Source organism: Thamnophis elegans, chromosome Z, assembly GCF_009769535.1.
Source record: "Thamnophis elegans isolate rThaEle1 chromosome Z, rThaEle1.pri, whole genome shotgun sequence".
NCBI classification, from domain to species: domain Eukaryota; kingdom Metazoa; phylum Chordata; class Lepidosauria; order Squamata; family Colubridae; genus Thamnophis; species Thamnophis elegans.
This window is the reverse complement of record NC_045558.1, coordinates 83205629-83277717: the sequence shown is the minus strand read 5'-3', so window position 1 is coordinate 83277717 and position 72089 is coordinate 83205629. Positions and strand designations below refer to the sequence as shown.

The following is a 72089-nucleotide window of genomic DNA, read 5'->3' as shown; positions in this document are numbered from 1 at the left end:
CCAAGATGCTTCAGGAGATGGATCCCTGGATGCATAGTTATCCCCAAACAAGAATTCACTTTCCCCGGGGGATTGGGCCTCACGATCAGGGGAAGCTGACTCCCTGCTGCGATGGCCTGGGCTAGGTTCTGGCTGCTGGGGCCTTGAAACCTCCCTGGGATCCACTGTGGCTCTTGGAGAGGACCTTTCAAGTGAGCCTTTGTGCCCTTTGCCTTTATTTACAGAGGGATCCAGCTTGCTGCACTTGCTGGAGGGCCCCACCTGTTCCCCTAAGGCCTCCCTGCATTCCTCAGCCATTTCAGGTCCCCACGAGGCCTGGAAGATAGCTGGAGTTGGGATGGGCACGCGCTGGCCTTTGAGGCCAAAAGCGCTGGCAGAATCTACAGGAGGGAAGGGCCGCCTTGGGGTCGGATTCCTTCCTCCCACCGCCCTCGGTTCCCCGAGACTTAGCTTATTTTCCGGAGGGAGAGACTAGCTGGCTCCCCAGGCTAGTCCCCAGCCTCCTCGCGGCGTTCTGCGATCGCTGAGGGCTGGCTGAGGTTCCGCTTGGGCTGGCTGGCTCTCTGCTGCTCCTGGCTTCCTCGCTGCTCGCAAGCTCCGCTCTCTGCCGCTCTGCACAATGAGTCGGAGCGATCCAAAATGGCGGGGGTGCGCGCGCAGCTGCTTCCCGCTCTTTCCAGCCCTGAAAAGCACGCGAAGGCTCCAGCCATCGCTGCTGTTGCCGGGCAAAATGGAGCAGGCGAGGGAATCCTAGCAATCCGGCTCGCCGGCTTTAAAGCCTTCTCAGAGCCTTCGCTGGACCTTTCCTCCCCCTGGGACGCTCCTGTTCCAACAGGGAACTTGGTTTATCCCACTAATTGCTCCTGTTGCTAGCCAGCCCCCGCTGTGCAAGCCTTTCCAATCCACTGCAGCGCTTGAGACAGCAACAGCAGGGAAGCCCGGTAGCCCTTCTCTTAAAGCGACAGAAGCCTCAATGGAGGCAAATAGACAGATCTGATGTAGAAGCGTGATTTCCTCTATCTGAGAATTTAAACGTGGTCCAAATTGGGAAACTTTTTCCAGCCTATCTTACCTTAGACTGGAGCTCTCCCAAAAGAGTCCTAACTCGGGCGGACTGAGTTTTCGAACTGAGCATGCGCAGGCAAAGGGAGGCGTGGTCAACAAAAACATCACTCAGTCCAAGGGCAGATAGGCTGTGTTAACCCAGCATTTGGACTCTCTGAGCAGTGCACTGGAGAACGTACAATTCACCTCAGTGTTCTGGAGGGAGTTTCTTAAATCGATTGGCTCCGCCCAGGGCTTAAGCTCCACCCACCACCCTCAGACTAATGGGGCTTGTGAGAGGACTAATTCTGTTCTAAAGCAATATTTACATTGTTTCATCAACTACCAGCAAGATGATTGGGTGGACTTATTACAGCATGCGGAGGTGGCTTATAATTATTCTGTGCATAGCAGCACTGGCTTCACCCCTTTCTGGGTGGTGTCTGGACAGGATTTTGTTCCTATTCCCAAAGTTCCTCGGGAGCAGCCGCAAGTTTCATTGATCTCTGAGTGGAGTGATCGTCTTCAGCATGTTTGGCCGTTAGCACTTCGGACTTTAGACGTTGCGCATGGCGCACATAAGAAGCAGGCAGATAAGAAACGTGCTCGGCCTTCTGATTACAAAGTGGGTGATCAGGTTTATCTGTCTACGAAGTTCCTTCAAACTACGCAGAAATCCAAGAAGTTGGCCCGTTTCCTATCGTCAAAGTCATCAAGGAGGGTTCCCGCCAAGGCCAACGGCACCGGCATTCCATCCTGGTGATGCCTTTCGAAGTTATCTCACACCTGACACTTGGGAGAATTATGATTGGACTGTACATGGGATGCCAAGGGGAGGGGAATGAATTATACAATATATTATTCACTTTCACGCCTAAATAATCAGGCTTTGCTTTGCTTCTTTTCATTTATAATTAGTAAAAGTACACTTGATTTCTATCAATGGAGTCTCGTGGTCTTCTTTCCTGATTATCCAATGAAGAAGTGCTGACACACATGCGACCATTCAAGAAGCTACAGGTCTTAATTTAGAAGCAGTGGGTGGAGCCAGGCCGAAAATTAAACTTCAGAATTTCCAGATGGCTCTTAAAAAGTTTCAGGGAGCCAAAGATGGCAACTAAATTCTTAACCTGGAACGTTAATGGTTTAAATTCCCCACAGAAAAGGAAGAAAATAAATAATTATCTGAAACAATTCAAGAACAACATAATTTGCCTGCAAGAGACTCATATTAGATCTACTGATCAGAAATACTTGATTAATACAAGACTTGGACAACACTTTATAGCTTCTGCTCCGGAGAAGAAAAATGGTATAGTTATTTACTTAAGAAAGGACATGAAAACCGAATTAATTGAAACAGACTCTTAAGGAAGATATATTGCAATAGATCTGGTGATAAAAGGGAAAAGGATACTTCTATTGGGTATATTTGCTCCCAATCAACAACAAGATAAATTTTATAAAATGCTTCATGCTAAGTTAGTACATTGAGACTATAGATCCTGTATATTACTGGGCGACTGGAATGGCATTAATGGATACCAAGAAAGATAAGAAGGCTTCTCGGCAAAATACTCAAATGTGAGCGAAACTACCTGTCCTTTTTTGACATGATAGATGACTTTGAATTGAGAGATATCTGGTGAGAAAGGAACTCAGAAGAATACGACTTTACTTTTTTTTCTGACAGACACCAATCCTTTTCTAGGATTGACTTTATACTAACTCAACTTATTATACTCAATGATTTGCTTTCTAGGGTAAAGAAGATGAAGATATGTTCCAGAGTCTTATCAGATCATAATCCGGTTTGGATGGAGTTTGGATTTGGGATGCAAGCAAGAAGGACTTGGAGATTGAATGAAAATTTATTTAGATATGAGAAAAATATTAATGAATGTAAAAAATTATTAAGAAAATACTTTGCTTTTAATATGAATAAGGGTACATCTATGGAAATGGTATGGGACGCAAGTAAAGCGTATATGAGAGGAGTTCTGATAAATTTAAATAGACTACATAGACATAAACAGGGGGAAAAGAGAATTGAACTTGAAGAAGAAATTAGAGAGAGCAGGAGTTAATTCTAAAACCAGGAGACAAAAAGATTAAAGAAGCAATTACCTTATTAAGAGACCAGGTAGCCACTAATTTGCTATATGCAAAACATAACACTTTCTGTAATGCAGATAAAGTTGGCAGATGGTTAGCATATCTGATTAGGAAAAAACAGAAATCTCGTAATATATCGAAATTACATTATAAAGGAAGGAAGTGCATCAAAAGGATGAGATCCAAAAGGCCTTTCATGAATTTTTCACAGGATTGTATATGAAAGATAAAATACAAGGTTTAGATATAGATAGATACCTGGATATTAAAAAAAACCTATAGTTAAAGATGAGCAGAGGGAGAGACTGAACCAATCAATAACTTCGGGGGAAATTCTCCAGGTAATCAAACAGCTAAAGGTAGGGAAAGCACCGGGTACAGATGGCTTGACATCAGCTTATTACAAAAATTTACAATTAGAAATGGTAGAACCCCTCAAGGAATTATTCAATATGATCCAAACGGAAGGGAGGGTACCCCCATCTTGGAAGACAGCTTTCATATCCAAAAGCAGATCTAGATCTTACTCTACCAAAAAATTATATTCCTATATCATTACTTAATATAGATTATAAAATTTTTACTAAAATACTGGCGAATAGGTTAATGTTGGTTACTCAGCAATTGATTTATAATGACCAAACAGGTTTTATTCAAGGGAGACAAATGAGAAGTAATGTAAGACTAATTGTTAATACACTGGAATATTTGGGAAAGAATAACCAAATCCCTGCTGCGCTTATATTCTTAAATGCAGAGAAAGCCTTTGATCGAGTCAATTGGCAATTTTTACTGAAAATATTGCAAAAAATGCAAATAGGAGAGCACTTTTTACAATCAATTAAAGCAATATATCAGGAACAAACAGCTCAAATCATAGTTAATGGAAGTTTAACAGACTCATTTAAATTTGAGAAAGGTACAAGGCAGGGTTGCCCCTTATCCTCATTACTGTTTATCATAACTTTGGAACTATTGCTGAATAAAATACGGGGCTCAGATGATTTACAGGGAATCCAGATTAGGCAGCAAGTAAATAGAGTACGTGCTTTTGCGGATGACTTGGTTATAATATTAACTCAACCATGGGAATCTAGTAAGGTTTTAATGAATATGATTAATCAATATGGTCGTGTCAGGATTTAAAATAAATTTAGGGAAAACAAAGATGTTAGTTACAAATATGAACACTAAACAAAGGGAAGAATTAGAAGGAATGACAGGATGTGAAATAGTCAAAAACATCAAATGGCAGATAGGACAATGAACTATAAACCAGGAAACATCCAAAAGGGGGGGGAATTAAGAGAAAGGAGGAGAGCTCTCCCCAAAACGTTTGAAGACATGAGGGAGGAATATGAATTAAAGGATGTATGGTGTGAACTCCACCCACAGAAACAACAATTTACTTTCTTTTCACATAGACATCAATCCTGTTCTAGGATCGACATGGCTTGGTTGACACCAGAAATTGGGGATCTGATTAAGGAAGCAGCAATCGAGGTTAATACCTGGGCCGATCATAATCCACTCTTATTGGTGTGGAAAGGAGTAAGGCAGGGGAGGAAGAGAAGGTGGATGATGAATACAGAGATAGTGAAAGAACAAGAATTTCAACAAATGTTTAAAAGGGAAATGAGGTTTGTTTTTTGTTTTTGAAGAAAATAGGAAGGGAGTAACCCCACAAATACTTTGGGATACGCCAAGGCTTATATGAGAGGCCTAGCTATTAAATATACAATAGGCACACAGAGGAAAAAATTAGAAGAGAGGGCAAAATGGGTAGCCAAATTGGAGGTGGTTGAAAAAGCCTTGCAACAGGTCCCACTAGATGATAAGAAAAAAGAATAATGGCTAGAATTAAGCACGGGATAGCTCTTCTAGACCAGGAGGATGTTGCTCGGAAACTTAGGGTCATTGGCTCTCCTATAGACTTTGGAAAGAAAGAGAGAGCAGATGTATAGCTCAACTGCAGAATAGTAAAGGGGAATTAGTAGAAACCAAGGGGGAGAAACAGGAAATTATTCAAGGTTTTTTTCAGCAACTATATAGTAGAGAAGAAACTTCTGAGGACCAAATTAAGGAATTTTTAGATAATGCAAATCTACCCAAGATCTCAAATGAAGCGAAAGGGGTACTAAACCAAAAGATAACAATAGATGAATTAGAAAAGGCAGTCAAAAAAATGGAAAACAACAAAACTCCTGGCATGGATGGTTTGCCAGTTGAAATCTATAAAACTTTTTTGGAAATCTTAGGACAAGAGATGATAGTAATATTTAATCTGTCTTGACGGATTCTATCGCACCGAAATCATAGGCTGAGGCCTATATAACCCTTTTGCCTAAAGCTGGAGCTGACTACCCAAATTAAAAACTATAGGCCCATTTCACTTTTGAATGTGGATTATAAAATCTTTGCAGCTATACTGGCAGATAGAATTAAATTCTTCCTTAGTAAATTTATACACCCTGATCAGAACCGCTTCCTGCCGTCAAGGCATTTGAAAGATAATGTTAGAATTATTTTGGATGCCTTAGAATATTATGAAGCCTGGCCGGATAAACAAGTGGCCTTTATGTTTCTCGACGCACAAAAGGCTTTTGATCGGGTAAATTGGAAGTTTATGTTGTCACAATTAGAAAATATGAAGTTTGGAGAAAACTTCTTAAATGCAGTTCGGGCAATTTATGTACGACAAACCGCGACATTATTGGTAAATGGAGAAGAGGCGGGTGATATTGAGATTGGTAAAGGCACAAGACAAGGATGCCCATTATCCCCCCTACTGTTTATCCTTACATTAGAACCCCTTCTTAGAATAGTGAGAAGTGATATACAAATTAAAGGGTTAGGAATTTAAGGTCCAGGCTTTTGCTGACGACCTTGTTTTTATTCTGGAGGATCCTATGGCTTCTGGGATACACTTTTACATAAAATAGAGGAGTACAGTATGATAGCGGGGCTACGTATAAATAAAGAGAAGACAAAACTGTTAATTAAGAATACGACTTTGAACCAGAAAAAGGAAGTACAAAGCCTGCTAGGGATTAACATGGCCCATAAAATACAATACTTGGGAATTTGGCTCACGGAGAGATGTTCCTCTATCAAGGTAGATAATTATATGAAATTACTAAAACAGATATCTAAGGACATGACTAATTGGAGTGGTAAACAACTGTCTTTGATGGGCAGGATTGCGACAGTTAAGACACATGTACTACCAAAAATTTTGTTTTTGTTTCAAACGGCACCAACTAAATTGGACAAAAATTTTTTAAAATCCTTGGAGACAATAGTTGCTCGATTTATATGGCAAGGCAAGAAAGCACGAATTAAAGCCCAAATGTTGCAAAAACGTAAAGAACTGGGAGGCTTCGGAGTACCCAACTGGGAAGCATATTATAATGCAGCAATTATGACATGGGTGAAGGATTAGGTGACATTGAGTAGAAGGCACCTATTGGCTATAGAGGGACATGACCTCCCCCAGGGATGGCATGCCTCCCTCTGGCAAGAAAGAGATACCCCCCCCCATAGGTACCTCATGGGACATTATATTCGGAAGATTTTGATGGGGGTGTGGGAAAAGATGAGGAAAAAATACTATCTTAGGGTTCCGTGCTGGTTGGCACCGTTAGAGGCCTTAATGCATCCCAGTGTATTTAATTGGACAAGAAACATAACATATAAAGACATTATGACAGAAGATGGCAACATGAAAACAAAGATGGAATTAGAGCAGCAGGGCAGGAATCTGGAATGGTGGGAATATTTACAGATTAGAAATAGGTTTAAAAGCGATAAGGTACGGTTTGGGATTTACCCAAACCTTCAGGGGCTAGATAAGATTTTGTTTGTTGGAGATAAGAAAATGTTATCGAAGATTTATCAGTTTTTGACCTGTCAAGATGCTAAAGAAGAGATGGATAAAAGCCTTCTAATAACATGGGAGAGAAACTTGGCTATGAGATTGAAATGGGCAAATGGTGGGATCTATAGAGTAAGACTATTAAACTTACAATATCTTCAGCATTTAAAGAAAACATATACAAGATGGTTTATAGATGGCACTTCCCCCCAACGAGGTTAGCCAAAATGTTTCCTGGGTTATCTCCACTGTGTTGGAAATGTGGAAGAAGGGATGGCACATTCTACCATATTTGGTGGTCTTGTACTGAGGCCACGAAATACTGGAGAAGGATTCAAAAATGGCTAAAAGAGATTACCGGGGCAAGCATGGAATGGAAACCCGATAATTTTTTACTAACCATAAAACCAGAAAACATGAGTAAATCTATATGGCATTTGAGCCTACATATAATTGTGGCTGCAAGAATAACCTATACACAATTTTGGAAATCCACTACCATACTGTCGGAAGATGCCATAATTAAAAAGATTTATGAATGTGCAGAAATGGACAGAATGACGGGTTGGCTGAGGGACAAAGGAGAAACGGAACATTACCTTAGCTGGAACCTATGGTATATGTGGGCGACAAGGAGAACAGCAGGGACTTAAAACGGGGAAAGTTAAATAGCAGTTGTTAACAATGGGAACTAAAAGTGAACATGGGTATTGTAATAGATCCCTGAACTTTGTAACGAGAAGATGCTGCTTAGAGACTAAACAATGAGGAAGGAAAAAAAAAGTTGGGCTGTGAATGACTGTCACTGCGGGGGGGGGGGGGATTGTATGTTTAAAATTGTATTTGTATCTGTATGTTTTATCCTTAAAAAAAATGTATAACCAATAAAGATTATTTAAAACAAATAAATAAATAAAAAATAAATGCATAAATAAACATTCATGAACTTTGGGGAAAAAAGGTCAAATATTTAGGGGTTTATATCTCAACCTCAAATGGAAGCTTTATAAATATTTGTAAAAGCTTGTTTTTTAAAATTTTCAATTAAAAAAAACATAATAAGTTCAAATAAACCTTGGTTTAGCCAATAAATCCAAATTGCTTCTATACTAGAAATGAATGGTTGTCTGTGACAACTGGCCACTCCCAGACCTCTCCTATTTATTTCCCAACCAGAGAGGGGCTAGCTATTGTCTCCATCTATCTCTCCTCAAGAGCAAGTTTACTGCTTTCCCTTGCTCAACATTCTTTTTCTGTCTGCATATACCTGTATCTCGGATGGGCTCCATCTGTTCTTCCCCCTCAGCTCAGGCCCTGAGCACAGCTGCCTCTCCACTAGGGGGAAGACAGAAGGCCCTGCTTCTGCCTCTGATGCTATTTCCTTATCAGAATCTTCCAAAGGCTCTGAATCTGGCCCAGGCTCTCCCTTCACCTCCTCATCTGACTCTGCAGCTATCTTCGCTGGCAGCTGACAGACCACAACAGAGAGGTGGAAGCCTGCGATGACCAGCTGAGACCCAGATGGTCACTGGGGAGTTGGAAGGAAGGATACGTGGGAGGGACATTCATGCGGGGAATTCAAGGGAGCTGTCAGAACTGCATGCAGAGAACGAGGAAGAAACAGATGTGACTTCATGCTGGTGGAGCAAGCAATTGAATTTCTGATGGAGCTTTCTACAACCTTATACCATGTAAGGCCATAACCAGGATGCCACTGCCAGCTGCCCAAACAATGCAAGATCCAATGGAAGCCCACTACTGTGGCCATGGTAGCATCTGTGGCCATGGTAGCATCTGTTCCCTTGGCAGCAGTTCCAACACAACAGGCAGAATCCGCCCTAGCAACCCAACCATCATCACTGGTTTGGGTTGCAGCACCCAGAAGGAAAAACCATAAACCACCATCCCTCGGAGTGAAGTTTGGCGGAGATATGCAGCAATTGGGATTCTTCATAGCCCTTCATAGCAAGAATATGGTCAAGATCTGCCAATCAAAGAGGCCAGAATGTAGTGTATGGCCATGGCAATGGAGGAAATCACAGCAGAGTGGATGAACACTCTCCACAATGACAATGCCCTGGAGCTGTGTAACTTCATGACAGTAGTCTGGATGCGGACCACAAAGCCAGCATGAGAATTAAGACTGTAAGCCAAAGCCAGCAACCTGTGGCTACATACACTCAAGAGTTCCAAGACATGGCCTGCAGGCTATCCAACTGACTGAGAACATGCTAATAGAACGTTTCCAGGATAAGCTAAATGATGACGTCTACAAATCCTGTATTCCCAGGGCCACTCCACTCACCCTGCACAGATGGTATGTCCTGGTTGAAGAAGTTGAGATTAACCTAGCTAAATCCCGGACCTGGGTGGCAATGGTCCCGCCACCAAGTAGTGGCGTGCAAACAGAGCCTGTGCCAACACTCCACTAGTTGCTTCAAGTGTGGAAGCTGACTACCCAGCCATTTGGCCAACCCAAAAAGCCCTAACAAGCTAGCAAATCCAGCACTGAAAGCCAGGGAAATGGCCCTGGAGGGAGTGGATGTCATCAGGTTCACACCATCACCCAATGACAGTAAGAGAATTTCAACTACTTTGACCTGGTACCGAGTGGAAAGCAACATTGACATGGGTGGTAACCCTTGATAAGTCACCCTATGATACTGGTGACCAACCCCATAGAATTGGTAATGCATTTCTTGGTGCATAAGGGGAACCTGGTTGCCCTACTGGGCACAGCTGCACCAGATAACTGATCATCCCTGACTTAGTAAAAAAAATAGGTCTACAACTCACATAGCTCAAAGTGCCTGTGGTTTTTGTCAACTGGATGGGTCAATAGCAGGAGGGGCCCCTGTAGCATACATCACCATACTAATAGAAATGAGGATGTTGACCCATACAGAGGTCATAAACTTTATTGAGGCTCCAGGCATAGAACGACCCATGGTGTCAGGCTGCCATCTTTCGCATGGCATCTTGATGGCATTTGCCATCAAAGGCTACGATTGGGGAGGCATGGGGATGAACTGATGGTAGACATTTGCAAAACCGAGGAAACGGCAATTGTCTCCTGGTTTGAGGGGCTCCCACTCTAATATTGCCTTCACTTTGCTGGGCTCCATCTTCACTCCTTCTTTTGAGATTTAATACCTTAAATAGTTCAAGGCTGGTTTTGTGAAAATCACATTTAGACAATTTTGCATAGAACTCATTTTTTGTACATTTTTGAGCAGTTTCACTTGCTCTTCCGAGGTCTTGCTGTATGTCAATATATCATTCAAATACAGCAATTTCCCTTTATACAGGTGCTCATGCAGGACTTAATTTATTAGTTGCATGAGTACAGCAAGCGTTCCCTGCAGACCAAACAGCATCACTTGAAACTGGTAATAGCCCAGGGGCAATTATATGCTGTTTTCTACTTGTCCCCCTCTTTTATCTTCACTCAGTAGTACACCTCTCTCAAGTCCAGCTTAGTGAAATCCTCCTTTTGACCAGATAGTATAACATTGCCCTCATATGTTGGAAAACGTGGGTACATGTTTTCAATGCAAATACAGTTTGGGCTCATATAGCTCATGCATAGCCTAAGGAAACAATCTTCAAGATCATGTTGGGAAACCATCGACTTCGCTGGTTAAATGAACCCCTAGCTGTCTTCTTGTCTAAAAACTCCCAGAGTTTTTCCATCTCCCTGGGTGTCATTGAGTACATTTTCGATTTGGATAGCTTGGCCCATTGCATGATCTCAATTGTGAAGTCTGTGGATCTGGGGTGAGAGTATGTCTGATTCCTTTTTGCTAAAGACTTCCAATAATTCATGTTATTCCTGTGGAATCAGCGGCTCTAGTTCACCACCTCACTTTAGTATATTAGCAAGCTCTGCTTTCACTCTCCTGGCCACAGGCATGTGGCTAGCTCTTAACACTTTCACTAGCCCCTGCTGGGTGGAAGTTTTCCTTCATACCTGCTACTTGTTTCTGTCCAAATTCAGGTTCCACTTTCTACCACCCTAACCTTAGGGCTTGGTCATTCCTGGGATACAATGAAGTAAATAGTCTCTACACTTTGAGCTTCACTTGCTTGGTCAAGCAGATCACTGGCACTCCACCTGTTATTGACCCATCCACCTAGGAAAATGCCATGGGCTACCTCAACTTTCTCATCTCCAGCTTCTCTACTACCTGGAGACTAATTACACACCTCGTGCACCCCTAGTCCAATAGGGCTGTAAGAATACCCTTTACTCCTGAGGAGGACACCACAATCACTGGAGGTCAATAACCCTCCTTTCCACAGCTGAAGAAAGCTGTGATTTGGTGAGGTTTTCCCCTAGCCAAGGGCACCCCACATTTCCTCTGGGTGTTGATATCTTTTTAGGCACTCAGCAAGGTCAGTTTTGTGCTGTGTGCTTGTGGTACTCTATCAAGACGATTTCTATTTCAGTGGCCACTCAGTACCATGCCTGCAGATTCAGCGACACTCCTCGCAATAGGAATTTGTGGTATAGCTCCTTGTTCAGTCCCTCTTGGAACAGGTAGACCACATACGCTCTGGCCAAGCAACGGAAGTCTTGGATGTACTCTATCACTGTCCGTTTGCCTTGCTTCCAGGTGCAGATACAGGCCTGTGCATGTTGAACTGCCATGGGAGCCTCAAACTACTCTTGCAGGAAGTGTACAAGTCATTCAGCTCCGGAGCTGCCTAATTGTGTAGGGACACCAGCCACCCCAAAGCACTTTTTTCCATATCAACATATTCATCAATGATTTGCTATTATGTGATGGTGCATGTTATGTGATGGCTTAGTGCAGTGTTTCTCAACCTTGGCAACTTGAAGATGTCTGGACTTCAACTCCCAGAATTCCCCAGCCAGCAAATGCAGTGAGAAACACTGGCTTAGTGTGAGTAGGGGCCAAACTATATGTCCCACAGAGTCAGCGAACTATGGCCTTTCAAAAAAGTCATGACTCCAAAGAAAACAGAATATTCTGGCTTCGTAAAAACCCTACATTTTGTAAAACACCAATTCTAGAGAATGTTGAATATGTTATAAATAAGATTAAAATGTTAGGAAAAAAAGCGGGTTTAAGAATAAATAAATCGAAGACAACACACTGACTAAGAACATAAATGTGGAACATCAGAAGAAATTGGAATTTAAAACTGGTTTTAAAGTTGTACTAGGTACTATACTGAGGTACTATGCTGAGAAACTTACTAAGCAAAATTCTAAGCTTTTCAAAAATAATTACTGTAAAATATGGAAGGAGATAAAATTGTATTGAAATAGATTGCAAAAAAATAGATTTGTCATTAATGGGAAGAATTTCAGTAATTAAAATGAATATACTACCTAGAATGTTATTTTTATTTCAGATTATATCAATATTGATTATAGATTCCATTTTCAAACAATGGCAAAATGATATATCTAAATGTAATTGGCAAAATAAAAAACAAGAATTAAATATAAGATGCTATAAGATTCTAAAGATAGAGGAAGGAGGTCTGGATTTACTGGATCTTATGCTAGTTCTCTGGTATGGTTAAAAGATTAGATAACTTGAAAAAAGTCAGGCCTGCTAAAGCTCAAAGTTTTTGACTTGAAATTTGTGTGGCATGCCTATCTATGATATGACAAAGTTAAAGTTAATACTGGTTTTAAGATTCATGCTATTAGATCGATTACATGTGTATGATGGAAGCATAAAAGAAGATTAGCTGATAAAGTTCCACTTTGTCTATCATTTTACAAAGGACTGCATAAAACAGATAATATCGGAATGTAAATGGATGTTATACAGAGACTTAATGAGGTTTGGAAAAGAGGGATTTAAGATAAAGACAAGAGAACAATTAGTAAGGGAAGGATTTGTTTGTGATTTGTTTAATTATTATAGCATTTTTGAGCATTTTAAATTTGTAAAAAGAATGTTTTCATAGGAAGTAAACCCAAATTGGATGCTAATTTATGTTCAAGAGATGACCACTTGATTTCTAAAGTGTATAAAATGTTACTCAAAATGAATCTAAAATAGTGGCCCAAACCTTTTGGACACAGGGACCGGTTCTGTGGAGAAAGGTTTTTCTGCAAACTGGAGGGGTCGTGATTTTGCATGCTGCTTGTATCCTGCAGATGGGACTTCACTTGTTTGCACATCCCAATTGCTGGCATGTCATGGACTGGTGCCAGTCCACAAACCAGGGGTTGGAGACCCCTGATCTAGGAGATGAATATGTTAAAGAATATATGGTAACATGGCTAAAATAATTTGGGTATAATATAATGCTAGATAAATGGGAGAATATACGGATGAATGGACTAAAATTTACCTTAAATTATAGTTTGAAAGTAAATTTTTATAAATGATGTATTGTTGGTACTTGACCCCAGATAGACTAGTGAAAATGTATAAAAGGGTTTTTGTAAGTGCTGGAAATGTGCCTAAAATCCAGATTCCTTTTATCATTTGTGGTTATCTTGGAAATATGTGAAAATATATTGGATAAACATAAAAATGACAAGGAAAAATATTTAAGATACAAATATTAGTGAAATGTTTGAAATACTTTTCTTTTAGATATGATGGACAAGCCAATTGACAAAAGGTTTTAGAGTACTACTCCTTCACATGGTGACAGCTGCAAGGATTGTACTTGCCAAACACTTGAAAGAAAAATGGATGTCCACTATTAAAGAATGGATTTTGAAATTGATTGAACTAGCAGAGATAGTGAAATTAATTGCTTTGATTAGTGATAACAGACTAGACAGCTTCCAGACTGGAAACCATTTTGGACTTTTTACATGCTAAATATAATAAAAGATGGTTAACAGAAGTATTTGAAGATTAGTATAATGTATAGCTTAACCTGTTGTGTGCTTTTTCTTCTTTCTTCATATATATATATATATATATATATATATATATATATATATATATATGTGTGTGTGTGTGTGTGTGTGTGTGTGTGTGTGTGTGTGTGTGTGTGTGTGTGTGTGTTTGTGCTGATAAATAATGATGGTCTCTTGTGACGAGCTGATGGACAGAGAATGGAAGCAGTTAGCTTTGTCCCATAATTGGGGCGTACCATATATATAGTGTTATGTTTGTGCTGATAAATAAATAAAGGGAGACTAGTATAGATCTATTTCAAGCTATTTAGCTCTCATCAGCTAGCCATACCCTTACTGGGTATATATATATATCAGGGGTGGGTTCTTGCTGGTTCTAACCGGTTTGCTAGAGGGGGGTTCAGAAATCTAGCGAGCTGTTTAGAACCAGTTCCACTAGTGGAACCACCCCCACCCCCTCGCTCGCTCACCCCTGCCCATCCAGAAGCTGCTCAATCACTTACTCCACCCACCTGTCCGCACTATGCTAGACCCCACCAACGCTCACTGATTGCTGTAATCGCCCTGCCCGCCTCTAACAGCACGTTCAAAAGCATGACGCAACAGCCCACTTACCTCTTTTCAAAGGAGTCTTTTTTCAAAAGAGTCCTTTGAAAAGAGTCTTTACTTGTTTGGTTGTCATGTAGTCATTTGCTAATCGGGTCCTAGATATCTTCACTTCGCTTTGCCTTCCAGTAGATTGTGCTTCCCTCAGTTAAGCAACTAAACGCAGCCTGCGGTACGTGAGACCAGGGCCTTCGTGAAGGAAGGCCTTTCTTCACAAAACCTACAGGCTCATGTATGCCTCCTGGCTAGGCAGACGATGGGTGGCGACAGCGGCAGCCTGTGTTGCATGAGGCCGCGGCTTTTGCGAAGGAAGAACACACAGCCTTCCTTTGTGAAAGCCACAGCCTCACGTATGCCTTGTGGCCTGGTGGGGGGTGGGCGACGGCAGCCTGCATTGCGCGAGGCTGTGGCTTTTGCGAAGGAAGGCCGTGCATTCTTCCTTCATGAAAGCTGCAGCCTCCCGTACGCCTTGTGGCTGGATGGGGGTGGGGTGGGGTGGTGGCAGCAGCCTGCGTTGCACGAGGTCGCGGCTTTTGCAAAGGAAGAACACACGGCCTTCCTTCGTGAAAGCCACAGCCTCACGTATGCCTTGTGGCCTGGTGGGGGGTGGGCGACGGCAGCCTGCATTGCGCGAGGCTGTGGCTTTTGCGAAGGAAGGCCGTGCGTTCTTCCTTCATGAAAGCTGCAGCCTCCCGTACGCCTTGTGGCTGGATGGGGGTGGGGTGGGGTGGTGGCAGCAGCCTGCGTTGCACGAGGTCGCGGCTTTTGCAAAGGAAGAACACACGGCCTTCCTTCGTGAAAGCCACGGCCTCACGTACGCCTTGTGGCCCAGTGGGGGATGGGCGGCAACAGCCTGCATTGCGCAAGGCTGCGGCTTTCGCGAAGGAAGGCTGCGTGTTCTTTCTTCGTGAAAGCTGCGCCCTCCCCTATGCCTTGTGGCTGGGTGGGTGGTGGGTGGGTGGGGTGGCAGCAGCCTGCGTTGCACGAGGCCACGGCTTTCATGAAGGAAGGATGCACGGCCTTCCTTTGTGAAAGCCACGGCATCACATATGCCTTGTGGCCTGGTGGGGGGTGGGCGGCAGCAGCCTGCATTGCGCGAGGCTGCGGCTTTTGCGAAGAAGAACACACGGCCTTCCTTCGTGAAAGCCACGGCCTCCTGTATGCCTTATGGCCGGATGGGGACTGGGCGGCGGTGGCGGCAGCCTGCGTTGCATGAGGGCATGGCTTTCATGAAGGAAGGACACACGGCCTTCCTTCGCGAAAGCCATGGCATCACATACGCCTCGTGGCCAAGGGGGGGGGCGGCAGCAGTGGCACTGTGCCCGGCTGGAAAGGGGGGTTGCTGGGCGGCTGCTCGTGAGCGTAACCACTTCATGGCAGTTGTGTTGCTGCTGCAACAGCACAACACAGCCATTCGACCCTGAGGCTGTGCCCGGCTCTTTGGGAGCCTGGTCGCAAGGGAGCAGCCGCCCGGCAACCCAAAAACAATAAGCCCTCCCCTTTAATAAGCCCAAGGCCATATTTCATGGGTCAAAAAATATAAGACCCTGTCGTATTTTCGGGGAAACACAGTAGCTCTTTTATTGTTTTGTGTACTTATTTTAATCTTATTTAAGTAGTAAGTGCACAAAATAATAAATTTCCTTTTTTATATCTTTTTGTAGTTCATCCATTGGGGCAAAGAATTCAGTGAGGTAATCTTGGCCACTCCCACCTGGTCACATGACTGCCAAGCCACTCCCACCCGGTCACATGGCTGGCAAGCTGCTCCTACCTGGTCACATGGCTAGCAAGCCACTCCCACAAAGCAGGCCACACCTACAGAAGAGGTTCCAAAAATTTTGAAACCCATTATTGATACACACACACACACACACACACTCACACACTATGAAGAGGGAACAGAATTTACTGTTTTTTTTTCTTTCAACACCCAACCAGGATGGATTCTACATGTTAAATGTTAAATGTAATTGATCACTTTTTCCTCTTTTTTTGTACCATTTTTTTCCTTTTTTGTTGTTAGAATTGAATGTCTGCTTTTATTTTGTTTCTCTGTTTTCTGTTTTGTACTTTTTTTTTATGATAAAACAATAAATAATATTTAAAAAAGAAAAATAATTAACTTGATAATAGTCCAACTTGAATTGCCAAAAATTCTTGGGCGCATCCATCTGGTATTCTACTGTAGCTTGCTAAAATCAGCAAACAGTTGTCCCCTACCCTGGCAACAGAACCACCACCAATCCCATTCCAATTGAGAGAGAACAATACTTAGAAGTCAAAAGACATTTTAGAGTCACTAACACGTGAGAAAAATCAAATATCTAGTGTTGTGGAAAGTCTTTCCCTGATCAGAAACAGAGTGGCTAAACGCCTAATATATAAGTGCATCAAGACAAAAAATTCCATGATAGATAGATACCTAGACACATCCCATTGAACATTAACTTAAACTTACATTAAAAGGGGTGGAACTTAAATGACTTGGTCATATCTACCAAATTGAAGTCAGTGGCAGTGACTGCATACTCCTTTGTATGTTTTTTAGAAAATACAGTGCATTCAGAAAGTATTTGGACCTCCTTCACTTTCGTCAATTTTCTTACGCTGCAGCCTGATTCTACAGTTGTTGAAATTCATTTTTTCTCATTAATCTACACTCCTTATCCCATAATGACAAAGTGAAAATATAATTTTAGAAATGTCTGTAAGTTTATTAAAAAGAAAAAAAAATGAAATATCACATTGGCATAAATTTTCAGATCCTTTGCAATAACATTTGAAATTTAACTCAGATGCCTCCCATTTCTCTTGATCGTTGCTGATATGTTCCAGGATTTTCACAGGTATTGATGGCAGGCTAATTGATCTGCAGTTAGCAGTTAGACTTATATACCGCTTCATAGGGCTTTCAGCCCTCTCTAAGCGGTTTACAGAGTCAGCATATCACCCTCCACAGTCTGGGTCCTCATTTCACCCACCTCGGAAGGATGGAAGGCAGTTTCCTGGATCTGGTTTTTTTTCTTCCTATTTTGAAGATGGGAACTACATCAGTTCTTTTTCAGATCTCTGATAGTTCAGGATCTGTGAAAGATACGGTTCAATGGTTCAGAGGTACTTCATTCTTTGGAAGAGGGGTGGGGTGCTAACTTTCTACACTGGTTTGAGTTATTTGTAAAAATGAAGGCAGAATGTAAATAATAATAATAATAAAATAATAAAAATACATTTTTAAAGGCATGTTACTCATGCGAAAATTTTCAGGTGATAATAAACCTTTATTAGCTTAATTTCAAATTGCAAAATTGCCTGAAAGTTTTCGTTTTCAAGGAGAATTCCTCAAGTATGATGGTTTAAAGAAGGGGACTCCAAAATTGGCAACTTTACGAGTTGTGGACTTCAATTCCCAGAATTCCTCAGCTGACTGAGGAATTCTGAGAGTTGAAGTCCTCAACTCTTAAAATCAACAAGTTTGGAGACATCTGGTTTAAGAGAGACATAAAAAAGAGGTGAAAGGGAACAAATGTTGCTATTGCGTAAGTAGTTATAGGTGAAAACCTATCGTATTTCCGATTTTTTCCACAGCTACCAAAAATAGATTTGCCTCTCCAAAAAGGACACATAAAAAAGACAACAAAGTAACCTCTACGGAAGCTCGTTTGCAAGGGAAGCATGCGCATTTATTCAAAAATGCGTCGGTTTTCCACGCCGCTGTGTCAGTAGTTTATTTTCTTTATTTTTTTGCTCGCTTTCAAGTCCACCCGGTCTTCTTGATTGGTTCTGCGGGCGACGAAGTTTTCTCGAGTCCGGGTCTTTCCTCTCTCTTTTTTGTACTTCCATTGGCTGCCTCTACTCTGTCTCCTAGCTCCTCCTTCCAGCTATCCACCTCCCGACGCCATGTATCGCTCGCTACTTCGTCTCCGCCGTTTTTGTAGTGTGGCCCTCGCTGGCGAATCTCAGTTCCGCAGCGTTCGTCTACAGAGGTGTTTCTACAGTCAGCCCAAGCAACGAGGAATGGTGAGCGCGTAACTCCTTGTGCCGGGGAAGGGGAACGCAATAAATGCTGGAAGGTGACCTTGGACAGTCCCTGGGTGTCCCGGCTGCTAGTGTTAGGGGGGAAAACAGAGGAAAGACAGCGGTAGAATGTGACTTGGACTCCTGCTTGACGAGGTTGATACTGCAGAGAAGGATGAGGAAATGACGCCATCAAGTTGAACGCCTCCAAAGTACACATGGTGGAAAGCCCTCGTTGAGTGGTTTCTAAAATACAAATGTGTGCTAGTTGATACTAATCAAGAAAATTCAGAAGGAATAACAGCATCGTTGTGCCATATACAAATAAGAATGTGCCAGTTGCACGATACTCTGTTACGAACGAGAACGGAATGTTAAGGCACTCGATGCAAAATCAAAATCGTGTCCTTATAAAGTTCATGCCATTCTTATCAATACACTAATGATAAAAAAAATCCTTGTGAGGTATGCTATTGCTCATTTAATCAAAGAAAATGTATATGATGTCTTTTAGAATCAAACTTCCGACCTTTCAAAGAGGTATGACTTATTTTTACCCGCTGTTTAGATGACCTTCCATTTCAAACTAACGATTTAGAGATAAGTTCTGCCAAAGTCTTCCAGGAAATTCTTAATGTGTTTTCTTGATAGCTTTATCTTCCAAAGAGTGAAAAACCTGCTATTAACCATAAATAAATAAATAATGAATAAAAAGGAAGTCACAGGAACAAGGGTAAAGCTGATATTTTAAGGGAAATTAAATCTTTAAAAATTCTTGGTATTAGTTTTGCCAAGACAAAAGGAGTTGAATAGGTTGAAACCAGGCTAGTCTACCACCTATGGGAGAAGACAATAATGCTATTTTTAAAAAGCAGCTCCACTGCATTGCATGGATGAGAGGATTTGATTTCTGTATAGTATAATAACTTTTATTTGATATGTAGAAATTATTGAAATTCTATCATACATAATTATTTTGAGTAATTAGCAATAAATTTAGCTATCAGATACCTGCATCCTTATTTATTTAAAACATTTATGTAGGTTCTGCTCCTTGGTGTATTGGCTGTTTGTGCTAGTTCTAGTTTTTGATGAGAGAAACTTTGACCCTTGGAGAGTTGGTAAAATACCAAATAACTTGCAAGAGAGTAGTTGTTCTTGTTCTGAAAAAAGAGAGAGAAGGGAAGCTGCAAATACTAAATTTGGAAGGATTTTAGAACAAGTCAAAAATATATTGATTTCTAAAATAACATTATGTAGATATATTTTGACAAAACTTTTAACGGATTACCCCATAACATATTGATTAGCAAACTAGTGTAATAAATATATAAGACTCAAAAATAATTCTGAGTGTTTATTAATGGTTTCAACAATTTGAAGAGAAATCAGTTAGGAAGCTGCAGCATTTGTGGTTGTAATGTTTTCATTAATTATTTAAATGCAATGTTTATCAAATTTGTAAATGACTTAAAATTGGGTGGAATATTTATATATTTGAAATATATAACATTAAAAATTTTGACATATTTGTAAAATAGATTGTAAATAATAAAATTTGATTTAAAGAGATTCATGCAAAATTCTTCAACTACAAAGCTGAAATTTTGCAATGATTATCATTGGAAAACCAGATGCAATGCAACCTGTTGATTACCATCTATAAAATTACATGATTTAGGACTTGGATATCTTTGACACTTTTATTTCTCTTACTATTTCTGCCTAATCAATAAGATACAGAACGATTGGACACACCACATCCCAGCTATTGTCAGTTTTTGCAATCTAGAAGATCTTTTTTTTTTTGTAGCTCTGCTATTCTGTAGAAAAATATCTCCCTAAAGTTCTAATAGCCTAAACACCATCTGGGCTTTCATAAAGTTGTAGAATCAACCCTTTTTGCAAGGCATTTATTTTTTCTCTGATAATCTATTCTGATGGTTTAATCCTTTTTAGTATCCTTAACATACGATTATGTAATATTATGTTTTATTGGTATTTTTAATGATTGTTTTAAATTATGTATGTATTGCGAACATATATGTTCACAGTGATTAAAATGGCATTCACATGAGGAGGGAGAGGATAATTGCCAATTGTACTATACTTGTGCAAAAGATCTTGAAATATTAATTTATTTATATAGTAGCTTATACACAAATGCAGATTTTTGGTACTTCAGTAAAAGTATTTTACTTTTCCAAATCATGGGCAGCAGTTCTATATTTATTGCTCTGAAGTGCAGATGTGAAATATGGATTTAAGTTCTACAGAGTCAGATTCTAACAGAAGTAGAATCATTAACTGAGGATAGGAGGAAGAACAGGAGTTCCCTTTCGCTTCCTGTGTTCCAGAAAAGGTTTTATTAAATAGTCAGAAAAGATTGCCATTTTTCTGAAAACATGCAAAAAAAACCCATTTCCCTTCCAATTCTGTGATTTCAAGTCAGTCCTTTTCCTGATGCTTTTTCTGATGTTAATTATTCTCACTGTCAGGAAATTTCTTTTTAGTTCTAGGCTCTAGGCTCCTTCTTTTCCTTGATTAGTTTTCATCCATTGCTTCTTGTCTTGTTTTCAAATGCTTTGAAGAATAGGTTGACACTGTCTTCTTTGTGGTACCGCCTCAAATATTAGAAGACTGTTATCATGTCCACCTAATCCTTCTTTACAATACAATAGATCAGCGATCCCCAACCTTTGCGGCTTGGTGGCCTAGTGGAGGAGGGAGAAAGAGAAGCATGTCATACAAGTTTATATTAACCCATATGCATTCAAGGAGGCTTTTCTTGGTTTTATGCATTCCTGTAGAGCTTGTTGTTGCAATGTATTTGTGCTCTTCTAAATAGTGTTCTTACATAGCTTCTCTTGTGGAAGGTTGGATTGTTATTTAGTGTGAGCACTTAGTGTGAACAGTTTTACAATAGATGTGTATTTCTAATTTGCCATCATTGCCTCTGCTGATGGGAATATACAGGAAGGGTAACTTGTTATTTTCTTCTTCCCTTGTTAATTTTATTCCTTCAAATATATTGTTTATCTCTTGTGTGTATTCTCTAGTTGGTCCTCTAGGTAGAAATTGGTTTAGTTTTCTTTTATGAAACAATAAGAAGTGCAGTAATTAGAATCTGATAATTTCTACATTACAGTCATAGACTCTTGTCAAATTAGCTTTTAAGAAGCCAGATGAATCTCTTTGCCCTTTTTTCATGCAGAATTGGATATTCAAAGTTTGTATGGTGTAATCATCCCAAACAAACATGCACTTTAATCTCCATGCTATCACGCACGTCACAAAGGAGGATATAGTTTTTAATGGTGTTTATAATAACAAAGCAACAAAGCAAAGAGTGTCTTAAAACTAGGTAATATTTATTTTGGCTAAATTACTTTTTATATTATATCACTTTTATCCCTAAAATTAATCTGCATGTTATAACTGAGCAAAACAAAATCATGCTTGGTTTTGTAATATACTTCTGTATTGTAATATATTATCTGACACATAAATAATATACTTGATTTATATGTGTTTAACTAATTGTATCATTATATAATTATAAAACAATGTAATAGTAAAACAATGTAATTTATAATTAGTTGTTTTACAAAACAATTAAAAAAGGCATTCTTAACGTTCTGTCCTACTTTGATAGTATGGTGCAATCCTGTATGGTGGCCAGTTGATTATTTAAAAGTAAATGTATAACTGGTTGAGAAAAAATGATTAAACACTGACCCCTGATTTGGAAATAAGTCATCAAGAAAGTGTATGCATTGGGAAAGTTTTGTACACTATTTTGTAACCTTGAATTATTCTAAAGTTGCTCTTTATCTTATCAGGATTCTGGAATTTTCTTTAGGGTTAACTTCTGATGCAATTACAGTGGTATCTTGGTACTCGTCTTTAATTAGTTGCAGGAAACATGATGAATTCTAAAAAATGATGACTACCAACAAATCACATGACTTACCACATGACCCTTTGTTTCAGGTAGGACTTCTGTATATCTGTTTTCCTATGTCAGCGACTTTCTAGCATGGCCAACTTCTTGTCCATTCTCTGCAGCTGTCCCCCTTTTCCTATCACAGCATGTGATAGAGCATAGCTGTGGGGATTCTTGCTATTGATTAATTAATTACATGCAGTCAATCCAATGCTGATTCCTAGCAACCATATAGATATATTTTCTTCAGAATAATTTGTCTCCAACCTGGTCCTTCACATCTTCCAATAGTCATTGTTGTAAATGAGCCTATCCACCTTGATGTTAGTTGTTGTCTTCCTTCCCCCCACTCCCAGCGTTATGGATTTCTTCAGATAGCTAGGTATTCACATAATGTATAAAAGTGGGATAATTTGAGCCTGAAAACTTTGAATTGATTTGTTTGTTAATCAGTGAAGGAAAATATTTGTAGCTCGAGGTTAAAATGCTGGGTCCTTGATGCTCTCTGAGCTTGGTTGTTTTCATTTCCCAAACTAAGTAATATCATCAGAGCCTAGTTACCTAATTTGGGTTGTTGGAAGAAATTTCCCGTTTGTTTCCCATCTGGGAAACAGTCACAATGCTGACAATAATTGATACAGAAGTGAGCTGCCAGAAAGCAGGGTTCTTTAATTCAGGAAGGCAGGAAAAGTAGTGGCACAGCTTGAGCTTTCCTGGCTTGCAAGCAGATTGAAATGATAAATCTGTGGGCTTTTATACTGTTTTTGTTTATTTTAAGTTCTGCCTTGATGGATTAATCCTATCTCCGCACTTTTGTCTTTCCTATCCTGGGGTTTAATCCTGTCAGGGAAGAGGAAAAAATGAGTTCCTGGTGAGTTATTTTTAGCTTTTTAGGTTTTAAGCTTTTCAGGATCTCCTTTGTAATTTCTAGTGAGAACTTTTGGCAGTCTTTCTGTCTTCCTATCTACTTTGTTATTCTTAGCAAGAGGTGTTAATGTCTTTTAGCAACACACCCAGACTTTCAATTAGATATGATTGCTTGCTCCCTCTACCTTTGGGTCCCTTTTTTCTGAAGGGAGAAAAGCTTGTTTTATTCTGAACTGTTTTGGCAGTTTTTGGCACTGTCTTTCTGGGATATGCTTCCCTCGGGGTAATAGAATATCTGCAAATAAACAATCAAGCTCAGAAAGCCCGAAGGATATCCCCCTTTGATAATTCTTTTCCCCTCGACTATCCTTTGTATTCTCAGTAATCTTCTTTCATGTCAAAAGTATTAGTGCTCTTTCTATCATTGCTTCTTCAAAGTCCAACTTTCAATGCCAATTTTTGTTTCCATAGAGTGCTTCCTATATGAATCCACCTGTTGGAGGTATAGCATCTCCAATACCTTCATTGCTACTCGGACAAATGTTAGTCTGTATTGTATTTTTTTGACTTTTAGTTCCTTTGATGTTAATAGTAGATCTTAAAAAGACAGGACTGTCCATCATTTCAGTATCTATTGTCAAAAGCTGGTTACTGTATACATATATTGTCATTTTTTTTTTTTAATCTTAGTGCCTTTCCCCCCCACTGTGTGTAGTAAATAAATGAAACTTTAGCCTAGGCCAAGAAATGTTTGAAAATGCCTCAAGCTCCCTTTTCCCAATTTTCATGACAATAGCATATAAGTGGAAGAAAGATAGCACATTTTGTTTCTGTAGTTGTTCTAATGAAGTAGCTTTAAGTATGCACAGTAGCTGTATCTTAGTTTGATCTACTTGATACTGGGCTCCCTAACTTTTAATACCAGAGCTTGTAGTTTACTTGTATATTCAGTTTTCATAGCATCATCAATGTAGCATACATACTATATATAATCTAAAATATGTCTCTCTGTTTCTCTGTTTATCTACCATCAGCATAGCACTGGTTATTGATATAGTCCTATCAGGTTTGCCATCTTCAGCTGCTTTGCTGGTATTCTGCCGTAAACCAAAAGGTGGGAGGGAAGGAATTTGGGGAAGCTTGGGCTGGAGAGAAGAAGGCTTATGAAAGGGGAACATAAACAAGCTGACCGGAACCAGAAGTGTCAAACCAGAATAAACCAGCTGCCAAAGACAAGTGGCCTGGGAACAGAATGTGAAACTTCTTCAAGAAGCACCCAGCATGAAAGCAGTCCCCAAAGCATCAAACTGTGGGAATATTCAGACTTAGCCTTACTTTTGCTGCAACAAGTTAACTTTATTTTTTTTAAAAAAACTATCACTCCAACCAAATGGTGTTGAGTCTTTCTTTCCTAAGGATCTAAGTTGGGGTAGAACTGACACGTCCTTTTAAAGACCTATTTTTACCTGATATGGTCAATACCATATTGTGGGAAGTGATTGGCTTCTTTCATTTGGATGTGCTTGTGGCCAGCCTTTTTTTAAAATTGTTTCTTCTTATTGATTCACAGTTTTGAATTATTGTATCTTTAGTGTTCTTTTTTGAATTTACAGGTTTCTTCCTTTATTGGATTTGCCTTTTTTTTCTTTTTAGGCTAGTCAATCATCGTTTAGAATTGAATATGATACTTTTGGTGAACTCAATGTTCCAAATGACAAGTATTACGGTGCACAGACTGTGAGATCTACAATGAATTTTAAGATTGGTGGTGCAATGGAACGGATGCCAGTAAGTTATTCAAATCTGAATTTATTCTCTGAATGTAAACTTAAAGCTAGTATAGATATACGTTTAGTCAGAGCTAAGGGTTAAAAAAGTAGGTTTTCAAATTATGTCTGTTTCTCATAAACAAGAAAGTAAGATAAAAAGAAAGTAGGCCAGTGTGCTGTTGTCATTCCTAATCCTTAAATATTAATTAGTTAGTACATATACAGACCAATGCTAGCTTGTGAGATATTTGTTATCTTTGTATTTTAGAATGCTCCATAATTGATTTTATTCCTAATAGCTGAAAAATAGTTGAGCAATTTCCAAAAGTGATTAGAAAAGGAAATATGCAAACTTAGTGTTCTTTTAAAAACATCAACAGTGGTTTCAGCAAGATTACTATACTATTATTTCCGGATCATTTATGGATGATCTGAAATGCTCTTCTTATACAGAAAGTAATTATGAAGAGCTGAGTTACTCACTAGTTCTTTATTCCACCATTGTTGTTGACTACTGTTCAGTTTGCCCTTTCTACCAGGAAGTCATTAATTATTTTGATTGGTATGAAAAAATTCTATTTATTGATAATTTATGTTGATCTAGCTATTAGATAGTGTTGTCATATAAATATGTTATAAATAAAGTAGAAAGCACTTTTAGCAAAACAAGAGGCTTTATATAGAAAATAGCATATAAATAAGATAGCTTCCAACAAGATAGTTTTGTATGTATTATTTTATATGTGAAATTTTACATTTTTCTTGAAAATCTTAGGTTCAAGTAATAAGAGCTTTTGGTATCTTAAAACGTGCAGCTGCTGAAGTAAATCAGGAGTATGGCCTTGACGCTAAGATTGCTAATGCCATTATAAATGCAGCAAATGAGGTAAGATAACATGCATGTATGACAACTGAAATATTGTATTTAATTTTGATATATAGATGATTTTTTTGCATAAAGTGAGGTATTTGAAAAGTAATTTCAATTTAGTTATGCGTAAATGTATCTAATTCCCTTAAGCTGTTTAAAGATGCTAAAGATTAAAACTCAACAAGTCAGTAATGTGTTTTCTTAGCAAATTCTTCATGGTGATTTGATCATTTTTAAAAGTTTAGTTGGGTAAGTAAACTTTGTGTGGGAGGGCCTTCAAGATGCTAATGAATCCCAAAGTTACATGTTTCTCTATGAGTTCCAAGTGAGTTTTCACAACTAGGTCTTCAACATTTTCCGAACACTGGGGGAGTGGAGATCCATCTCACCTCTGAGGGCAGAGAATTCCAAATTCTTCATACTGTCCAATTTAAATCTACTTCTTTTAAACTAGAGTTTTCTGTGCCTTGTTAATTTCTTTCTTGCAGGCTATACGTATGCAGTGTACCTAATGCCTGTTTCTTATACACATAATCCTTAACTACATGCATTCAGCAATTGTTCAAAATTATGGTGGAACTGAAAAGATTAGTCCTCAAAGTTGTGGCCCTCATACAGGATTACTATTTAATTGCTTGGCTTGCAATTATGATATAAATGCACCATTTGGAAACTTACGTGCTGGCTTCCCACAAGCAAAGTCAATGGATGCCAGCTGAGAATGTTATAAATTGTCCCAGTAAGTTACTCCCACTCCTTTTTCTCCCATGGAGTCCAGCCCACTATGGAGTTCCAGATCCCAGGGATCTCATATTCTGCAGCACTTCTACCTGCATTCTGCAGTATTAATGCCCACCTGCAGGAACCTTGCAGTCTCCACTGTCTTTTTGAGGCTGCAGCCAACCCACCTGAGGTCGCTGCGAGTCTTCCCATGGCTCCTATCAACCTGTCCATGCTTCCTTGTGCTCCATGGTACACACTTTGTTGCTTTGCTGGGACTCCCCCTTCTTCCTGCTCAATGACTCCCATATCCTATGGTTACATTGGCAACTAGAACTGCTGGGATTGCTGTTGCTAAGCAATGTGGTCATGTGGTGTGCTTTATGACTATCACTTACCAATGGTGATTATGGTCCCAATTGCTATTGTAACTCAAGGACTCTATGTAAATTTTAAATTCCAGGCCTCCTATTATCCTGCATTTTTTTTTACTTAGGATATGTTTGTTTTTATTACATTGAACATTTATTGATGGTTGAGCCTGTTTCTCGTTTACTTCTATCTGTTTACTATTTCAAACAATGTGTTTTTCCTTGATGTACATTATATAGGAACACAAATAATAAAGTGTATGTTTTATAGGTATCAGAAGGTAAATTAAATGATCACTTTCCTTTGGTGGTGTGGCAAACTGGATCTGGAACTCAGACTAACATGAATGTTAATGAAGTCATCAGCAACAGAGCTATTGAGATACTAGGTGGTAAACTGGGGAGCAAGGACCCAGTACATCCCAATGATCATGTTAATAAAAGCCAGGTCAATATATTCTTCCTTTTATTTTTCATTTTTCTGCATTAGTAAGTATCTGTAAGCCAATCACAATATTTATTAAATAGATGTTGCTTAACTGGGCATATAATATTCAGTGTGTCTCATGCGTAGGCATGTGTGTGAACCTCATTGTATGACTTGCTGCATTTCTTCAATAAATTATGTTTATTGTTGCATAAAAAAATTTAACTTTCTGATTTCATTGACTGAGAATTAATTTCATGGCACAAAATATATAACTTTTATGTCTGTGGAGATTCTCAGTCATCCAGGTCATGGTTGTCCCAAAGGTGCTTTTTCAAGAAGCAACTGGGTTTTCTTTGCGGACATTTTGCTTCTTATCCAAAAAGCTTCTTGGATGAGAACTGAAATGTCTACAAAGAAAAACAAAGAAATCCCGCTGCCTCTTGAAAAAGCTTTTGGGATATATAGCTTTTAGTACCTGTCTGGAATTTTATTTCAAATGCTGCATATTGTGGGTAAGCTTGGCTGAGTTATTATTAGTGGTTTGAATGGCATCATAAATGACAGTACCTGGAAAGGTGGAAGGTTTTCCTAATTTATTTCAACATGTGTTATTAAGGACTCCATTTTTAATTGAACTTAGGGATAGATGATCAATAATATTAAAATCAGCAATATAGTTTTGTAGAATAGCTTTACTATTGCATCATTATCCTGCCATCATGTCTCTCCACCACCCTCAAATGCTTAGTCTTTTTTTGAACCCTATTTCTTAATTTAGTTGAAGCTCATGAAATAAACGTTCCAATAGTAATTTGCTGTTTTTTGAACTTTAAAAGAGCTCAAACGATACATTTCCCACTGCAATGCATATTGCCGCAGCATTGGAAGTGCATGAAGTGTTGTTACCAGGGCTACAGAAGCTTCAAGATGCCCTTGATGCCAAGTCAAAGGAATTTTCTGAAATTATTAAAATTGGACGAACTCATACACAGGATGCAGTTCCTCTTACTCTTGGCCAGGTACGAATCATTTTACAGTTTCATGCAATGAAAAAAATACTAATTTCTTGTGAGGAAATTCTTCGCACACAATATGTATTTGCTAATTCTAAAATAATGGGTGGGTCACTTTAAACATATATCACATGAAAAATATGCTATGAAATTTGAAAGATTTATTTTTATTTTTGTCAAGGAATTCAGCGCTTATGTGCAACAAGTTAAATATAGTATCACAAGAATCAAATCAGTCATGCCAAGAGTTTATGAACTGGCAGCTGGTGGCACTGCAGTTGGCACAGGACTGAATACAAGAATTGGTTTTGCTGAAAAGGTTGCATCTAAAATAGCTGCACTTACAAGTAAGAAAAGACATTAAAAGTAATCTTGATGTAACCTTTAACTTGCTAGAATAAAAAAAGGGTGGGGAATGGAAAATAAGAAGAAAATGTATCTGCTGTCTAATATCTTTTTGTTCTCATTCACTAAACTTTTAAATTGGGATATTGTAGAAGTAGCAAATATTATCAATGTTTATAGCAACTTAATTGCTAGAAATATAGTCCATTCTCACTCAAATTCAGGAAGCCAGTTGGAGAAAATGCCACCCTGTGTGAATAGGAAGTTTTCTTCTGCAGGAAGCAGAAGGTACCAGTTATCATCATCATTTTAGCCATTGTCTATCCACTGCAGGATGAAGGCCTCTTCTGCATTTACCAACCAATACAGTCTTTAGCTTTCTTTTGTGAATTGGGCCTGCAATATTTGCTGATGTCGTCGATCCATCTTGTTCTATGTCTCTTTTTATCAAGTGGGATCCATTCTATGACTTTATCAAGTCAGGTGCCTTGGTGCACCTGCCATGAGTTCTTCTTGCTATGTGACCAGCCCATTTCCATTTCTATGCTTTTATTCTCCTGATGATATCTATTCTTTTGTTCATTCTCTAATCCACATGCAGGTCTTTTTCTCTTGTCTTATAATGCCAAGCATATATCTTTCCACAACTCTTTGCGCCACTCATAGCTTTTGTATCGATTCGCCTGCCTTCCTAGTTTCTTGTAGACTCAACATTTTTTTCCATGGAGGCAGTATTATTTGTTCAACTATAGAACTGAAGAAAGAGATTGTAGCTAGTAAATTTGATTAATTGCTAAGCCTCTACATCATGTCATGAATTTGTACACCTGGACGACAACATACTTTCTTTGATCATTATGTCTTGTTTGTAGATCATTGACCATTTCTGTGAGCAGCAAGTCATCATCACGACATGTAGTTCTTCTGTAGGGTAATTATTTTTTTATTTCCTTGTTACAGTGTCAATCTAACCTTCTTTCCTTCCTTTTCTTGGAATTCTGGATAAAAATCTATCTATAGAAGTCTATGAATCTTTCTTCCAGGTGGCATGCCTAAAGATGACCACTGATACTGTATCTTCTGATTCTCTTCGTTCTACCAGTCGGACTTCCTCCTTCAATATTCCTGTTTTCTATGCAAACTCTATTGTTTTTTAAAATATCCTTCTACTTTGCTTAGAAGATACTCTTCATCTTTCCTATTATAAATCTCAATCTGTCAAGCTGAGCCTCCACTCCCGCCACTTCTCCAGCAACATAATGAATTTGCACTTGGTTCATGTGTAATTGAAGCCCCCACCCGCCAGAAAAATAAATGGTGCATACCTTGCCTCTCTGGCCATGACTCTGAGTTTTTATGAATCGGGCAGATTCAAACTATTTCTTTCTTTGTGCACATCTAATAAGCCCTTTCATAACCAGTATATCCCTCATTTGAGGGTTAAGAAACTGAGCCAACTACGCTTTGTTCTCAAGGGTACACCCAAAATTCTGCTCTTCAATATTATTTTGCTTGTGGCCATTATGTCAAGAAATTCTGAAGTTAATTAACTTTGTTCTGATTTTCAAGGAGGGCCAATTAATCTCAAAAATAAATATGGCCTTTGATTTACTATAGCAATTTTGTCATTCAGCCCTATTTTATTCTTCCAAAGAACAAAAAAAAAACCATATTCTAGATGCTTGCAGAGTCGAAATCTAGACATCTACTTTTGTGTTGATTCATATATACATTATATGCCACATCTGCTTATTTGCTTTATCCAGATCCCTGTGGGACAGAGATGCAGTGTTCATCTTGATCTGCTTGGAGAAGGAATAATTGCTTACTCCTTCAGCAGCCTGCCAGATGAGAAAGGAATCTCAGTGAACCCAGTTTAAAAAATGGCTCTATCAGTCACATTTTGCAAAAAAAAAGAGAGCATATTTTGGAATAGCTGAGGGGCGAGGGGGAATCATTTTGTTTGGTGTTTACCTTCTCTAAGTATTAAAAAATTAATTCGTTCACATCTGTAGAAACTCGCTGGGAATCAGTTGGGTTAATTATGATGCATTGTTTTTTCAAGACCCTAAGATGAAATTCTACATCTATCCATGAACTCCTGCTCTGTTTAAACAAAGGGGATTTGCTAGCTCTGCTCAGGGCCAATAAATGCTGTGCTAATATTCTGGCAATCTATTTTCCCAATTTTATTTTTTCCATGAGATATTGTAGTCTGGGAACCCTTAAAAATGGTTATTGTCAAATTTTATTTATGAACATCCACTCAGACCAAAATAAAATAGACTACATGTATTGATCATATAGTGTTTGAACTGTGCATAAGAATAGATAGAATGTTAATAATATCTTCATTATTTTCCTTAGGTTTGCCCTTTGTTACAGCTTCAAACAAATTTGAAGCCCTTGCAGCTCATGATGCCTTGGTTGAATTGAGTGGTGCAATGAATACTGTGGCTTGTAGCCTAATGAAGATAGCTAATGATATTCGTTTTCTTGGATCTGGTCCGCGATGTGGTTTAGGAGAACTTATTTTGCCTGAAAATGAACCTGGAAGTAGTATCATGCCAGGTAAACTTGCCAAGATTTGGTTGTTAACTTTGGGTTGATAGATAGTGAAAGACTGATGGTATAATATATTTATTAATTACAACCTGGCAAATTCTTTTATATATGATGTCAGTCATATTTTTTCAGTACACAGTAAGCAGGAATAGATTGAAGTAGAATAAAATGTGCTATTACACTTACTAATAAATTTATTTTAATGGTTACATTTAAAAATAATTTATTATTTATAACATTTTCCTCCCTGCTCAGTCAACTCTTATTCCTATTTATTCTTAATTAATCTTGTGCTAATTGATTAAGAATAAGGAATAATATTAATTAGATTTAATAGTTTAAAGGATACAAGCTTAAATTTATAGAACTGTAGTAGTAGACATAAATTATTATAAAATGACATCAAATTATTCAAAGAAAACATAATAACTACCATAGATAACATGGATCTTTTGTGAAGTCTTGGATACTGGATGGTATATCCTCAAATTATTATTACCTTAGTTCTGTACTTTGTTTTAATTAACAATGTTTTAATTCAGGTATGAATGAAGTGAGAAAAAGTGCTTTGCTTGCTTTGCTTCTTTAAGTAAAATGCTTAATAGCATAGGAAAAACTAGTAAACAAGGGAAGGAGCAAGATAAGTATAAATAACTGAAGAGCATTTGACATATTTATTCTACAGTTAGAAAATAAACTAGGTATTCAAAAGAAGTTCTAGGTCTACTGAAATATTCAGCTATTGTAAATATGACAAACTTCATTGAGCCATTAAAAGAAATTGTATTGAATCTGAAATCCTGGGATTTGCAAGCAGCTAGCATTAATCAAATTGTTCAGCCATGAAGCAGAGGGTTGCTGAGTTAGAAAAGTCTGAGTTGTTCCTATTTTAAAGAAATTGTTCATCTGTCTTACTTACAAGTGAGTATAGATTAGTTAAATACAGCAAGGGAGGGGATATTTTCTTACCCCGGGTTTTTTGAGTCTTTGTAAAATGCCTCATTTGACCCTCCTTCTCCTTCTCTCTTTTTCTCTTCTGCCTCTTTCTAATTGCTATGCAGAAAGAGATAACCCATTCCCTCAGTAAGAACTTCTTCCACATTTGAAAAGAAGGGAGGAATAGCTCCAGAATGCTGTTTATAAAGTCCTTGTATGGTATTCAAAAATTTCATTTCTTGAGTATAAAATTTGTAGAGAGTCACAGAAAATAATAAAAAACATCAGAACTTCTAAAAAGCATTTCATCAAGGCTGCCATCCTTAAGTTATGTGATTTTTGAATTAATTACAAGAATCCCACCTGTGGGAAAATACTTTTAAATAAAAGTACCGTGTTTAAAGAAAATACTCTATCTTTTAAAAAATATTTGACGGAACCTGAATGGACACTAGAGGAAACTAGTAGGAACTAATAACTACATTTAAAGAATAAGAACACTTATTGAACAATGGACCCAAAAGTTAATTTTAAGAGTGTCTGCTTCTCTAAACAGACTGTGTTAAAAGATGTTATGGAAGAGGAACAAGTTTTGCCAGATAAGACTGATCTGAAAAGTGGATTTAAAACTAACAGGCTCAAGAATGTATGGAAAAAGATGTTAGAATGAATAAAGTGACTGATGTTTTAGTAATTAAAAGGGATATACAAATAACAAACCAAGGGAGAAATCTGGATAATTTTCCTATAATGGATTTGCGAAAGTTTTGAAAAATTTTGTGGGAAGGAAGAAAGTAAAAATGAAACAAAATGGCATTATAGGACATTATTTAAATGCATTAAAGATCAAGATTATTAAAAGCAAAATAAAGAAATATAAAGTTGATTAAAATAGATATGTTGTTATTTCTGGTAATTCTTGTGGATGATTGCTGATCAGGACTGAAATGACAAGGTTTAAAATTTTGTTTATACTGTAGATTAAAACATGACATATGGGAAAAAGAGATAGTTATATTTTAGGAAGTTATAAGTTATTAAAATTGTTCACACTTGTAATGAGGGGAAAATAATTTATATATTTCTTTACTCCATTTGCTTTTTTCTTATTTTTATTTTCTGCACTTTTTTCTTTTTTCCCCAGTTTGTATTAATATTTTATCATTGCAATTGTAATTTTTAATAAAATCGCTACCGAAAAAAATCCCAAAATAGGTTCAGCTATTTTATTTCCAGTACCCATGTTCTGCCTCTCAAGGCATTAAGCAGGGTTTTGAAATTATTGTTTTGGATTCATAATAGATTTGGATTGATTACATTAACCCAATATTTTTGTAACATCATCATCATCCTCTAGATTTACAGTATAATTTGACTTTCCTCCAAGAACTTAAGGCAATTTTAAAGGAGGTTACCTTCATTCTATTCCCACAGCATATGTTGTGAAAATGACTGGGCTAAAATCATTCAGTGAGTTCTAAGAATGAGCTTGAAACTGGGTATCTTTGTTCTAGTGCAACACCTTAACTACAAGACTACACTTTTCAGGAACATTTGATTCATTATTTGGTTGTCAAAGTTCCATTTGAGAATAAACAGCAAAATAAATATTGCAATGTGTAATAAAATAATTTCACGAATCTTTGTTTGTCCCCTCACAGGAAAAGTGAATCCTACTCAATGTGAGGCCATAACTATGGTAGCAGCACAGGTGATGGGAAATCATACTGCTGTTACAATAGGAGGCAGCAATGGTCATTTTGAATTGAATGTCTTTAAGCCTATGATTGTAAGTTTGGTAAAATTATAATATAATTGAATGACATAATTTCACTATGTAATGCTAGATAGATGCATTGGTGGGAGTCACCTTTTGTACATAAGTTCATTTCAATTTTTGGTCCTGAATTTGATTTCATGTGTTACACTACATACATACAAGTAGTCTTTCACTTGTGACCACATTTGAGCCCAAAATTTCTGTTGTTAAGTTAGTTAGTTGTTAACGAATTTTGCTCCATTTTACAACCTTTCTTGCTACAGTTAAATAAATCACTTGCAGTTGTTAAGTTAGTAACAACGTGGATTGTTAAGTGAATCTGACTTTGATTGTCAGAAGGTCTCAAAAAGTGATCACATGACTGCAGACATTGCACCTGTCATAAATATGAGTCAGTTAGAATTTTAATCATATGACCACGGGGTTGCTGCAGTAGTGGTAAGTGTGAAAAACAGATATAAGTCTTTTTTTTCAGTGCTGTTGTAACTTTGAATGATTACTAAATGAACTGTTGTAAGTCAAGAACTAGCTGAATGCACACAAACAAGTTCACCACAATATTACTGAGTGCAAAAAAAGCCCCAATGATTTGGATGCTGTTCAGGATGTTTACCAAGTAGAGAAGAAGATTACCTTTTCTTTTACTCTTGTGCTCTTTACAGAATTTTGGCTTCTTACTCCTTTAGCAGTAAAAAATCTATAATCTTTAGTTAAGGCAGGAGAAACCTCATTGCCTTTCTTTCCTTCTTAGCAATCCAGATTCAATTTGATGGTTTTCTGTTACTGGCTTATATTTGCTCAATGCCTTATAGGAATATAGGTAGTTCTTGACTTACAACCATTTGTTTAGTGACCATACATATGCTATTAATTTTTTAAAATATATGAACACTCCCTCCTCCCCCAAAGCAAATCTGAAAAATTGAATTATAGGATTAGAAGGGACCTTGGACATGTTTTAATTCAGCCTTCTACCCAATGCAGGAGTCCCCAAATCATATTGGACAAACGTTTGTCCAAACCTTTCTTGAAAACATCCAGCAATAAAGCATCCACAACACTAGGAAGTAAGCTGTCCCATTGCTTAATAGTTTTGAATGTCAAGAAATTTTTCCTTATTTACTTCTTGGTTGGATTTTCCTCTGACGAGCCTCCAGCCCTTGTTCTTGTCCTAATTTCAGGTGCTTTGGACAATAAATTGAGATCCTCTTCCCTGTGACAGTTGTTTTATTGGAAAACTGCTAATGTCTCTTCTTAATCTTCTTTTAAGAGCTAAACATACCTAATTACTTTAGCCATTCTTCATAGGATTTAGCCTCCAGACTAAAGATCATATTTGTTGCTCTTCTCTATACACTTTCTAGGACCTAGGATCTTTTTTTATAGTGGTGACCAGAACTGAATGTATATTCCAAATGTGGGCTCACCAATACAGCACATAGCAATTCTGTCATTATCTTGACCTTGACACTATCCTTCTGCTGATGCAGCCCATGACTGCTTTAACTTTTATTATATTTTAATCCTGTATCTGTGCATCTGTTTTTTTCCTGCTTAAGTATGGTATCTTGCTTTTCTTTCCACTAAACTGTATCTCATTGGATAGGGCCCAATGCACAAGTGTACCAAGATCTTTCTGAATTTTGAGTCTGTTTTTCAAAGTGCTTCCTGAAATATGTGTCATCTGCAAATTTGGTGAGGGCTCCTTCAATTCGCTTATCTAGGTTATTTATGAAGATGTTGAACAGCAGTGGGCCCAAGACAAAACCTGGGAAATCCATTGCATACAACTCCATGTAAATGGAATTCTACTGAGGACCACAATCTGAGTGCAGTTGGTTTTATCAAGAAGTAGGAAAGATGTTGTCTACAATATCAAATGCCTTCTTTTTGGCCTGTTATTTTATTATGTAAATATTTATCTTTGATTTTCTGTTGTGATTATGGTAAAGCTCTTGTTAATCAATGTATCAGTGAACAATTTTTTGTTAAATTATTAATTATTTTTAATTTATTTAGATTAGAAATGTGCTACATTCTGCACGGCTCTTAGGAGATGCCTGTGTCTCTTTCACTGAAAATTGTGTATCTGGAATAGAAGCGAATACAGAGAGGATAAATAAGTTAATGAATGAGTCATTGATGTTGGTGACTGCCCTTAATCCCCACATTGGTAAGTATCTAATAAATAAAAATGTCATGAAACGTGATCACAATGTGACATGATGAATTTTTCACCCATGTCCTAGAGTATTGATAAGCAATGTAAACCAATGTAATCAAAAATAAAATTACCATAAAAGAAGACAATTATTTAAAATTATTAAAACAAATACAAAAGGACTTGGAAAATTGGGCTGAATTACAATTATCACTCATTGGAAGAATTGCGACCATAAAAATGAATATCTTAACAAAAAATTTAATTCTATTCTAAACTGTACCAGTAAAATTAGGGATTTTTTTTTCATGGAGCTAAAAATACTTTTAAAATTTATTTGGGTGGGGGGAAAAGCTAGGATAAAATTAAAATTACTACAGGATTCTAGAATTAAAGGAGGATTTGGCTTCCCAGATTGGGAGCTTTACTACCAGGCAGTAGCGATAACATGGCTCAAAGAATGGATAGTACTTCAAAATAAAAGAATATTGACGATAGAGGGTCATGATTTACAGCTGGGCTGGCATGCTTTTATCTGGAAGGGAAAGAGTAAAGCCCATAAATATTTCCAGAGTCATCAGGTAAGAGGGGCCTTACTAGAAATATGGATGAAAATCAAAAGAAACTTCTACAGAAAAATTCCCAGATGGATATCAGCCATGGAAGCAATTATCTACCCCAATGTAATAGATTTGAATAGGATATTGACATATAAGGAGTTATTGGATGGGCAAGGAAAACTTAAAACAAATCAGGAGTTAAAATTACAGGGAATTGAATTAGGCTCGTGGCCGTACCTTCAAATTCAACAAGATATAAAAAGGACTTAGAACAGTACGGAAAAAAATGATTACAAAAACATACAATTGTCTCTTAAAATTCAAAATGGAGGAGGAAACGATAATTTGGGCTAAAAACTTTGGGTATAATATTGAATTGGAGTACTGGGAAAAAGTATGGTGAAAAATTATAAATGGACAAATCTTGGCATCTTATAAGGAAAAAAATTACAAAATATTTTATAAGTAGGCATTTACCCCCAGCGAGATTGGCCAAAATGTCCCCAAATAGATCTCCAAACTGTTGGAAATGTAACCACCAACAGGGGACCTTCTATCATATGTGGTGGACATGTCTAAAAGCCAAAGAATTCTGGACAAAAATTCAAAAATGGTTAGAAGAAATAATTGAACAAAAAATTGACATGAACCTTGACCTGTTTCTTCTAGGAATAATAATAAAAAATATTAGTAAGGATATCCAATACTTAATGCTTCATATAATCACTGCTGCCAGAATTTCATATGCCCAAAGTTGGAAACTAAAAACCATTCTATCAAATGCAGAAACCATAAAAAAGGTGTTAGAATGCTCAGAAATGGACAAACTAACGATGGAACTAAGAGATAAAGAGGAAACAGAGTACTACAAGATATGGAACAGGTGGTATAACTGGCTTGAAAAGAGATCTAAAATCGGTGCATAAGGAACACATAGCAAACACAGTGAAAAGAGATGGCATGTATTTAGAAAGCAATAGAAATGGAAATATTGTATATAGATGTATATATTGTAAAAATGAGAAAGTAAACAAAGAAGAATATGTATAAAACAATAGAATGGAAAATGGAATAGCAATAGCAGTTCGACTTATATACCGCTTCATAGGGCTTTCAGTCCTCTCTAAGCGGTTTACAGAGTCAGCATATCGCCCCCACAGTCTGGGTCCTCATTTCACCCACCTTGGAAGGATGGAAGGCTGAGTCAACCTTGAGCTGGTGAGATTAGAACCACTGAACTGCAGATAACAGTCAGCTGAAGTGGCCTGCAGTACTGTACCCTAACCACTGCGCCATCTCTGCTCCAAATCAGAAAAAAGAAATACCGATACCAGAAAGCTGTAAAAGTGTAATTGTGATTTTAATGTTTGAAAAATGTCAAATAAAAATTATTTTTTAAAAAATTAGTATTGAAAACTATAATATAGCTGTAGCATTCTCACAGGCAATTGCTGATAATTACTGAAGTGGCTGGGGGTAGGAGTGGGGAGAGCAAAAATGATAGTATCATAGAGTTCAGAGGTCTTGTCCAAAAACTTGTGTGAGAAGAAATCAACTACATAGATTTCTATGCTTCCTTCTGAGGAAAGTCACCCTTCCTAGAAGAGTGAAATATTTTGAGAAATATTTAAAAAGGCAGAATATTATATTTCTCCTAAAAGAGAAATGGAAATCTTAAGGGTGACAGAAACTCAGCTCCCTGCCCCCAGCAGATATTTGGTGCCCATTAAGAAAGACTGGACCAACCTATTTAGAAAACAAAAAATCTTCAGCTCCAGGATGAGATTATCCTTCAGGACAAAGCCATTCAGCCACAATAGGAATCCCCAACAAGCCCATCATTGCATCAGCAAGCTTCAACTAAGCTTGACTCAGATAACCTACAAAATTAGCTATGACCTTGACAGCAACCAATAGAATACTTGCTCTTACTATAGGAACGGGAAGCTCAAGTTCAAAACCCAGAGGCTATAAATAACCCTCACTTTTGACCTGCACCAGGAGCATGTGCTTGATGGTTCTGCTTCATTAAACCATCTTTCCAATCAGTCTCCATATTTCCATGTTCTTTCTCCCCACTTGGAACTGAACCAGATGGATATTTCTTCCAACACTTCCTTCCAGCTGTAATGCTTTAACTGCAGATTTAATTTCTTGTACTGTATACAATCATGGTGTGTGTGTGAGAGAGAGAGTGCAGGGGCATGCATGTATGGACACAGGTGCTTGCAAATGTGTCTTGAAAACTACTTCTCTTGTAAATATTCTAAGAAGATATAGGCAATATTCTTGTTTTTTTTTTAATACAAATAATCAAATTTGTTTTCTTTCTTATGAAGTTGTAATGTCCCTTGATAAGTGGGAAACAAAAGAATTAACTCAATATTTTCATCAGGGAAACATGACCCTAGGACAATGCAATTATCATAAATACATGCCAATTGCAGTGTCCAAATTTTGATCATGTGAATGGTACAACAGTTGTAAATATGAAAAATGGTCATAAATCCCTTTTTTCAGTGCCATTATAACATCAATCTTTAAATGAATGATTAGTTAAGGATTACTGCTTCAGTGTGACCACCAATATGCCATTTAAAGCTGATACAAGTTGTGATTCAGGAAAGGCAATTTAGCACTGATCTAAAATGATGAACATTACATTTATTTTCCACTGGAACTAGCCCCCTTAAATTATTGGCCTTCAGTATGCAACTGCATCTTTCACCTGGTTCAGTTTACGGGTTGCTACTTGCATAAGTACTATGCATTTGTGGGAACTGAACCCTTTTGATAGTACAATTTCTAGTTGGTTGCCTTGGGTGACTTGTCACTGAAGATGTTTCTTGGTGGTCCAAAATATAGAATCAACTTTACATATTTTTCCTTTTTATTAGGTTATGACAAAGCAGCTAAGATTGCCAAAACCGCACATAAAGAAGGGATGACATTAAAAGAAACTGCTATCAAACTTGGATTTCTTACAGCAGAACAATTTGATCAATGGGTAAAGCCAGAAAATATGCTGGGTCCTAAGTGATGCTACTATGTGTGATAAAACAGAAAAAATAAATAAATTATATAAATCAAATGTTTTGTTGTCCAAAACTTATTCACAGTTGCATTTGTATTCCTAAAATTAATGACACAAAAAATAATATGGTACTGAAAAAAAAATGCAAGTATTACTACCAGATGAAACAATTCAGGAAAAATCTACTTAATTTTCTACATTGTCAGATAGATTGGAATCAAGACATACAAGAATAATAATATTGTATTCAAATCAGATTGTTTCATTCTGACAAGGCAATGTGTTTATTATGGAATTGATATTTCTTATCTAAAATAAATGTTTTATGCTTGTTTGTTTTTACTATATTTTGTAGATATTTTAGTTTTTTCTTTCCAGACCAGATAAAACAGTGATAAAATGTTCAATAAATTAAAGAATTATTCTTTTACGCAAAAGCAATCCATTTGTTTTGATATGATTTATATTAGTTACTATGATACTCTTATCGTAGTAAGGTAAATTAATTCACGTAATTTTTTTCAAGACATATGAAATATTTCCTTTAAAATGTTTATGTATTAATATGACTTACATGCTACTTTCATTTAATCAGTTTACACAATTTAATTCAGCTTAGTACAAGACAATGCAAACTTAAATAACAAATATCAAACAAATATGTAAACATCTAAATAACCCAGTACTTACCAGAGAGCAGTTTCCATTCCCTTGCTAGCAAAAACATCCTTGTAATTTAAACCCTCTGTTCCTTCAGTTTCCAAAAGCTTACCAAAATCAACTGGTAAGCCAAGTGGGAAGCTTCTCTCACCCATGACTTCCATCTGATTTTCTAGCAAAAGCCATGAATTTAAGATCCCCATAATAAAATATTGTGCAACCACTGTCAGTCATAGCTTGAAGTACAGAAGTTTACAAAACATAGCAATTTTTAATGGATATAGAATTTTTAAAATTGCCTAATAGGTAACATAATCAAGCCAGAATGCTTTCCACATTTAAAGATGAGCATGGAGCTCTACTGCAAATAAGTGTTTGTACAACTGGCAATATACAAATTGATTGTGGTTTCTATTATAGCCCCTTAGAAGCCTGGCAGCAAATTCCAATTATCTTAATTCCATTCTTTTTATTCCATTCCATCCTATCTCACTGCTTCAATAAATACCCTTCTTTCAAATCACCAAACATGGCAGTCACGAGATCCCACTAGGTGAGAGGATTTCAGGGAAGAGATCTGGAGTATGCTTATTATAGTGAGATATGCAGATTGTTAGGAAGAGGCATGCCAGCAAATAACCCAGTCCTATGCCATGTAAATCTTTAAAGCACTTTGAATTGCACCACTTTCTATAGAGGGACGATCAAGAGCATCCTGTCATTACATTAGTCTGGTTTGGAAGCATTACTGGAAGGCAGTGCAGTGTCATAAGGAATGCAGAGATTGGCAGGTCACTTCTGTCTATTCAGGATATAGCATTTAAGTGATGTTTGACCAGAGTCCTTAGTATTGTCTGGGACACTACACATTCTCTTCAATTTTGTTCCATCAACCTTGTGAACTCTCAACCTTCCTCTTTCTGATATGAATTCAACATGGAGAGTTGTGTGTATATGTATGTATGTAGGTGTGTGTCAGGGGTGGGTTCCTCCCGGTTCGCACCGGTTCTTGCGATCCGGTTCGTCAGTGAACCTGGAAGTAATTAACTTCTGGGTTCCTAGCTCCTAGCCCCTGAAAAGGATTTGGAGAGATGGGCAGCTGGTCTTTTGGGGGGGGGGGGAATCCCCAGAACCAGGAGCGCAGCCCATTCCCCCTCCCAAGAAGACCTTTCCCGCCTCGGCGGCTGCAGGAACCACCCCACCGCTTTATCTTCCTCCTCCACCTCCTCTCCTTTTGCCCTCAGCAGCGGCAGCCGAGCCGGGAAAGGGGCGCTTTGGCAGGGCTGTGGAAGCCCTGTCAAAGCGCACCTTTCCCGCCTTGGCGGCTGCAGGGACCACCCCACCGCTTTATCTTCCTCCTCCTCCTCCTCCTCCCCTTCTGCCCTGAGCAGCAGCAGTGGCAGCCAAGCCGGGAAAGGGGCGCTTTGGCAGGGCTGTGGAAGCCCTGTCAAAGCGCACCTTTCCCGCCTTGGCGGCTGCAGGGACCACCCCACCGCTTTATCTTCCTCCTCCTCCTCCTCCTCCTCCTCCTCCCCTTCCGCCCTCAGCAGCAGCAATGGCAGCCGAGCCGGGAAAGGGGCGCTTTGGCAGGGCTGTGGAAAGCCCTTTCAAAGCGCACCTTTCCCGCCTTGGCGGCTGCAGGGACCACACCGCCACTTTATCTTCCTCCTCCTCCCCTTCCGCCCTCAGCAGCAGCAACGGCAGCCGAGCCGGGAAAGGGGCGCTTTGGCAGGGCTTCCACAGCGCTGTGGAAGCCCTGTCAAAGCGCCCCTTTCCCGCCTTGGCGGCTGCAGGGACCACACCACCACTTTATCTTCCTCCTCCTCCCCTTCTGCTTTGAGCAGCAGGAGCGGCAGCTGAGCCGGGAAAGGGGCGCTTTGGCAGGGCTGTGGAAGCCCTGTCAAAGCGCACCTTTCCCGCCCCGGCGGCTGCAGGGACCACACCGCCACTTTATCTTCCTCCTCCTCCCCTTCTGCCCTCAGCAGCAGCAATGGCAGCCGAGCCGGGAAAGGGGCGCTTTGGCAGGGCTTCCACAGCGCTGTGGAAGCCCTGTCAAAGCGCCCCTTTCCCGCCTTGGCGGCTGCAGGGACCACACCACCACTTTATCTTCCTCCTCCTCCTCCTCCCCTTCCGCCCTCAGCAGCAGCAATGGCAGCCGAGCCGGGAAAGGGGCGCTTTGGCAGGGCTTCCGCCGCGCCCCCAAGGACCGCTGACCTCGCGCCGCCGCTTCTTCTTCTTCCCCAGCCTTCCCAGTTAGCTTGCTTGAAGCTCCGAGGAGGCGGGAGGAGGGTCGCAGGAGTGGAAGTGGGGGGAGGTCTCCCCGGCCGGGAAGAGCTGAGAGGCTGCCGGCTCCTTTCGCAGGAAAGTTAACTTTTCTTGGCGAAATCCTGCCCCCCCCCCCCGCATGGGTGAGTGGTCAGCTGTCCAGACGTCCCTAGCGAGGTCGCGGGCTGGCAGTAACCGTCGCGGCCTAGCTCCCCCCCCCGGTCAATGGTGTCCCTCTTTACCAATCTGAAAATCTGGTCACCTTACTTGTTTAGGTAATTCTGAGGTGGTTGATGGTTCTGTGAGTGCCTGTCCTTTATAATTTTCCACATTGCCTTGATGGTTTTTATTCCAGTGACTTTGTCTTTCCTGTTCTTAGGCTTAGGAAAAAAAAACTGGTTTCATTGGCAGTCTTTTTTTTGGGGGGGGGGTATTTTTTTGGTGTTTTCCTAGCACTGTCATAGTTTGTGGGTGTGGGTGGGTGTGTAATGTCCCACAGTTATCTATGCATTAATAATGATCTAGTAATATTAATAATATCTAGTAATAACATCATCTTGGCCACTCCCACCAGGTCACATGGGTGGCAGGCCACTCCCATCCGGTCACATGGGTGGCAAGCCACTCCCATCCGGTCACATGGGCAGCAAGCCACTCCCACAAAGGAGGCCACGCCCACGGGGTAGGTTCAAACAATTTTTGAAACCCACCCCTGGTGTGTGTGTGTGTGTGTAATCTCTCCATGTTGAGTGTATATGAAAGATGAGAGAAAGAGAGATAACCTTTATTGTCTTTTTTTATTGTGGGCACTGAAGTCAGGTCCATTTCCTTAAGGTAAGGGTGAACTTAATTCTGTCAGATTGATACCGGTCATTTTGTCATCAATGTTATGTACAAATCCAGTGTCATCTAACCCTAACCAAAACTAATTATAATCCCTCAGATCAATAACATCGTTTGCTTTCGGTTTATTTTTCCAAATTCAGATCTTCCACATTCAGCCCTTAAACGTAATAACCTGGAAATATCAAATCCCAAACTCCAAAAAAGAAGATTTACAACTGAATATCATCAGAATATTGTACAGTAATTTCAAAGCTGCAAATGATCTTTCCATTGATTTCACATTGATATTAAATAACATGGAAGGCAGGAAGAAATTAGAATCAGTATCTTTATTGTAGTCAATAACTAATCAAGCAAGTTGAAATATTACTAAATGCAGAATAATTTCCAAGAGGTCAAGCAGAAATTATTATTACATACTTGTAACAAAGAAAATGGATCAATCAGAATGCAAGTCCAACTCACCACCCCATGAGTGAATAGCACTGCCTTACGTGTCTCACAGTATAATATTTCTTTTAGTTCTTTTATCTATCTATCTATCTATCTATCTATCTGCCAAATTCTGTTCTAAATCTAGATAGAAAAGGCTGAAGACAAATGATGTTACAGTCACTCTAACTGCAGTCCCAGCTTGGTTAAATTTAGAACATTGGACTCTGGCTAATAGTTGATAGCATCATCTTCTTTAGGTCAGCAGAAGATTCTGTTTTGAAGAACCTGTAGGACAAAATACTTAGAGGCACTTACAAGGCAATCAAGATAAGGATCCAATATAAAAACAATGATGTTAATAAATCCAATAATCTTACCTATTACCATCAAGGAATTTGCAAAGAAAAAATTCAGAGACATATTATAAGACGCTGCAGTGGATAACTTTGGTATGGCATCACTCAAAGTAAGCAATAAGCCTAGTAAATTCTGGGTATAGTTTTGACTTTATTACTAAAAAATGCAGACAATATCCAGATATCACAAAGTTCCACTGATGGCAGGATCATCTATTTGACAGCTCCCTTTGATATTTTTTGTGGATGTAACTATTGCCTTTTTCCTCCCTGAATATTGTGTTCCAGATCTTAAGATGATAAATTTGACTCTAGTCCAGTACCATAGTTGCTTAATCCATTTGTGTTCACATTTCATCACTCAAATTCTCATAACTAATCCACATACAAATACAATGCTACAGGCTCGAGCATGAGAAGAGAACCCTAGAAGTACATTACTGATTGACTGGGAAATGGTTATTCTATGTTTCAACCAGGCCAGTGATAATAAAAATGTTGACCAGATTTGAGAAAACCACCTCCAGTGTGCTAAGACCATTAATCTTCAGATGGTGAATTGGCTTAAATTTGATCTCTGGTCACTGCTCTTGTGCAGAGAGGCATGCTGCAACAATCTGAACTTCACTAAGTAGAATTGCATCCATGGCAATTCTAGATCCTAGGTTTACATCAACCACTGTTTTTGGAAGTTTGGATGTTCAACTATGGCAATCTTAGGTAAAACTGTCTATTACAACCCAAAACATTTTGTTTCAAGTTTATACCACAGCATAAGCACAAAACTTGGTTAAAATCTAGAACTACTTACTGTCATCTCCTCTTTTTTCAAAGTGACTCTCCTATCAAATAAGCCATTAATCAGGGTTATGTTCTTCAATGCAAACCATATTTATAAATAATTTGTGTTGAAAAAAATATAGGCTTATTTTGATACATACCAGCTAGAAACACTTCTGATGAACTTTTTAACATGTTGGAATTTATAATAACTGAGTCAAACACCTTTTTAAAAAAATCACACAATTAAATCAAGTTGCTCTTTGTAATAATCAGCTTATGTCCAAATGGATTATACAGTGCAATCACCCTACAATTAAATGGGGTGGTAAATTCAAAAACAGAAGCACAATAATCTATAACAAATAAGCTATAAATATTTTTATGTACTACTTTTACACAAACAACAAAACCAAATTTTAGAACTCTGAATATATGATACAGAAAGAAAAGTAATGTTAATTTATTGGCATTAATAAAAAATCTATAGTGCTGTATTTTCTAGAAACATTATCGTTCATTCTTTATTTCATAACATAGTGTTATTTACTTGATACTGCAAAAGTATAGATTCAACCCCCACATTGTTTTTGCTCAGAAATGTAAATGAAAAAACATTCCTTTTGAACTTCATAATTATGTTGCAGGAATCTGTGGGAGTCCAAATTCATCCACAAGTACCCCATCCTGTGAGATTGAAAATACATTATTTATAATTAACTGTTGCTTTGTCCATAAACCATAAACATTCATTTTAAATAGAGATTAATATCATAATAATCTTATTTTAAATTCTGAATAATCTGCCCCAGCAAACAGGGAAATATTATGTCCACGTATGTTAAGTACTGATCTTATAAAACTTAAATATTTAACTGTGATATTGCTGTGTTGCTTACTCACTATTTTTATATATATATATATGTATGTATGTATGTATGTATGTATGTATGTATGTATGTATGTATGTTTGTTTTCTGAGGTTTTCGCGGGTGTTAGTATGTAGGTCTCTAGTTGTTCGGGTTTTCTCCCGCGTAGAATTGGAGATGTCTTGGCGACGTTTCGACGAAGTCTCATTCGTCATCTTCAGGCTGCTTCAGACTACTTCAGGTTTGGTGTTTCCAGGAGTAGTGTGAGATACTCCTTGATTTTCTAATTCAAATTTGTCTTTGGGGTTTCTTAGGATGGTGGATATTTTCCGGTCTGTGCAGAATGCTGTAAGAAAATGGAAAAGCCCTCCTCCCATACATAAAAGGCACCACAGACAGAATCAGCAAAATCCTCCGCAAACACAACATCAAGACAGCATTCTGCACAGACCGGAAAATATCCACCATCCTAAGAAACCCCAAAGACAAAATTGAATTAGAAAATCAAGGAGTATATGAAATCCCATGCACTACTTGCCCCACCACATACATCGGACAAACCAACAGAAGAATAAGTGCACGCATTGAAGAACACAAAAATGCAATCAAAAAAGAGGAACCAACCTCTTCCCTGGTCCAACACCTCAAAGCCACAGGACATAAAATTGATTTCAATAAGACAAGAACTATCGCCAAGGCCGAACACTTCAACAACCGTATAATCAGAGAAGCAATTGAAATAGAAAAACGCCCACACAGCATGAACAGGCGGGATGACACCTCCCGCCTGCCAGCCCTTTGGAAGCCTGCCCTTATTAACAAACGAATCCCAAACATGATGAATGAGACCAGGCCCACACCCACAATAGCCACACAGAATATCACCAAAAAACATCCACAAAGAAAACAGACAAAAACACAAACTGATGAGGAGGCACGACCCAGAACCAGAAGCCAGACTGCAAAAGCACAATCAGCCTCTTTAAAACCCCTCCTACCCTCATATGAAACACAACCCCCCAAACAATCAGAACAGAACACACCTCCACCAAATAAGGACACACCTCCACCTAATCAAGACACAGCCAAGCCCCACCCAATCAGTTTAATCCCCTACTGGCAGTTAAAATTTAATCCCCTACTGGCAGTTAAAATTTAATCCCCTACTGGCAGTTAAAAGGAACAAACAGCCGAGATCTCACACTACTCCTGGAAACACCAAACCTGAAGTAGTCTGAAGCAGCCTGAAGATGACGAATGAGACTTCGTCGAAACGTCGCCAAGACATCTCCAATTCTACGCGGGAGAAAACCCGAACAACTAGAGACCTACATACATATATATATATATATATATATATATATATATATATATATATATATATATATATATATATATATATATATATATATATATAGTGTACATATTAGGCTTTGTTTTGTTCTTTATTATTGTTCATTTTTTGCACAGTACATCACCCAGAATTGTTTATAAATCTATGTAATATGTAATATATTAGATATATGTAAATATGTAGTGTATTAGATATAATACCTTACACTATGCCATACATGAATTCATTTGTTATATTTAAAATCATGATTTATAGGTTAGAATTATGTGAACTTCATTCGTCACTTTGCCTTAGTCAACATACTATGGTTATACCAATTGTATTTAATATGAATTTAAGAAAGCAACTCTATTAAAGTGTTACTAACCCCTTAAACTACTATGCATAACTTCTCAAATTATCACAGCAATAAAAGATCAACTATAAAATGAAAATAAAAGCAAATACTTTCAATATGCCTATTGTTTGTTGCTTAAAAGATTGGCAATTTAAAAAAAAACCTAACTTTTGGTGAATATTATTCTCTAAATGTCTATTGATTTCTATGTGCTATGTGATACTGGGAGTGAGGGGATGAAGAGTGACTCACTTTGTTTTTCACTTCAGTTGGCATGCCCTCTGGAATTGATGGAACACTTGCAGCTTCATCAAGATAGGAACTGTCTTCATCAGCTAGAAGTTCATCACCCAGTGCTTCTAATTCTAAAATTATGATGAGAACAGAAAATGTCTAATCAAACGACTGAAATTTGAAGTGAAGTTGTTATATCTGTTATATCAATAGCACCGCAATTAAAAATCCTAAAATCTCTGGAAAAAATTAAAAGCCATTTATTTATGGCTTTTACAAAAGTACTTCCTTTTTGCAGACAAGCATTTTAATGAAACAATATACTATTCTGTAGCTTGATTACCTAGTTTCAAGATGCAGCAGAAGATCCACAAAGAATGCAATGTACAATAAAACTTTTTTGACCTTTTCTTCATTTATTTTTATTTGTTTGCTGGCAAAGGGCTATAATAAATTGAAACTGAAGAGAATATAGAAATTTTTACATTCGCTACATTATTGACTCCCACATAAAATATGTTTACACTTTCTGCTGTTTGCTTATAATCAAGACAATACAGTATAAATAGTAATTAAATTACCTATATACTGAACTCACCAAACCATGGCTATACAACTACACCAATATTTACTGGTAACTCACCTGCCTCCAAGTCATCTTCATCTATCTCTGGGGTTCCGTAACTACGACCCAATGCTTCTTGAATTTCACTAGCATCTTCCATCATATCTTCCAACTGGTCTTGCAGGTCCTGGATTTTAAAATATACATTCATCACAGTAGGAGGGACCTGTAGCTGCTCTGTCTTTCACAATGACAGAAAGAACTTATTTGTTTGAAATTAACAAAGCCTTCCTCTATTCTCTTTTGGTTCATGTAATTGGTGAATATTTCATATTTGTACTGGCATGAGAAACATTTCTGTTCAGGGGTGGGATCCTACCAGTTTAACAACTGGTTCGCTGAGTGCGCCCTTTGCCCGAACCGATCCAAATCGGTAAAATCCCAACCCTGCTTCTGTTGGATTTGTGCTAGACTCTACCATGACTTGTTTAACCATTGTTTACTGAATATGAGAACCAAGCTATAGATTAGACTTTTTGAAATAAGTGAAAGTAAACTACAATTTCTACTAATTTAATACTTGAAGTCTAGATTCAGCTGTTCTCATTCTTTTCATGTTTTAAAATATAGCACACTAGAAATGTTGTTTAACTGAAACTGGCAACTCATGAAAATTATTCACTCTCATCTCAACCTACTTGAGAGGGTTGTTGTGGAAAAACTGGGGGATGGAGTGCTATGCATATCACTTTGAAGTGCTAACAATAAGGTGGAATATAAATAGAATAAAGACAATTTAACATAATTGCCACATCCACTATCCAGATTTTTTTTATTTTTCTTGTTAAATATGGAGTGTTATGTGACAGCTGTTTGAATTCTAGAGTCCCAGAGCATTTTAGCTTCTTTATTTTCTATTGCTTTCTTTATTTTATGGACCTGCTTGTTTTTGCTTGCAGGCATTATTATTATTCCAGGCCAGAAAAGAGGACTATAGGGTTTTTTTTAAAGCAACATTAAAACTCACATCAATTTGATCAATTTTTACTTCCTTGTAAGCTTTTTTCATTTCCTTCACTCCTAGCTTCATAGCATCAACCTAGAAAAGTTATCAGATAAAATAATTAGACTCATTATTACATTGAACAAATAAATACAAATGTAACGAAAGGCAGTTTTACCGTTGTTTTTGTATCTTTTAGGGACTGGATTGTATAGTTGGCTTGTTCCATATTGAAGGATTGCTGGGCAAGATTATCCCGTTGGTTTTCGTACCTATTTTAATAATATATACGCTTAAAAGCATGGTACAATTGCCGTATTACTTGTCTTTCAAAAATACTACAAATCAAACAGTGCAAATTTAAGTCCCAGCCCCCAAATTTACAACTTGAAACAAAAATGAGGATGTCAGTTCCTATAATAAATCAAATCAAATCTTTATTATGGTCAAAGAGCAGCATAAGTTCTTGTAGTAATTGTAACTGCTGTATGATTCAAAAACAAAATCTCCTGATTACTACACGGTTTTCTTGTGAATAATATATTACTGTTTTGCCAGTGCTATCTTTTGGGAGTGCCCTTCTATTTTTGTACATAGAGTGTTCTTGCTGCTGTCAATATTTATCATATCAAAGTTCCATTTTTTAAAAGTTCTCTGTTCCTTAAGCTAAAAAAAAATCTGGTTTTATCTTTATATTCACTTTAAGAAACATCTGTATTAAGATTTAAATCTTGCTCCAATATTTCTTTCCTTTATCACTAGACTACTATAAATGGTAAAATGTTCCTTGTTTACATTTGCATTTTAACATGTTTGAAATACCTTTATACATTTTTGATAATTTCTTTGGTGTTCAATACCATGGGTTTCAAACTTCTTTGGCCATTGTATCATACAATGTTTCACATATTTATTATCCAAGTTCAATTTCAATAACAATTTATAAACCTTAGCAATATTTACCACCCAGAATTCCAATTTTTTTTCAAAGTTAAGTCCGTAAGATTTTTTTATCTAATTTAAATCCTTCTTTTAATTGTAAATATGTAAAAAAATAGTACCTACATCCTTCTAATTATAACTCCTCTTTAGATTTGAAGAAAGGGTAACCATAATTTTAAAATATTATTTGACCATAAGTCCATCAGTCTGGCCTTGCCACCATTTTCTTTTCTAAAAAATGTTTTCTGGGCTGACATCTAAAGAGGCATCTTTGTAGAGAACCTTACGTTATATTTATTCCAAAGTGGCAAGTCTAATAAAATAGTTGTTGAAAACAACATTTACTTAACCTTATCATACCATAAATATGTGTGCCATCCAAATCTTAATTCATGACCCTCCAGCTTGAGTAACCTCTTGTTTTGGAGAGTTACCTACTTTTTAAGCCAGACCAAACAACAGGCATCAAAGTTCAATTTCAAATCTAATAAACCCAAACCTCCTCTTTCCTTAGCATCCTGCAATAATTTATATCTTTATTTTCCCCCTTATCATATAAACTTGAGATTTCCATCTTCCATTGTTTAAATGGAATATCACTTATAAGTATTGGTGAAGCCTGAAACAGAAAAAGCATCTTTAGTAAAGCATTCATTTTAATTACAGAGATTCTATCCAATAATGATAGTAGCAATTTACCTACATTAATAGGATTCTTTTTGAAATCATTCCAAAGAGGCACTTCACAATTTATATTTGTCAATTTAACCCAGGTATTTCACCTTTTTCTCCACCAACTTTTTGTCAACTTCATAGACCTGGGAGATCATATTCTTAAAAAACATTGTTTTCTGTTTATTTATATTAAATCCTGATAAAGCACCAAACTCATTTAGTTCTATGACCATCAAATGTTCTATGATGGTTTTTGAGTTTTTTAAAAATATAGCTAAATAAGCAACAATGGGGTTGCTTAACCAATCAATGGGGATGTGGTGGCTCAGTGGCTAAGACTCTAAGCTTGCCGATCACAAAAGTTGGCAGTTCAGCAGTTCGAATTCCTGGATTCATGTAATGGAGTGAAATCCCATTACTTGTCCCAGTTTCTGCCAACCTAGCAGTTCAAAAGAATGTAAAAACATAAGCAGAAAAACAGGAACCACTTTTGGTGGGAAGGTAACAGCGTTCCGTGTGCCTTCGACATTTAGTCATGCCGGCCACATGACCATGGAGACGTTTTCGAACAGCTCTGGCTCTTCAGATTTGAAACGGAGATGAGCACCGCCCTCTAGAGTCGGGAACAACTAGAACACGTATGCAAGGGAAACCTTTACCTTTTTTAACCAGCAAATTCTCTAATATCCTTATTCAAAATTTCAGGACCAATATATACAACAGGAAATAAGAGGCATCCATATCTTGTATGCTTTTCGATTTTACATGATTTAGTTAAGTTTCCATTAATAATGGTCTTTGCTTGCTGTGGTATAAATCACATTGACACCTTGAATAAATTTCTCTCAAAGTTCCTATCTTCCAGAACTCATAACATGAAAACTAAAATTGTTGAAGGCCTTATTTTCACCCAAAAATATTAAAGCTACCTGTTTCTTACTATGATATTTGTAGGTATTCAGTAATATTCAAAACATTGTCTCTTAACTATCTTTTTGACAAAAAGCCAGATCTTTATGAATATATAACTGTAAAATCATCTTTCTACTAAAATTGCATCTCATTGTTGGCATCTTTTTTAATGACGAAAGGAGTTGGTCATAAAAAATGATAATATTGATTTGTGAGAACGTCTGGACCTTGAGCTTTACATGCTTTCATCTTTTAATAGTTTTTGATATTTCAAAGGTCGTTACTGGATTATTTCTGGGGTGCTCTGTGGACCTTACAAAGATGTTGCATCTTAGCCAGTGAAGTGAAAATCAACCTGGCTGAATTCCATGAGCAAACCACACACTGGCGAAATGAAGCATCCAAGAAGGGGAAAGGGAGGTACTTCCCCCAAGCCAGCCAAGCCCTGTTGGGGCTCCATTGTGTGCTTCTGCTGCAATAAACAGGGACACCAAGTGGTAGAGTGCTGCCCTGTGGCCATTGCAAACCGGTCCCGAGGCCTGCCGAAGAGAGACAAAAGGTCTGCCCAAGCTGAAGGAGATGAGCTAAAAAGGAATAGAGATTGAAGAGTTCAGGGGGAGTCAGTCAGTCAGGGGGAGTCATGGGGAGAGAACTCCAACCTGGAAGTCTTCAGCCATTTACAAGAGTGAGGGATAAGATGATCTGAAGGTAAGTGGCACCATTATTTCCATGACCACTTGAATAGAACTAATGGTGGCTTCCTCAGGATGCAAGAGACTCCTGACAGCCCTGCTAGGTCCTGGGTATATCAAATGCCTGATTAGCCCTGGTGTGGTGGGCATTTCATTCAGGGAACTGAAAAATCCAAAATGTTCTCCCACCTGAATGAAACAATGGCAGAGGGGGGAATCTTATCAGTGGTGGGATTCAGACACTTCGCACTGGTTCAACCAGTGTGAAGTTAACTTTTTTGTGCAGTTCAATAAACTGGCTAATCTCACGTGGCTGGCCCCACCCATCGGCTCCCAGTCACTCCTCTCCTGACCTGAGAAGGTAAGGGCGATAGCAGGAGGAGACTTACTCTAGGTGGGGCTGGAAATCTCCGCTGTACTGATGCAAGGAGTAGCACAGCCCTTGCCAGTCAGAGTGAGGTAATGGCATTGTTGTGGCAAGGTAAGGCAGCACAGACGGCCCGAGGCGGCAGTGGCAATGGCCGGAGCCTTAGTGCCCCAAACCTGCCTTCGTGCAGCAACAGCATTCCGCCTTCATTGCGCTCAAGGCTGCTTTTGCCTTTCACTGCTTCAGGCTTGGAGCTGTAAGCCACGTCTGGCAAGCACTGTGGCAGAGAAAAGCAGCCAGGTCTGATTCTCCAGCATCTCAGCTCTTGCTGGATCTCACTGCCTGACAGTCAAGTTTTAAAAAAGATTTTTGCAGCAGGAAACAGTGGGTGGCTACTTCCAGCCTTTGTTGGTGCAGATTGGCATGGCTTGGTTGCTTGAGGAGTCACGCAACCTGCTATCGGTCCCAAGACAATGGCCTGCCATGTTTGCTGCCATGGCTGCCTCATAGCCTGCCTGCTGACCTGACTGCCCCCGCTTCATAGCCTACCTGCTGACATCTTGAGACAATGGCCTGCTGTGTTTGCTGCCATGGCTGCCTCACAGCTGCCTGCTGACCTGACTACCCCACCTCATGGCCTGCCCACTGACCCAACCCACGCTACCATCGCTGTTGCCACCTAATGGCTGAAGTGGCCTACTCGCTGCACTCGTAGCGCCTTGCACAGCACAGTGAAATTTAGTGTGCTTCACAATGGGGGAGACCTCCTCCTGGTGTTCATTATGACGCAGAGCCACAATGCTTCACTCGCCCCTGACAACAGCAGTGGTGTCAGCCATGGCCGGGTCATTGGGCAGGCCATGAGGTGGTGGCGGCGAACGTGGCAGGCCAGTGTCTCAGGGTGGAGAGCAGGTCGCCTGTCTCCCCAAGTGACCAAGGCATGCCCAGCTGCACCAACAAAGGCCAGAAGTAACCACCCATCATTTCTTGCTGCAAAAATCTTTTTTAAAAACCTGACTGTCAGGCAGCAAGACCCAGCAAAAGATGAGGTACCAGAGAATCAGATCTGGCCACTGAGATGGTCAGCCAGTTCCAGGCCATGATGCAATCCCACTAGAAAAAGGCCCTCTGGCTCTTAGCCACCTGCAGCACTTCCCTCCAGCCTTCACCCAAAGCCCACACCACGGGGCTGAAGCAACCCTAAGTTAGAATTTCTCCCCCGCTCCAACCCACACAAAAAGACCCTGAAGGGGTAGACTCTCTGCAGCAACGCAAACATTCATTGCACTTATCTGAGTCAGGGGCTGTATGAGGACCCCTGATTTACTGCAATATAAAAAATGCAAAAAAAATTCTGGGGACCACCAAAATTTTCTCACAAACCACCAGTGGTCAATGGACCATCAGCTGTTGACCACTTGTTTAGAAGAGCCATAAAAACCTGTGCCTTCATCTAGGTCTTTGGTAGGAAGAATGGGAATTCTCATTTCATTATGCTTGCCATCCTTTTTTTCTTTACTTTTATCTTGACACATTATTCTGATATAGGGGAAAAACGAGACCAGTGGAAATTAATGTTTTTGAGACAGCAAAATCAGAAGAGTCATGCTTCCTATTGGGTCTCTCTGGCACTAAATCATCAATCAAGGATGACTTTGGCCTAAACCAGTCTTGAAGCAGACAAGTAAACAGACTTCTATAGAGTAAGAAAAAAAAGAGAGTAAAATTTAAATTTTTGCAAGATTGAAAAATGGATGAATTTGCACTTCCTAACCTTAAATTATGTTACTGTGCTACTGTCTTATCATGTACAATAGAATGGATAAAATCCCAAAATAGTAACATATTAGTCATGACTTCAAAGGTATTTACAATATTAAAAAAAGAAAACTGTATGACAAGCTGGATATAAAAACTTCAAATAATAAATAAATTAAATAATCATAATATATCAATAGGATGAGCTATGGAAAACATTAACACAATTTACTTCAAGTTACAATTTAAGAGAAAATTGGTATAAAATGTATTAAGTGATGATATATAACTCTGTCAATAAGTACCAAAAGAAACAAATCATATAATAATACATGCTGTAAATGTCAGGAACATGTTATCATATGTGTTGGTTATAAGGAAAAATCCCACAAAAGCATTGAAAAGAAATACATAAAAATATTCAAAACATAATGTTAAATTCCATAAAATAAATGAAAAATATCATAATTTCTTAAGAGACATTCTAACAGCTGTAAGGACAAATTTGGCATGAAAGTGGAAAAGAGGAACTTTGCCGAGAACATATTATACTATAGGGCATAGTTAGACATTTGGCTTTTAAGATGATAAAAATAGTTTTCATAAGAAAGAAATCATAAGACTCCTGTTTTCTAGGCCACCACCTTTACCAGTACACCAAATAGCTGCTAAATTTCACATGAATGCCTCCAGACAGATTATCAGACAAAATATTCATGCCTTGTTACTATTGTGAATTCTGCAAGGATGCATGTTTTATAACTCACAATTTGATGAAGTACCTAGACAATTCTGGCTTATTTTATGTATAGCTACCGTGTTTCCCCCAAAATACGACAGGGCCTTATTTTCTTTTTATTTACAAAATATGGTCTTGGGCTTATTATAGGGGAGGGCTTATTGTTTTGGGGTTGCTGGGCGGCTGCTCTCTTGCGAACTGACTCCCGAAGAGCCAGGCACAGCCTCAGAGGCAAAGCAGCTATGAGGTGACCAAGCTCACGAGCAACCGCCCGGCGAACCCCCTCTCCAGCCGAGCAGAGTGCCATTCACTGACCTAGGGGGTATCCCTAAGGCGCCAAACCACATGGTGCTCTGCCCGCTTCCCAGCTCCCACGGCTTGGCACATTAGGGATACCCCCTAGATCAGTGCATGGAGCTCTACCGGGCTGGAGAAGGGAGTTGCACAAGCGCCTGTTCCGCCCCGGGCAGGCATGCCTCCTAGACTCAACATGTCCAGGCCCAGCTCTCCCTGCAGAGCCACCACCACGCTCCGAGCATAACGTCTTCTCCAGTTCCAAACTCCCAAACTCGGCTGCCGAGTCTTCCAGCAGCGGTCGCTCTAGGAGTGCAGTCTATGGTTGTGGACTGGCTGCTGGAAGACTCTCTGTCCAGAAGACTCTTTTACAGAATCTTCCAGTAGCCAGCCCACAACCATAGAGCGCACTCCTAGAGCGGCCGCTGCTGGAAGACTCGGCAGCTGAGTTTGGAACTGGAGAGGACGTTATGCTCGGAGAGCGGCAGCGGCTGCTGCAGGGAGAGCTGGGCAACTCCCTCCTCCGGCCAGGCAGAATGCCACTCCCCAACCTAGCGGTATCCTGAAGGCGGCAAGCAATGTGAGCCTTTATCCCCCCCGGCTCCTGCGGCTTGGCGCCTTCAGGATACCATATGTCGGTGAGCGGTGCACTGCTTGGCCGGAGGTTGGGGGGAGGTGTTCAGGGGGGTTATTTTGGGGGGTGGGCTTATATTTTTTCCCATGCAAAAAATGTGGCAAGGCTTTAGTTTCAAGACAGGTTGTATTTTTGGGGAAACACGGTAGTCCTATGAAACTAATACAATTCAGTTCCTTGAGCCTGTCTATAAAACTTGTCATGGTTTCAGTGATGTAGTTACAATTTTGTTTGTGTTTTATTTCATTTATTTACTCTGTTAAGCTGCAAAAAGAATTCTTTTCATTGAATGTAATAAAGACTCTGTTAGCACCTTTTCCTACAAACGATAAAAAGTGCTACAAGATTCTTGATTTTTTTTTTTTTGCTAAAATAGGCTCTTCCAATGTAATAAAGAACTATACTGTCCTATTCCTTCCAATTTATTCTAGAAAATAAGTTCCTTCTCTTTCCATCCTAAGTATTTTATCTGACATAAAACAATGAAATGGACTGCAATCGGGAAATTAGGTTAGAGGCACCTAAAATGCAATATTCAATGCAAAATGAACGACAAGACGCATTCTTATTCCCAAGTACAGTTCAAAAGAATGGCTCGATAGCAGCCTATTTAAAAATATAACTTTAGATTGATGATATTTAGAGAGTAAGGCACTTACATTCGCTTCTGTTTTAACACTCTCAGGGCTTTCTGCTTTACCATATTCTAAAATATATATAAAAAAGCAGATGTTAAATTCAATAAGGATTAATATCTGAAAAGAAAGTTAATGAAACATATAATTAATTGTACTTTAAAATTTATATACAAGTTTTTTGCTCTAATGCCTAGAATCAATAAATACCAGTAAGATATTCTTTGATAAGATTAGCAATAATCAACCAATTAAGCATATGTTTAGGAAATTCCAAAATTGCTTAATTAATTTTTCTTAAAAGAATTCAAATCACATCATTTTCTTTGCTGTTACCTTGATAACGACACTAGATGAAATTTATTTATTATTTCATATGGTGTAACAGAATACAGCATTAAGTACATAAAAATTAACAAAAATGGAATATAAATGTGAATCAAAATATAAAATACCAGTACAGTGAATTTTAAAAAAGCACAATACAAATGAAGAACAAAATTATGAATAAAATAAAATTATACATAATGGTTAAGCCTATAGCCGGATATATAAATCATACAGCCATTGGACAACAGTGCCCTGAAGATAATGTAGTTTTGCAGAAATACGGCAAACTTTCTGAGGGGTATTCTGTTGCATTATGATATAAAGTTTGCAGGATGTTCACATAGTCACAGTTAGTGTTATTAAACAGCCCCCATTTTATTTCCAAAGTTGGCATTTGCATTGTAGGTTCAGATCTGGTTGAGCATCATCCAGTTTTTCTTTCGAGGATCAAAGCTAGAGAGGCGTTGTACTGGATCAGACACTAAATTAAACAGATCTGGGTTAGTAGTTGTGCATTCCTGGCACTATGCTGTCTTAGTATCTAAGTCTTCTCTGATTAATTGCTGTCCAGATTTTCCACTGTTGGTTCTGAGTATTTGATCATGATAGACCTCATATATAGGTAATAATTGGTTTGCTTTGCACTTCTGCCACTTTATTTTTAAGGCTGACTGTCTTCTAAAATGTGGAGTTGATATATTAGATCAGTGGCCCCCAAGCTTTTGGCCACCAGGACGGGTTCCATGGAGAAAGGTTTTTCTGTGGACTGGAGGGGTGTGTGGTTTTGCATGTTGCCTGCATTCCGTAGATGGGCTTCCCTTGTTTGTGGTGACTGGTTGCACACTGTATCATAGGCTGATGCAACACAGCAACATTTTTTTTCTCCAATGAAATGCATTTTCTATATGGGATATAAATGATATCCAATACCTCTTTAGCTAAATCCAGCCTATCTATAGGTATATATGTTCCTTGGTGAGGGGTTTAATTCTGTTTAAGATAAATCTTTCCAGTAAATTATAAGAGGCTTAAGAGCACCATAGGTCTAAAATCTTCCACAATTTTCTCCTCTTTACCCATTTCAGGATGGCCACAATTTGGGTTCTTTTGAGTACTTTTGGAAGTCTCCCTGTTCGTTGGATATTGTTATAAAACTGTGTGAGTCAGTGATGGATTCAGAGACCAGTCATAACGGGGTTCATCCAAAATGTCTGTCTGCTTCACAGAGTTAATTCTTTTATACAGTTTTTACAAGCAAAGCAAAGAGCATATAGCAACAGCATAATACTTGGCGTATTCTCCTTGTCAATCTTTTAAGAACATCCCAGCCAAGGTAGAGCCTCACATATCTAGATGGTTCCCAGTACTGCCTGGTGCTGTTAATTAAGTGAGCTCATACACATCTGAGGTAAACAGCTACTAAGGTCATGGCAGTGTGCTGCGCATACCTCTACGTAACCTTTCCTATATCCCTACAAGTCGGAGTAGAATACACAGCCCACAATACTTCAGAAACTCAGGATATACTCCATCTAGCTCAGTCATTTTTCCTGATTTTATTGTTAGTGTTTTATTGTTAGTACTTTAGCAATTTCTAATGTAGAAAATTCTTCTGAAATGTTGCTTTCTGGTGTTAAATCATTGACTCTGGGCTTTTTTCTCCTTTTTGATTTCACTAGTTCTTTATTTATTCCTTATATTTTTCTTGTAAGGATCATTGTCAATATTTCAGATATCTTTCATGAAGCTATCTCCCAATTTTGTAAGCATGGACCAATTCTTTTTGCTGGCATGTTGAAAACTCATTTGTGCCATAAGAACGTACCACTTTTCTCTTCTGGCGGAGTCTAGATTCTCATCAGCAATTTTAGGTTCATGACTCCGCATTTTGTGTAACTTTGTGCATTCTTGGCACCAGGCTGGGATATATGTTTTTCTATAGCCCCTTGAGATATGCTTCTTAACTATGGAAAGTAGCAATCCCACAAATTGATTGTAATTTTCTACCTTAGGGGATCCATTGGATGTTTAATAAATTCAATCAAGGCTTAAGGTTCTATCCTACAAATGTTGAGAATCCAACATTTAATAGCACAGATCTGTGCTAACTTCCAAGGGGTATCTGGAGTACTCTTTTGTTACAATGTAATGGTCTATTGTGCATATACCTGGAGAAAAAATGTAAATCAGGGTTATAGTCCTTACTCTATCTGGCCAAGTGAAACATACCCTTATCCTTTGCATCAAGGACCCAGAAGGGTTTTTCACTACCCACCCACTACACTATCATTTTACCACCTTATTTAGTGTCTCTGTGTCCCCATAACATATTTCAGCTATTAAAATTCCCCATAATTGCTGTGGAGTACTGCATATTAGACAACATGCTATTATCCCATAGCTGTGTGAGTATTTTATACAAGTTGACAATTTCAATGTTGGAAATTTTTATTTGTGTGATAAATACATTCACCAGTATGATTTCTCATATCTTGTACTTGGTCTATGTTGTTTTTTACGTAGGTAGTTGCAGTCAGAGAATATTTTAGAAGATTGCATCTGTTTTTAAAATGGATTTCATTCGCACAATGAATTTCTTGTAGTAGGACAATATCCACTGAGTAATTAATCATAACCCTAAGTAAATATCAGCTTTAGCTCTGCTCATATCTCCCACCTTAAATTGTAAATTTTTTCAAAATAGCTCCTATATCTGTGATGGCAAACGTATGGCATGCGGAGCCATATCTGCCTTCACAGCAGCCCTCGGCAGCCCTCACCTCCGGCTGATTTTTGGCCTTCCGGAGGGCTGGGGGAGGCCATTCCCCCCCCCCCAGGCTTCCGAAAAGCCACCAGAGCCTGGGGAGAGCGAAAAAAGGCCCAACGGGCAACTGGAAGTTTGTTTTCAAACTTCTGATTGGGCTGTTGGGCTGTTTTTCACAGGCTTCAGGAAAGCCTCCAGAGCCTAGAGATGGTGAAAAACAGGTCCAACTGAAAGTTTGTTTCCTAACTTGCGGTTGGCCCATTGGACCTGTTTTTTGCCCTCCCCAGGTTCTGGAGGCTTTTCTGAAGCCTAGGGAGGGTGAAAATGGCCTCCTCTGCCCCTCCCCCCCGGAGGGCCCAGTGAGTCGTTTTTGTCCTCCCCAGGCTTCAGGAAAGTCTCCTGAGCCTGGGGAGGGTGAAAATCCCCTCCCACACAAGGGTCGCTCACGCATGTTCAGTGAGGGTCGCTCATGTATGTGAAAGTGGGCGGATTGCTTGCGCATGCACAGACACAGTTTTGGCACACCTTTAGAAAAAGTTTAGCTATCACTATCCTATAGTCTTTGTCACTTGGTTCTGAAAAGAGATGCTTTTATTTTCAATATTTATGCTACTGCTTTTTGATCCTTGTGAGATCGAGCAGCCAGAACATGTAGACTATTTAGCAATGACAAAATCACGTTGCCCAGGATATACAATAAGGCTAGTCTACATTGTACTTTATTGCTAGATGCAATAAAATGAACTATATACATTCAATACATAAAGCCAATATGCACTTTGATTATTGAAGTTTGTGACTTGAGGCTAGCCAACTTAATTTAGAAGCAAAGCTACGGAGTAAATGTTTATAATATAGTGAATATGGAGTCACACATATTAAGTCACAATATAGTGAAAATGGCTTTGGGCTATCTCATATTCTATGGACCCACCCATTGTCAGTTGGAAGGCTTTATTTATTTATTAGTCAAATTTATACAGCCACCCATCTTACAAAAAGAGATTCTGAATGGCTTACAATAAAAAACCCAACCTATTGCATGTGTAAATAATCATTATAAAAATGTAAAATCAATATTAATTTATTAATCAAAGTTAGATGGTTTACCTTGTTATGAAGTTCACCTTATGTATGAACAAGTCAATTGTGCCTTACGTTACATGCCTCTTGAACCAAAATTCACATACACTATGCCTCTGTGCACTAAGGCCTCATTAAGACTTCATTATGGCTTTATTATTACCTGAAAATACACAGTTCAAGTGCAAGATGGTACCCAACCTAGAGTCAAAAATCTTTAACACAATCACGATTTCTCTAGCTACATCAATATTGATAATAGATTTTGTTGGCAAAGTTAATATAGCAATAGTATATATTAAAAGATGTATAGCTGTTCTAAAAAGTTACAGATACCTGCCATTGCTCAGACACTTCTTCTGGACACTGATTTCAAGCCCAGCAGACCCTACTTCTACCATGATTACACTGTTATTCATTTGTTTTCTTCTGAACCTTGGTACATTAAAAATTATCCAAAAAACAGGATATACAAGTCATCATATGACCATGAATCACTTCACCATAAAACTATTTACATCTTACCTTTGCAGGCCCCTCTCTCATTTTCTTCATTTGATCTTTATATTTCGCCAGCTCTGCATCAAGTCTAGAAATTTTCTTATCAATCGATTCTGCTCTGCCATCCACCTTTAGTCGGGAATTATGAATAAAGGAGCTATTAAGTGGCAGCAAAGACATTAGTCAAAATAAAAAGTAAAAATATTCTACAGTATTTATTCAACTATTAAACATGCAATCTAGCAAATTGTTACATTTTATCAATAATAACTATTTACAAAAGAAATCATAAAGAAGAAATAAAAAAACATGGGGCTGCTTAAGAGATTTTTTAAAATTTGACAGAGCTCTATCAGCCTATATAAAGAGAACATACTAAAAATGACTATGTTAAAAGCATTTATTTGTAGACATTAAGGTTGTAGGGGATAAAGGGTTTTCTATTCTTGTCAAAAAAAGAATTGCTATATCACGGTATGCAAATGTGAATAAACCTTAGTTTGAAATGTGTTTGAATATTAGTAGCTCGGGTTGGTAGTTAGGCTGTTGTTTTGAGTTCTGGGCTTGGCAATTTGGCTGCAAATATTTTGTCACCATTTGAGGAGACATTGTCAGTGCATTTTGAATTGAACAATTGAAAAATTTAAAACGTTTCCTCAAATGGTGACAAAATGTTTACAACCAAATTGCCAAGCTCGGAGATCAAAACAATTACCAAACTTTAATTTATAACACAAATTCTAATTAAAACAATTAATCTCCACTTACACTGCTTAAAGAGCCTTAGGTACATATAAGAGAAAAGTAACAATTGGGTCTGACACTGAGATATTTTTATTGTTCCTCTTTGTGCCCCTATGATCACTTCTAAATACTAAAAATGTAGTTGTTGTCTTGAGATTTTCCACCAAAATATATATTCTAAGTTATGTTGGCTGGAATCCAAGAACTCATCAAAATATGTTCATGCACAGTATTATTTCTCTCCCTATTCCCCAATTTCCCTAGTTTTGAACTAGATTGCCAGGTAGAATGAAATTTATTTAAAAAGCACACAAACAGGCAGAACTAATCACATTATTCTTTGGAGGGATAAAGGAAAGGGATAAAAGTGATTAGGAGGCATAATATGGATTCCTTGGTTTTACATAAATCACAACCACATCAAGCAAAGCACGTTCTCAGAATCCAGCCAACAATTTATTCAACAAACTATGGTTAAGCAAATCATGGCTCAGCATAAGATATGAATCAAAGTACCGACTACATCAAAACAATTCAAGTCAGAGCCAAGGAGCCATGAGACTGTTTAAAATATCATGGAAATATGAGGACAACAGTGTAATTTTAAAGGTATGGACAAAAGGGACATATACATAATTCAGTGCTCAAACTACATTAAAAACACTTTATTTGATGTGTTAGCAACCAGTAGATATTGCTCCTGAGAAAGCATCTGCTGTTCTGCTACCGTAGCGACTAGGCCTTCCTAGACGTAGAGCAGTGTTTCTCAACCTTGGCTCCTTTTAGATATATAGACTTCAGCTCCCAGAATTCCTTAACCAGCAAGTCTGGCTGAGAAATTCTGGGTGTTGAAGTCTACCCATCTTAAAAGGCCCAAGATTGAGAAACATTGCCCTAGAATTATCAAAAACAACACAGCAAATCTGCCAATAGATATCTATACTAAAATGTTCTGAAAAATGGGATTCAGCCTTCAGACCGGATGCGACGACGATTTTCTTCTCTAGAGAAGCCGGCAGTAACAGGGCTCAGCCAGCACCCTCGCTCTCTGTGGTACCCACCGTGCCAATACAGTCCGTCAAATTCGGAGGTGGCGCCTTGGGCTTCGATTTGCCGAACAAACGATTCATCTCAGCAACTAACCAGAGAAATACAGCCCAAATAGAAAACAAAGAGCGACTTCAAAAGTTTCTCAACCCCATCAGACCCGGAAACTATCCATTGCGCCTGCTCAGAGATTCCCCTTCTGACACAACGACCAATCAGCGGACGAGAAAAACTGCGAGAAACACTTGGCTTAAAGACCGGAAGATGTTGAGAAAAAATGATTATAGGAAAATTAAAGGCTTCCGGGTTCCTTTGGAAAACACCGTTGAGGAGTAGAGCTTGTTAGTAGCGCGAGGGCGTATTTGCTTCGAACAAGGAAAGGACGGAAATAAAATATGGAGTAATGGGAACAAAGTAAAGCATTATAGATATTTGTTATCTTTATTTTACTTTTGCAAAATAGTAGGCAAAATACTATGATAAATTGGACTAAAGGAAGGCTACAAGATCTGAACTCCAAACAACAACGGATAATGCGAAGAGATATCATTTTGGATATCATCCAGGGAGTCTTTTGGCTTACTTTATTTTTAACAAACAATATAAAGCCTTTTCTGTGAATGTGTTCAGACTCTATGTACATCTATTTCTTGCTTTCCATAGAATGCTGCAAAGACTAATGAAAATGTACTCCAGTACGTGTGAACAAAATCTATAAAGTGAATGGTTCTTTGTACCTCTGAAGCTTAGAAGATTAAATATTCCAAAATATTCAGATGTGGGTGCCTCATGCAAATACAGCCAATAGGAAGGGCTTTGATTAGATTCATATAATATATTATGAATTTATAAACCATGTTATAGACCATGTTCAAATATCTCACTGAATTATAATTTTGAATTACATGTGATCCTGGTCTGCTAAATAGTTAAGTACTAATAAAACTTTTGAAGTTGAATTTTATTTCATACACATAGGAATCAAAAATATAGGTCCAATACAAACACTTTAGATGGTCAAAATAGATCATAAAGAAGCCCATTTATTATGTTGAGCCAGCATGATTGGAGCTAATACTCCATTTTTCCCCCCACAATAATATACGAACTGTTTTCAGGGAAAGGTCAACTACAAATCTTGGACTGCAAGGGTGTATTTAATGCTATTTTTTCTCCACATAGACAATTATTTTATCAATGCTATTTTACTAGGTTAAAAGAATGAGATCTCAGAATCAGAGTTCAATATTGCACTGAATCATGTTTTACAGAATCAAGATTTTCTGAATAAACCATTGGCTGTGATGGGCTGGCTGCTAAAACAAGTTCATGGCACACATTTGAAAGTAAATCAGGAAAACTGTAATTGGGGTGTGTGGGTCTGTCTGTCTCACAAGAACAAAGAATGCTTATCAACAGGAAATATGCATGTGTAAAGCTTGTAGCAATTATGGGTAGTTAGAAAGTTGATAAAAGTAACAAGAATTAGACAACTTGCAGACCTCAGCTAAAAGTTAGGAATAGAGATGACCGGCAGCAAATGAAATGTCTGTTAGATAACTTCTGGGGCATTCATTAGCAAGGCTTAGGAATGCGACAGCTATATACCAATAGAACAAATTGTAGAATTATTGCTAAAATGTTTATTAAATGATATTTCTTATTATTTCACCTTGTCCCGCCTTCTCCTTTAGTGAAAATGTATAAAACTTTCTGAATCCTTTGTTCTTGATTCTTGGCCTTTTCTTTGGAGTACTCCAATAAAAAACAATCAGAAAACCTGCACCTCGTGTCTGGCGTCCATCATTGGCTTTGGCACCAAGCTCAAGCCCGAATTGGGGAAAACAATCGGGGTTCGTCCAGGATTCCACACCTGGATTCAATTGGAAGGCACCAAAGACTACCAGAGGAGGGCCCCTGGACGGGTAAGACTTAGTGGCTGAAAGGTGTGTGATTGCTCTGAAATAAAACTCTCAGTCGGTGACCAGGACTGTGTGTTTCTGCACTGCCAGCCGCCCTCAGAGCTCATGAGTCTTTTGACAGTGATTGAATACTCAGAAAAGCAAGGGGTAATGCAGAGATCCGCATGTCCCATGCAAAGACTGGGTTGACTGAATGCTATGAGTTACTGTCTAAATGAATGTCCAGCCTCGGTAAGATCCTTGGTGACTTCTTAATTGAACTCAAAGGCTGAAGTCCTGAAGAAAAGCGAGGAGCAGGAATAAAAAGATGGGCGGGGTTTGACGTCACAACAACACAACATGCAATCTTGGGGCTCTAGGATTGCTGTTGATATCTCTGTTCCTGGATGGTCCTTTTGGACCTAAACTGTTCTGAAGGAACAGTGATAGAGAAGAGCATTTCTTGCTGATCCCAGGGGCATCGCAAAGCCCCTGATTGATCCAGGAGAAAGCTCTTTTTGCCAGCTACAAGAGAAGCAGCCAAAATGGCTGCAGAAGGTTGGGACAAGCCTCTGAAACAGAAGCAGTACAGGAGAGACAGTGTGTGTCGAAATGGTGAGAAAAGTTGTTAGAGAAGGGAAAACCCAAAAGACTTGGAATTTAAAATAAAATTGAAGACAGAAGAAAATAAGTGGCGAATTAACCCTGGTTTAAGACTATTGTGTTATTTTTTCTACCTTAACTTTGTTTCTTATGGATGGACTTTTTACAAATGCCTCTTACTTTTAAACTGGACTGATCTCTTTTTTTCATTCTTCCTCTATACTTTTTCCATTTTTTGTATTCGTGGATTAAAAGCTTCTCTCGTAAGGCTTGGACAGAACGTAATTTTTAAACATTTTTTTTACCTCTCTCGGAACTTGGTGTTTACAGAGAGAGGCAAAAACAGATGAAAAAGAGGTAACACTGCCATCTAGTGGCTAGAGACTTGGCAATATCTGATAAAGCTATAAGCTTTGTTTACTGAAAGGGTCAGTGGAAAACATTTTGTTTATACAGATGTTGCTTTGAAGGAAAGAGAAAGCTTTGATTTGAAAAACTCCACTGAATTTGTTTGAAACCTAAAAAGTCTCGGATGTTTTGGCAATGTTTATAACCTGGAAAACAGCACAACGTGAAGAAGAAAAGGCACTAACTTTGCAAAGTATTTTCTTAGAAATTCAAAAAAATTGAATAATTACAGAGAGAATTGAAAAGAGACTTGAAATTATAGATCAAAATACAGAAAGTATGGGGATAGTGATGAAGTTTGAGGACAGAGCTGAAAAAATAACAGACATATGAAAGTGATAAGAAAATTGTTGACACTGACAGCAAACTTAGAGTGGAGGGAAATGACAAGTGTGAAATACGGAAAGGAGAAATCAATGAACTGGAACTTTATTTCAGGTGTCAAAAAATAGATGGAGAGAAAATTTGGCAGAAATAATGAGAGTAATCTCGGCAGAAGCACTAATGATAACAAAAGTTAAGCTAATAAAAAGAGCAGATAGAGGGTTTCAAATTCTTATAAGACATGCAATGAACAACAGGTTCTTAAGAGAAGTCCACATAAGACTTATCAAGAAAACACTTAGAATACAGACTTTACAAATGGCAAGCGATATTGAACTATACTATCTCTAGAAGGATAAAGGATGATGAAATGAAATGTCACAATAAATTTTAGTTAAATGTAGTTAAATTTTGAGTGCTGTGTACAACATAATAGCTATAGTCAAATAAATGATTAATAATGGTAACAAAGCATTTATATATACTAGATTGATAAAATGAAATTTTATACAATACTGTAAGTGAGGATTATGGAGATGATGTTGAAAAGACATTTTATAAAAGATTTTTTTTATATATAGAATAGAATATAAAGATGAAATATCACTGGATGATTTCAGCATGATGTAATAAAATGTCATAATATAAATTTACTTCAAATTTAATATGCCTTATGTTGAAAGGATGTAATAATAGCCAGGCTTAATAGATGTTTAATAATTATAACAATTTGTATACATGTATATTAGATTGATATACTAATAATGGGAAAAACATGGAATTGAAAATTATTAGAGAATGTTATCAATGCTAAAATAATAGAATGACTTAGAATAGGAGGAAGCATAATAACAATGTATACAAAGGTATCTTGATTGTCAATATGTGAATTTTGATAAAATTCAAGTGATTATGGAAAGGACACAGACCTTGTAACCAATTGACACATTGTATGTAGTTGAAGAGGCTTTTATATTATATGTGTTGTCTGAAAATAAAAATTTTATTTAAAAAAAGAAAAGAAAAGTGAGGAGCAGGAACCGGTGGAGGAACAGAAAGAGGCAAAATGTGGAGGAAAGGTAAGGACTGGACAGGAGACATCCCAGGGGATAAGGGGTATCCGCCTGAGATCCAGCCCTAAGTAAAAGGCAAACAAAGGCAAAGACCGGACAGGAGACGTCCCAGAGGATTAGAGGAATCTATTTGAGATCCGGCTTTTAAATGGAAAACTGGTAGTAAAAAGGCATCTAGTCCAGGAGTGACAGAATTGCCAAAAGGGAAGCTGCCGAAAGATTTGCTGGTAGGTTGTATTTTGCCTCAATCTGAGATATTAGGAGGATTAGATATAGGGATCAAAGGCAGCCTTTTTCTCATTATTGTATGTCTGTCTGGCCTTAACTTTCCTTGGACAATCCAGGTGATTTTTGGCTATTTCAGGAACCTCATAATATGGGACTTATTGAGCAACTAAAAACAATATTGCAGAAACAAAAGAGTCAGACAGAGATACAATATTTGAGTTTATTTATTAAACTTGTTAATAGTCCATTTCTGTTAAAGGAGTGTGGAGGTAGTGTATATGTGTTTCTATGTTGTGTCATTTCCAAGACTTGGGAGAGGAGTAAGACCCTCTAATAACAATAAACAAAAAGGTATTATTATTTATTATTCTACTTTAAAAAGGGGATTTGGGAAAAATTGAGTTTATTGGCTTGTGAAAGTTCCTAAAATGATAATAATGATTGGTTTGCCTGGAAAAAATATGAAAGGAAATATTTGTATATGGATTTTTTATGCAAGCAGTTTGAATGGAGGATAAATGTATAAGTATGCTGATGTGTAAATACTTGTGTGTGTTGAGTCCCTATCCCCAGACTGTGAAAGGGGTTAATTATTTTGATTCCCTTTCTTATTATGAAGAAACCCAGTGCTTCTCCAGTTAAACTGGAGGACTTGGAGACTGGTCTGCCACCCCCTGCTTACTAATGGAATGGGACATCCCAGACAAGAAAATCCCAGAGAAGGGGGGAGGCTGAGGAACAACGTAATCAAACAGCGAGTGACTCTTGTGACATCCAATCATGTTCAAAACTAAAACCAGAGATGCAGTCCCACTCAGAGAAAATATAGTGGTAGGAGGAAGAAATAGATTCTGTCGAGTGCTAGTTTACACACCATTTTCTACTTCTGACCTTTATAACTGGAAGCAAAAAAATCCCAGTTATAGGGAAGACCCAGAGAAAATGCACTCTGTTCTTATCTATTATAAGGACGCATAGCCCCACTTGGGCAGACATTTAGACATTGATGGATGTCCTTTTAACACCAGAGAAACAGAGGCTTGGGGGGGGGGCGCAGTGGAGCAGCAGTTAAAAAGAAGAAGCATGAGAATGGCAGCCGCTGGGAATGCCCCCCTCACAGAGCCAGAATGGGATCTGGATAATGATGGGGACAATATGAGGCTACAGAATTCTCAATCTTATATGGAATCCAAAAATGGAGTTCCCTAAATTAAGAATCTTGCAAAAGTATATGAAATAAGGCAAAAGAAAGATGAGAGTCCTGAGGACTTTGTTTGAAAGAATATACCAGGATTTTAGGTAATACACTGATTTAGATCATGAAGACTCAGATAATCAGGAAATGATAAAAATGATTTTTATAGGGAAATCAGCAGAGGATATTAGAAGAAAGTTACAGGAAATTGAAGGAGGTCTGTGGAAAGACATTTCAGACTTTGTTAAGATAGGTTACTGGAAGGTAAGAAGAAATGAGAAATTCAGAAGGCTCGCCAAAATGCTATCTTCCTAGCAGATGCCCTTAGGCAGGAAAAGGTGGGAGGAAGGGGGACAAAACAGAAGAGGTGGTGAGTAGTGGGAGTTTAGGGAAATTGAACGTATTCTGGGCATGAAAGAAGAAAGGTCCCCTTGGGACCTTACCAGTATTCTATATGCAGAAAAGAAGAATATTGGAAGAGTGGATGCCTGGTGACTATAGCCAGGCAAGCAGAAAAAGAAGGGTGAAGAGGCCAGGGGCAGGGAGTTGTTGCTCCCCCAACCCACCTCTGTGGAAGTCCAAATTGGGGAATCTAAACATAAGATGTTAACAGATACAGGAGCCAGTAGATCTGTTTTTAACAGACTTTTAACAGACGTATTGTTCCTCGTATTGTTCCTCGGACTACCGATGAGATATCTTTTGTTGGGGCTTCAGGAAAGGCTATAATGTGCCTGAAAAAACAAAAGCCCAAAATGCACAGCAGAAGGTGAAAAGTTAGGGCAGTGGTAGTCAACCTTTTTCTACTTATTGCCCACTAATGGATCTTTCTTGATGGAAAAATTTCCTTACCGCCCATCAGTTTTTGCGCAAGTGCGGAACATGAGCATATTTCTTTTTTTTAGACATGGGTTCTAAATTTGTTTCACAATTTAACAACTACTTTTACTCTTACGTTTTGATCTGCACTCCACACAGTGCTTTTTCCCCTCCTCTTTTCCCTTTTATTACAAACACCAAAAACAATGCTGTATTAGATGCCAATTTTTATTAAGTGTCACCATCAAAACAAAATTTCTTTCCTGCCTTCTAGTATTTCACTATATCAAGGATCTCTTTTTCCCTTTTTTATTTTCTCCTTCTTCTTCTTTTACTTGTTTCTTTCTTTTATTTTATAAGATAACAAAACTTAATTTATGAGTCAAACTAAACACTGCTTACTCTCCTCCCTTATTTTATTCCCTTTTCTCTATTTTTCTTCCTTTTGATAATTTTTTTTATCTTTTCCTTTTTATCTCCTTTTTTTTACCTTTCGTAGGGCAAAGTAAGGCTGAGCTAGTTAGCCCACTTATTATTAGCCAACAACAATTCTCCCCTACCTATAACTTTTCTTTCTCCTATTTTGCAACTGCTCTGCTCCGCTTTATTTTATAAGATAACAAAACTTATCTGCCTGTCCCTGCTATCAGTTTCCACTCCTCCCCTTCCTCTTCCCATGTGTTTGCTTGTTTGCATGCACGCGCACGTTGGCTTATTGATGTTTGCACTCGCACTTGCCCACTCACTCAAAAGGAGGTTTTAACCTCCAAAGTCCCTACCGCCCTCCTGGAATCCCAAAATGCCCACTAGTGGGCAGTAGGGACCAGGTTGACAACCCATGCCTTAGGGCATGACTTCTCTACAGGACAGCATAGACTGTGAGCCTAAAGCAATCTATTAACAATTGGGATTCTTGGAGATGGCTGGTTTTTGTAGAATTTGGATTCTTAATTTTTGATTTATTGTCAAGCCCCTTTATGAATCTGATAAAGGGGGATGGGAAAATATTTGAATGGACTGGAGAATGCCAACAAGCATTTACACAAATAAAGAGTGAGCTTATGAAAGCACTGGCACTGGGACTTCCAGACCCCACTAGACCTTTTACCCTCTTTGTACATGAGTGGAAAGGCATTGCTGCAGGAGTTCTCACCCAGAAACTAGCTCATGGCAAAGGCCTGTGGCATATTTTAGTAAGCAAATAGATGGGGTGGCATTGGGATGGCCAATATGTCTGAGAGCTGCAGCAGCAACTGTCCTGCTAGTTGAGGGAGCCCGAAAGTTAACACTGGGATAACATCTAATAGTCAAAGTCCCACACGGGGTTCAGGACATTATTGAAGTGAAGGGAGCATTTTGGATGACTGGGGGCCGCCAAGCCAAGTATCAGACTATCCTGCTTGACTCCCCAGCCATACAATTAGAGGTATGCAATACCCTTAATCCAGTCACATTCTTGGCCCAAGTAGATATTGAATTGCATCATGATTGCATACAGGTAGTAGATTCTGTATCTGCCAGTAGACCCAAACTTAGTGATCAACCTCTCCCAAATGCTGACAGGGAATGGTTTACAGATGGTAGTAGCTTTATGATGGAAGGTCTGAGAAAGGCAGGATATGCAGTGGTCACACCGTGGGGAGTAATAGAAACCAAATCTCTACCAGTAAACACTTCTGCTCAACTGGCTGAGCTGGAAGGTCTAACTAGAGCTTTACAGCTGGCTATAGGACTAACAGTAAATATTTACGCAGATGGCAAATATGCCTTTTGGAATCTTGCAAGCCCATGGACCTTTATGGAAGGAAAGAGGATTATTAAATGCAAGGGG

General features: G+C 38.3%; 2 protein-coding genes across 5 annotated transcripts; one reads left to right on the top strand and one right to left on the bottom strand.

Moving 5' to 3' along the window:
* The first annotated feature begins 18277 nt into the window (after positions 1-18277).
* Positions 18278-40233, top strand: FH (fumarate hydratase). Of its 3 annotated transcripts, none has more exons than XM_032237934.1 (11): positions 18443-18521; positions 22361-22511; positions 24985-25119; positions 25876-25986; positions 27334-27510; positions 28329-28511; positions 28687-28852; positions 31218-31421; positions 34013-34140; positions 36151-36304; positions 39750-40233. In XM_032237934.1, exons 2-11 carry the CDS (start codon positions 22461-22463, stop codon positions 39890-39892), a joined length of 1452 nt encoding a protein of 483 aa, XP_032093825.1. In that variant the 5' UTR covers positions 18443-18521; positions 22361-22460; the 3' UTR covers positions 39893-40233. The 3 variants fall into 3 exon arrangements, with proteins under 3 accessions (XP_032093824.1, XP_032093825.1, XP_032093826.1); XM_032237935.1 differs by having other exon boundaries at positions 18455-18521; positions 22381-22511; XM_032237933.1 differs by lacking the exon at positions 22361-22511 and having other exon boundaries at positions 18278-18521.
* A 3734-nt stretch (positions 40234-43967) lies between these two features.
* Positions 43968-63888, bottom strand: CHMP5 (charged multivesicular body protein 5). Of its 2 annotated transcripts, none has more exons than XM_032236722.1 (8): positions 63722-63888; positions 61941-62045; positions 57263-57309; positions 49769-49862; positions 49615-49686; positions 48666-48774; positions 48041-48153; positions 43968-45915 (listed from the first exon to the last, which is right to left on the bottom strand). In XM_032236722.1, exons 1-8 carry the CDS (start codon positions 63788-63790, stop codon positions 45865-45867), a joined length of 660 nt encoding a protein of 219 aa, XP_032092613.1. In that variant the 5' UTR covers positions 63791-63888; the 3' UTR covers positions 43968-45864. The 2 variants fall into 2 exon arrangements, with proteins under 2 accessions (XP_032092613.1, XP_032092614.1); XM_032236723.1 differs by having other exon boundaries at positions 61941-62073; positions 63722-63825.
* Between the last annotated feature and the right edge of the window lie 8201 nt (positions 63889-72089).

Bases quoted from the DNA above. Each gene is read 5' to 3' on its own strand.
- CHMP5 (XM_032236722.1), bottom strand. From the start codon at position 63,790: ATGAATCGTTTGTTCGGCAAATCGAAGCCCAAGGCGCCACCTCCGAAT. The intron at 48,775-49,614 runs GTGAGTTTTAAT...TTTAAAATCCAG, and splicing joins TAAAAATTGATCAAATTGAT to GACCTGCAAGACCAGTTGGA. The intron at 48,154-48,665 runs GTGAGTTACCAG...TCATAATTTTAG, and splicing joins TGAAGATGACTTGGAGGCAG to AATTAGAAGCACTGGGTGAT.
- FH (XM_032237933.1), top strand. From the start codon at position 18,402: ATGTATCGCTCGCTACTTCGTCTCCGCCGTTTTTGTAGTGTGGCCCTC. The intron at 25,987-27,333 runs GTAAGATAACAT...TATGTTTTATAG, and splicing joins TTATAAATGCAGCAAATGAG to GTATCAGAAGGTAAATTAAA. The intron at 27,511-28,328 runs GTCAATATATTC...GAACTTTAAAAG, and splicing joins ATCATGTTAATAAAAGCCAG to AGCTCAAACGATACATTTCC.